Below are 61,901 nucleotides of genomic sequence, written 5' to 3'. Positions count from 1 at the left end.
GCAGATACTAGCATGTAGAACGGTATAAAATAAGAATCAGGAATACAACACTTAATGAGTATGTCTGCAGAAGAAGCCATTTTTGTAGTATTTTGTTTTCCCAAACGTAATGCGCCACAGATGCAGAATATTGCACGGCGCGCAGCCGCAGTAACATAACGAGCACGTCATAGCTGTATGCGTATTGTTAAGATTACTATGAGTTAACAGAAATACTTAAATACCTTTTTCTTTATAGATACATTCATAATATACATAAAAAACCCACACCAATATATACTTACTTATCATATACAAATGCTGTATCGTGCAGGAATAGAACCCACAAACAACGGTAGTAAGGCAGTGTGCTGAACCGTAAGAATTCTTGTAATATTAATATAAAGAAGTGGGAAAGAAATTATCAATATTAGGTCTAGTGGTACTGTCGCTGCCGATATAGGTACCATGTTAGGTTGTTCTGCAAACGGTCCCACCTTAAAATTGTCGTTGTAGATACTAGTGAATTCGCCATTACGCTTAGTTGACTTTATACTCATTCTATCATACTACACTGTGTCCCCGCTAGCTTATATTGTTGACGCAGGCGAGTGCACCATTACATTATCATAATATACATATAAATGAAAGTCTAGCTATGAATAAATATTTTTTAAGTTTCGCTATTTTTTTTATTACTCACACGTTCACAATGTTTCATATAATAAAAATATTGTGAAATGTTAAGAGTAAAAACCATTTGGCTGTAAGGTCTACAAATCTTAGCCTATATGTATCACAAATTAAAAAACAATCTCGTAAAAAATACATTTTCCCGCGCATAATTAAATATCAAACACATCACAATTTTGATTTAACCGTATCATTTAATATGGTTCACAAACCTTGCCTCCTTGTATGGCAAATTAAAAAAACAATCTCCTAATAATCACATACTCCCGCGTAAAATTAAATATCGAACACATCACAATTTCGATTTAACGGTATCATTTAAAAAGTCGATTATATGAGGCACTAGTTGTTCCGGATTTGTGATGTGCACATCGTGTTTCCCTTCCACGAGCACGTTGTGATGTATCGTCGTGGATTCCGCATATGTTTTCATTAATTTTTTTGCTAGTAACACCATAGCCGGTGTTAGTTTGTTCTCTGTGGCGTTTATGACGAGGGTGGAGGCGGTTTCGACGTGATCACGTGGTTTAATGTGTATTCTGGAAGCCAAGTACCGAACACGCGACGCATGGCTGGTTGGAATGTCATTCTGGAAGAAAAAAAAGAAATGGTTATAGACAATAAATTTTTTATTATATTGTTTTATGTAACTGGATGGACAAGCTGACGGATTATATTTTAGAAAGTGCTAACAGTCGCCCATACACATGAACATAATATCATAAATATACATCACGTTATCATGTGATACCCGTGATTCATAATAACCTTAGAAAAAGTCACACAGCGCTATTTAGTTCCAAGCTAAGTAGAGCTTGCGTTATGGGTATTAGACTAGCTACAGAAATACTTACACATTTTTTTTATGAATACATTACATAATATATTGAAAATACCTAGACCGATACAAATAATCATACTCATCAATAAAAATTGTGCGAGTAATCGAACCCGCGACCATCGAAAGTAAAGCAGTGTACTAAACTGCTAGACCACCGAGGTCATCATACATGAAATGTTAAATATAATACGAGCTTTACGATGATTTTATATAGACACGCAAGCATACGGCATGCCTTATGGTGATTACCGCCAATACCTGCCTTTACATGTACCACTTTCATCGAAGAGAGCTTTCACGCATCCAAAAAAAGTCCGTCAAAAAGTTAATATTGAATCAAACCTGTGGACTCCAAACTCGACTGGCACTAAACATCTGTTGAGTAACAGCTTCGTCTGCGCCCTGGTGAGGTTCCTGGCGTTCATCATGGCGGTCACAGCCTGCTCATACGTGTACAGCTTGGGGTCATTTATCTGTCTAATATAACATGAAAATACATAAAAACCTTAATCCTTAATCTATACATATAAATAAAATTGGAGTGTCTGTTTGTAATATTGAAATAATCGTTTGTTACTACATGCATATGAATATAAATACGGTATATACACCAAAATAACATTTTTTAAATTTTTGTCTGCCTGTTTATTCCGGCTATCTTTGAAATGGCTGGACCAATTTTGATGGGACTTTTATTGGCAGGTAGCTGATGTAATAAGGAGTAACTTAGGCTACTTAACTTTATTTTTCTAAAATAAAAGCCTAAGCCTAAGTAACTCCCTTTTACATCAGCTACCTGCCAAAAAATGTTATTTTGGTATATGTACCGTATTTATACTCATACGCATGTAGTAAAAAACGGTTATTTCAACATTACAAACAGACACTCCAATGTCATTTATATGTATAGATTAGTTAAACAGCGTTAGAATAGTCTGTAAAAAATGAACACTCACTTGTGGTAACTGTCGTAGTGCTCCTCGTAGTTAGTTTTGAACCAAGCACCTACAGCGTAATTGACGTAGAACTGGTTCCCCACCGGGACAACCGGGTCGATGATGATCATCCGTTTGATTTTTTTAGGAAAAATATGATGATAATAAATACCTGGAAAATGTATAAATTTTATTTTATAACTATAATCATTACATACTAGCTGTACCCGCGATTTCACCGGCATTAAATTTCAATTTGAAATATATTAGAATAGAAATTCATTTATTCAAATATTACTTTAAACATTTTTGAATCTATAGTCACAGTTATCGGTATCCTTCTTTCTATCTACCGCTCATTAGGGAAGCTGTCTCATTACGAGAAGAACGAGCAAGAAACTTGAGTGTTGCTCTTTTGAATAGATTGATAGATAGATAGATAGATAGATAGAATATACTTTATTTGCAACGTACAGTAAAGAAGAAGCACAAACAATATAACAAAGGACACATGTATCGTTACAATAAGGCGGCCTTATTGCTAAAAGCAATCATAATAGATATAATGAAAAAAATAAATTATAAATAAATTAATTTAAAAAAATAAAAAAAATAATTGACTAATAAAAAAAATCAGAATAGATGTTTTTTTTATATATATAAATAATTGCTAATGGAATGTTGCAGTGGATAATGATTATGAGGTCAGGTCAGTTAGCCTATAGTGGCAACATCATTAGGAAATTATCATGAGGACCACGTGGAAGAATTTATGACGAGAAAATTAAAAAAAATCTTTCTATACCATAAGACCCACTCACCGTTAATAAACCCCATAGAATGCGCCATGTAGATGAAGTTCTTCCATCTCATATGCTCCACTACACGCCTCAGGACCTCGGTGAACAAGGTCTGTGTTGCCAGTGGTGCTACTGATACGTGATCAGATTTGCCGTGACCTGAAAATGATTATGTTTTCTTTTAAAAATAGATATAGTAGCTAACTTCGTCAACGTGGAATTGTGATCTTGACCAAATAAGGAAAAATATTTAATAATATAACCCAAAAATTTTGTTATGGATGATATGGATATATACATCAAAATAATAATTGCATTTAATAATGTCTAGTAAGACAAATTCAATACTGTCTAATAAGCACTGCCGTGTCTAAACTGAGTCACCCCATTTTTCTATTGTTTTTAGTATATAAGATTATTATTTCTATGTACATATTGTCACTTTATTACCATCTATAATGTACATCTCGACCAACAACATCGTATTATTCACCCGCAACAGATGATAATGGAGTGGTGCACCCGCCGGCGCTAACGGTTTACGCTGGCGGGGCACCAGTGGAGGATGATAATATGACCATGCCCTTACAATACTTTTGTTTTATTTATATTTAATTAACTAAGAAATAAGTTTCATGCTTCTAGCTTTTAAAGTGACGATATTTTCACACAATTTTTACATCTCCCATTTTAACAACCTTTTTCGTTTTAAAAAGTAGCCTAATCTGTGTACCAAAATAGCTTCAGTAGTTTTAAAGGGAAAGCTAGACAAACAGATAGACAGAGTTATTTTCGCATTTATCGCGTCTTTTGCTTGTTCAACATTCTAATTATTTAAAAAAAATATAACAATCATAAACAATTTTATCTCTTTTTTAAATCACGTCACCGGTAATGGATACCTAATATACTTATATAAATAATCGTATTCATAAAAATATGCCACCTAGGGCTAATCAGAGCTAATCAGTAATAAAATTCTTACAATACATGTATTTTTATTAGGTAATCAATCAATGGATCTGACGGCAGCACTTTTATCATTTTTATTAATACTTTATGTTTAACAAACAAGGCGTAGTTCCTTTTTATTATATCATAATCATTTAAGAATATAGTTGCTGTGGACTTCATGGTTTGTTGCTGGCCAGAAGAAATTAAAATGTTGACTAGGCTGTATGGTCTAAGGATCTTTGCCTGTTCTATCATTTGAAATGAAGATGGACGAATGTTGGAAAATAAAATCTCGCTGGCCACATAAAAGACACTTTTTTAGTATATAAAATATGTAATAGGAATTATTATTTTGTATAATAAGAAAAATATACGGTTTTATATTTTTTGCATCGATTTATTTTCTACTAGCTGTTCCCGCAACTTCTTAATTTAACTTTATTTTTCTAAAATAAAAGTAGCCTAAGTTACTCCTTATTACATCAGATACTTGCCAAAAAAAGTCCCGTCAAAATCGGTCCAGCCATTTCAGAGATTAGCCGGAACAAACAGGCAGACAGACAAAAATTGTAAAAAATGTTATTTTGGTGTATGTACCGTATTTATTATCATATGCATGTAGTAAAACACGGTTATTTCAATATTACAAACAGACAGTCCAATTTTATTTATAGGTATAGATGTACCTATACATAATTTTCGAGTTGATGAAATAGTTTTCTGCACATATAGAATCATCTAATACACATATAATATTACTTAAAGACATTCATACATTGTATCTTGAACAGCTAGGTGCTCTTCAAGTGTTGGTGTCAACAAATAAATGCAGACGAAACAGAAGATATCACTAGTGAAAAGTCTTAACCAACCACCCTATACACTAGCTAATGCATAATATCACACAGTTTAAATAGTTCACAATATTAGTAATATCTACGAAGTTTTCATTTTATAATTAACGACAGTCAACAACTTGTGGCGATTCTACAGATAGCGCGCGGCAACACCGTTGCCTAGTTATTGTAAATAACGCAAGAATATACATTTGTACATAACCACCACTGGACTCGTTATTTCATTTTTCTCCACCTGTCGCTGCCCGTACCAGACGAACACAAACAAATAATAGCGGAACAATATAGACGCCAAAAACTATTGCCAGGCTACACTCAAGATAGCTGTCACCGCATTATAGTCTTTGACATATCACAAACGGTCGAACAATATTATTGCAATAGTGCGTTTGCATTTTTAACCTTCACGATAGGTTATTTTTACGAATTAATAAACTTATTTCCAACACCATTTTAAAATTATAATGTACTCAGTAATTGACTAAAAATAAAAATAAATTACATACATATAAAAGTATAATCAATAGTATAAAAGAATTGAGAATTAGGAGCATAAGAAAATTAGAGTGTCTGCAGAAGAAGCCATTTTGTAGTCTTTTATTTTCCCGCGCAAATGTAATACGCCACAGATTCACAATATTGCACGCGCGCAGCCGCAGTAGATGACGAGCGTGTCATAACTGTACGCGATGTTAATATTAGCGGGTTAATATTAGATGGTATTCAGGTTGCGAACACTTGATTAGATTTTTTGTTTTTTTTTATATAGCATATGCTGCTGGTCACTCTATTCTCCCAAATTTGAATTTAAATAAAATTGTATTATTGTACATAAATATGTACAACATTAAAAAAAATACGAGCTGAGTTTCTTGTCAGTTCTTCTCAACTCGAAATCATTCCGAACTGACGGTAGATTTGACATATCATAATAGTCTGTAATAGACCTACGTGAATAAAGATATTTTGAATTTGAATTTGAATTTAGCATGAGTATTAACACCATGTAGTAAAGAAGTGCCTTTCCATGGGTACAATGGAGGACGAGCCTGGCCACTAACCTAGCTGACTAATGTCCATAGAGACATGAACAAGTTGGAGATGTCAAATGACGATGCTTACCAGCGAAAACATGGCGTCTAGATTAGGTAAGCCGACCCCGCGTAACGGGAGCAGGTGAGGATGAAGAAATAAATTTAAAATACCTGTTAAATTATATTTATTGAGCGAAGCCTATTCCTCATTAAAGTAAATGACAAACGGGCTTCACAATAATTGTTTATGTACGAAATTTTCATTTAATGTTACACATAGACGACAACCTCAGTGGTCTAGCGGTCTAGCACATCGCTTTACGACCGTTGGTCCCAGGTTCGATTCCCCGCACGGCACAAAAAATTGTATTCATGAGTATGATTGTTTGTATCGGTCTGGGTGTTTTCTATGTATAATATGTATGTATTTACAAAAAAAATATCTATGTATATGTATCAGTTATCTAGTACCCATAACACAAGCTTTATTTAGCTTAACTTGGGTCTAGATGGCGCTGTGTGAATTGTCCTGAGATTATTATTATTATTATTACATAGATACCTATATAAATATACATTGTAAATAAACTGGCTTTAAAAAAAAAAGTAATTCAGTTGAGTTTCTTGCCAGCTTTTCTGTATACTGAACTGGACGGTAGGGAAAAAAATTATGAAGAATGTAAAAAACTTGACAACTTGACATGTAATAACTTCATAAACGGCAAAAATGTCTTAAATAAATAAATATTTTTTTATTGGATTTGATTTGATTAGGTTCTTAAAGTACTCACCAGGGAAATCGAAACTAACGTAGTAGTAATTGTCAGGTAGTAACTCCACCAGGGGTATGAAGGTGGCTGCAGTGTCCAGGTACCCGTGGACCATCAGTATTGGAGGTTTGGTGCTGTCGCCCCATGATATCACTGCATAAACAAAAAGAATCATCAGTTCTGTGTTAATGGAGATATTTAGTATTACGGACGACGACCTCGGTGGTCCAGCGGTTTAGCACTCCGCTTTGCTGATGGCCGCAGGTTCGATTCCTCGCATGATATAAATCTTTATATTCATGATTCATGAATGTGATTGTTTCGGTCTGGGTGTTTTCTATGTATATTGCGTATGTATTTACAAATAAGTATCTATGTACATATTTCAAACAGTTGTCTAGTACCCATAACACAAGGCTCTGCTTAGCTTCAGTCTAGATGACTCTGTGTGAAATGTCTTATGTTTGTTATTGTTCTGCATTGGTCTAATATTACTTTGTGTGTATGCATAAAACAATGTTTAAGCACTTAATTTTACAGCTACAATGATACATCAAGTGTATGAATGAATTTGAACGAATGAAAGTTAATGACCGAATGTATAGAATGAAAATAAATAAACATTACGACAAATTGTAAAGACAATGAATAAAAAAATTAAAACAACCACTGCATCATATAATAATAAAGTTATATATGATTAAATTGTTGTTTTTCAATATTATTGAGTACTTTTTAGGTTATATTTTATGAACAAACAAATAATACAATTGTATCTATTACTTTCTGTTACAGTTAGCCAAAAACAACACTCATTGCTCTGTGCACTCTTTGATAGGCATGAAAACATTATATTTTGCCTTTATTTGGTTTCTGATTATTTCAAGGTTAGAATTATAGTAATGGAAGTCGGTAGGAATTTTATTAATTAATTCAATTATTTAATAAAAAGTACTAAAGACAATAGAGTAGAATAGATATTCGTTTATTCAAATAAACTTAATTTAAGCACTTTTGAATAATTAGTCATTATTTTCATCTACCGCTCATTCGGAAAACAATCTCATCTCAAGTCTCATCACAAGAAGAACCAGCAAAAAACTTGCGTGTTGCTCTTTTAAATAATCCTTATTACTTTACATTTCAAATTCGAAATAATTCTCCTGCTTATCAAAAAAAGTATTTCTATTTTACTGCCTTTGACCCCGTTTGACCATACTACAAACGTTCATGAAATCCAACGATTGATATTGTAATCATCAACAAACGTTGTTATTTATTAATCGGCACATATTTTCTTATTTATCTGTGTAGCCGACTCGTGTAACTTTGTCTGCGTCATATTTTCCCTGTTTTTACAATATTTTACATTGCAGCTCAACTCCTACTGATCATAGCGTGATGGTATATAGCATATAGGCTTCTACGGTAAATGGGCTGTACATCACTAAAAGAATTTTTAAAATCGGACCAGTAGAAGCGAAGATTTCGCCAAACTCCAAACTGTGAGTTTGGAGTTTGGCGAAATCTTCGCTACATTAGTACAGATAATTTATACTCACTGGCCACATTTCCCCACGGCATTTCCACGAACCATTCCTTAGTCTCCTTTGTAGTCATGTTTAAAAAAAAGTCACTTGAGTTCTAATTTCAAATTCACTCTCCAACATTCACACCACAGAAACGTAATCACTCGTCATAATTAAAGCTGTATGTGAATCATAAATAAATTTTTATTTTTTTTAATTTTACACATAATTAAAATATAAATAAATGAGGAATTATTTTACTTTTTAAATGTTAGGTTTTTGTACGATGCTGAATAACATACAGTACGATACGATATCTTATTTACTAATACTACAATACTAACATTTCTGGTTGATTACAATAAAGTAGAATATTCCGCTATATCACACTGTAGGTATTTTACGCGCAATCGTTGCTTACAAATGGTTGAAGGTCAAGTGTGTGTTGGTTGAACGTTTCTAGAGTTCCGTGATAATTATGTTTATTTTAACTATGTTTGTTAACTGACGGCCTCGGTGGTCTAGCGGTTTAGCACCGCCTTAATTCGATGGTCGCGGGTTCTATTCCTCGCATGGCACAATGCTAGAGTCTGCGTTCCGAATGTGTTAGATTTAAAAAAATATGACTATTAAAATGAGTTTAATTAAATGTAGGTTGTTTCTATTTCTTTGTACTTGATTGTGATAGTCTATGCATCTGAATAGTATCACGGACTTACTGTCTTGCGACTTTGGAAGACGAAGATGTCATACCCTGTGATATAACTGCCGAATCTCACCCTATGACTGAAACACATCTTACTGTGCCTACACTTAAAATATTTCTGTCAATACTAGAGACCCTTCCATAAGTACCTCTCCAGATAACATAGATTTAAGTCAAATGTAAAGTCAGTCTACGTCCCGACTCCGCGTCGGATGTACGCGTTACTATTAAGCCATGTAGCACACTATATAATAAACTTACTAATGTACAATAGTACAATTATTACACCGGTGTACTCACTACCTAGATACTACAGTAAACAATATATTATGTAGCGACACCTCATCACATCATTTATAACGCTACAGTGATGAGGTGATAACCACCGCGCCACATTACAAACCAGTAGGCTGAAATAGGTGGTATAGAGGCACTTTGTAGGAAGTCTATTTCATTCTTAGTTTCTCAACAGTTACATCCGTCAAACTCGTGAATGGGTGTTGAAAAAGAATATGAGCTGAGCTTCTTATCTCGAAATCATTCCGGATTGAAGGTAGATTTGACATATCATAAGAGTCTGTAATAGACCAATATATGTATATAGATATTTTTAATTGATTTTTTTATAAGAAATTGAAAAATAATTATAATGTAAATAATACTATTAGACACATTTGACAATTTGAACTATCTAATAAAAATCTCTTCGTCTGTCGGTATGAATCATTTACCACAGACTTTATTATGTTACGATATCAATGATTTATCTCGTCTCAAAGTCTAAACTGATAACTATGATCTCATCTCAAAGTGTAAAGGTTGGAAGAGATCCACTTGTATTATTTGCAACGTCTTAAAATATTTTAGTAGATAAAAATTGTAAGATATATTCAATGTTATTTTATAGGTCTCGGTGATCATACGGTTTAACACTCTGGGTTACTTCCAATAATATTTTTCTAACTTTATATTTTTTACAATATATTAGACATCACATGCTGTTTTACCAGAAGAAGTGAGATGAAAGTTTATATGATAAATTATGTAATATCAATAATATATAGTACAAAAATAACAAATAAAAATTACATACAACTTTCCAAATCAATAATTAGTAAGTGAATAAATTTTGGTTTTGACAATATACAGTATAAAATAAGAACTTATAAATTTTGACGTTTTGAAAGTAAATTTATTTATATTATATGGATGTTGCGAATGCAAGGAGGTTATGCCTATAAATGTATAAATTCTTTATTACTACGCACATGTGTTATTACGCACATACATTACGTGTACATGTATTATATATATAAACCTTCCTCTTGAATCACTCTATCTACTAAAAAAATCGGCTTCAAAATCCGTCGCGTAGTTTTAAACATTTAAGCATACATAGGGACGCACAGACAGCGATAACGACTTCGTTTTATACTATGTTTTGCGGCTATGTTGGGGCCCCTACTATTTGTATTTGTAATGTGTTCCATGTATTGTAGCAGCAGCAGGAAAGGAGGAGATGAAGTGATGAGTCCAGATTGTGGCTATAATATAGAATGGCTATAATACATATTTATAATATAGAAGTATTTACAATTGTTATATATTATATGTATGTACAAGAAACTCATTCGGTCTCTAATTACAGGCCTGTTATTTTATTGTTCTGCCTTAACTTTTTTTTATTTATTAATATTTTACGGCTCTGGATACAAGTCCTTTTTAGCCTAACATAAAATATTTAGGCAATGGTGTTGCCGCGCGATAATAATATTGATTACGTCTTCATCACATCGATCGGATGTACGGATCCCTAAATATATTTAAAAAAAAAAATAGATATTGTACAACAACAGTTGAAATTATTCAAGGAGATAAGATTGATTGTCGATAGGTATATATTGTATAAGGGTCATGATAAAACCTGTTGTTTATTTTAATATGCGCTAACCTGTGCCCGTCAGTTCACAGTGTAGCTACATTGTTTACTAATCTGTAATGTAATGTAAAATACATTTTTTTTCAAATAGTTCATGTTTGCGTCATTGAGATCAAAATATATATTTTTTGTAACTGATACATGTTTAGTACCTACGACATAAAGATTATTTTTATTTCAACTGCTCTGATATGTGTTTTAACAGCATGTTCAAACCAGCTATATTTTATTGGGTAGTTTCAGAAATGATACGTCGATGCAGCAGTACTTTTATTTTATTCCTTTTTCAAATTACACTCCACATAAATTGCGCCGCTGTACATTCACGTCTGGTCATATCGGTCGCCTCGAACAGAGAGAGAGCAGCCCGCTCCCTGCTTGTTCCCGACCTCTTTATATCTCTTACTATTGGTGGCCGTTAATCGTGACGCTACCAACATCACGTGACTCGCTATGATTTAAATGAATGAAATGTAATTAACAAATTAGTCCATCGAGTCTTCTTTATGTATTGAAGCTAACAATTTACAGATGTAAATAAGCCGGTTTGCTTTATAGATTACAACAGGCGCGAGAAAACATTTTCATCAACTCAAATTTAAATTTTTGTTTGCGAGTCGCACTTAAGGTAACAATTATTAATAACTACAATTTTTCTCTGCACAACTTGTGGTTGATTGGTAGAAAATGCCGTAAGGCGTTAAGCCTGTCATATCTACTTTTACCTTGGTTTTTCATGCATTGCATTTATATAAATAAATAAATAAATAACTTACAAATAAACTTGCAATAATAAACATTAGTAGAAGATTTTTTTTTAATTTTATTAAAAAAAAAGGTAACCATGTTATACACAAATTTTAATGCGTTATAAAAATTGGCGTGTTCGTATTACATACTAGCTGTACTCGCGACTTCGTTCGCGTGGAGTTAACCTTATTTTACTAAAATAAAAGTAACTCATTACATCAGCTACCTGCTAAAAGAAGTCCAGTCAAAATCGGTACAGCCTTTTCAGAGATTAGCCGGAACAAACAAACCGACAGACAGACAGACAAAAATTGTAAAAAATGTTATTTTGGTGTATGTATCGTATTTATATTCATATGCATGTAGTAAGAAACGGTTATTTCAATATTACAAACAGACACTACAATTTTATTTATATGTATAGAACAGTGCAGTGAGTAACTCGTCAGAAAAAATGTCTTCGGTTTAGTATGTACTGGTATTTTATTATGATTAATTTTCTAATTATTATTATGATAATTGTATAATATATTGATGAGAGAAAGTCAAAAAATTAAATGTAATTTTAGAAATGCTTGGCGGGCCGCAAGTGATCTGATGGCCGCGCGTTGCTCATTCTTGGATTAGAATATATTTTTTAGTATTATTTAATTATACTAAGTAACTAAAAAAAAGAATAATCAACTTAAATTAATGCGATATTATCCAGAATTATAACTTGGCTGCGATGCTGCCTCTGAATTGTGCGTTTGTAATTTGAAATTGACATATTTTCTTTTTTTTTTAACAAACGAGCATGCTGCTCACCTGATGGTAAGTGATTATCTATCATTTTCACTAAATGTATATGAAACATTAAACTATACTTACAACAAATATATAATAAAAAAAATATTTCGGCTTTCGTTATTTTGGATGGGCTCGACCGATTTGGCACTTTCACATGTTGTAAGTACCCTATGAGTAACTTTTTTAATAATATTTAACTTTTTTAGAATAGATTAGTAAAATTCTTTATCTTAAACTTAATTTTAAGCACTTGTCATTAGTCGTATGTACTTTTTTAATCTGTCACCGCTTCATAAGTCCTTCCTTTGGTTTGGAGTGTCATCTGCACTCGTTCCCTATCGTCCGGTGAAGCTGTAAAGGCCAGCTTCGGCCAACAGCATCAGAGTAGTCCGAAAAAAAAAGAAGAATAACTATGAAACTTTTTTTAGAAATATTATTTTATAAATATTCTTTATTGCACTTAAATACATTTGTAAGTATATTAATTACAGCTAATGTTAACAAAGGAGGACTTATCTCTAAAAGAGATCTCTTCCAGTCAACCCAATAGAGCGTGGCATAGGAAGTGTTGAGTGGGTCAAAATGTGCAAATAATATTTTTTATAAAAATGTCATAAATAATTAAAACTAAACATAAAAATATAATGTCCAAAATACAGATACTAATACAATATACATAAAGATAAAATATATATATATATATTAATATATAATATGTACTTGAATACCTAAACAAAAAAATTACATTTATAATAAATATATGATAAACATAAATATATACTAAATCAAACAATAAATACTACAAAGATATATATACAATGATGACACTAATCACATAGCAGTAGAAAGGTAATATGATTTTAACTTTTTCTTAAAAGAACCACTAGATGGACTTTTTTGAATCTCCAAAGGGAAATTAAATAAATATTTTCTTTAATTAAAATCAGTAAAATTCCAAGATCGGGGTCAATCGATAGTTATTAATAACAACACAGAAACTTCCAGAATTTTCTTTATTAAACAAACTAAACATCACAATTTGGACTTGTTGTCTCCATTCAAGAATTCGAGTATGTAAGGCACTAGTGACTCCGGATGCGTGATGTGTACATCGTGTCTTCCTTCAACATAAACTGTACGATGAACAGTCGATGGTAGAGCAAACGGTCGCAAAATTTTTCTAGAAAATTCTATAGTCACAGGGTTGAGGATGCTCTTTGTGGCGTTCAGATTGAGTACCGGGGTGGATCTGTGGTTATGGCACAGGTCAGCGTGTATTCTGGAAAGCCGGAGCCTGTTATCCGCCGCATGCTGGGTTGGAAGGTCATTCTGAAAGGAATGTGATGAAATATGTCGTTAGATTATCTATCTACGAGTATCTATCTATCTATCATGATTATATAGTATAAAATAAAGTCGCTGTCGCTGTCTGTATGTCCCTATGTATGCATTTTAGACCTTTAAAACTACGCAACGGATTTTGAAGCGGTTTTTTAATAGATACGAGTGATTGAAGAGGAAGGTTTATATATATAATACATGTACACACGGGCGAAGCCGAGGTGGGTGGAATGTCTGTTTGTAATATTGAAATAACCGTTTTTTATTACATGCATATATATGAATATAAATACGATACATACACCAAAATAATATTTGTTAAAATTTTTGTCTGTCTGTTCCGGCTAAGCTCCGAAATGGCTGGACCGATTTTGACGGGACTTTTACTGGCAGGTAGCTGTATTAATAAGGAATAACTTAGGCTACTTTTATTTTAGAAATATAAAGTTAAATACCACGCGGACGAAGTCGCGGGCACAGCTAGTAATATTATAAACACGAAAGTTTGTGAGTATGGTTTATTACTCTTTCACGCGAAAAGTACTTAACGGATTCTGATGCATATACATGAATAATATTCAGAAAGAAATTTTGATTTAAGGTAACGGGAAAGGGATGAAAAAATAAAAAAAGGGTTGAAAAACGCCTTTTTTCAATATAATTTGATAACGGTAAGGAATATGAAAAAGTGTTTTAAATAAAAATTGTAGAGAAAAAAATCTGCACAAAACAGGTCCTTATTATTAGTATTTTTTCATTACCTGCTGTTGTTAGAGTTAAAACACAAAAATTAAAAACATAATTAACTAAAACTAACAGCTGAACGATCTGTAAAATGGGAAACTTGTACTAGTCTGTGTAATGCACGCGCTGTATTATACAGGGCTTCTACTTACTTTTTCCTAATTCTTCAGTTGACAACGAGTCAAATTAGTATTTTGTTTTTGTGGCTAAACAACAGCAGATATTGAAAAAATTAAAATGATTTTTATTCTCTATACTGTTATTATCCTAGTCAAAAAGGCTTCTAGTTAATATATTTACTATATCCTCACCTATAGAGTCCATTTTCGGCTGGCACTAGACACCTGGTCAGGAGCAGCTCTGTCTGTTCCCTGGTGAGATTTCTGGCCTTCATCATGGCTGAGACGGCTTGCTCATACGTGTACAGCTTCTCTTCCTGTCTGGATTAGTGAGAAAAAAGATTTTATTTATTACTATTACTTTTCCGCGACTCTGTCTGCATTGTTAGATCTTTACTAATATTATAAATGCGAAAGTAACTATTTCTGTCTGTCTTGCTTTCACGCCAAAACTACTGTACAGATTTAAATGAAATTTGGTAAACAGATAGTCTAGAATCTAGACCCTGAGAACGATTATAAAAGGGTTTTAAGGGGTAAAAGGGGGATGAAAAGTTGTATGGACGTATCGTCATTTTTGACTCTAGAGGACTGAAACTTATTTTTAGGCTGTTCATGAAATATAAATAAAGAAAAAAAGGGTTGTAAGGGGTTGAAAGGAAAGATGAAAAATTTAATGGAATTTCGTCATTTTTTTATTTAAAACGATGGACTTTTTTGTTTGAGACCGTCGTAAAATAGATTGTCGATTAAATAGAAAAATTACATTTTTCAAAATTAGAAGCTAGAATTGCCTCTTTTTATATAAGTCAATAAAATTAACCGCGCCGTCTTAATCATTATTTAAATACTTTTAAAATGATTTATTATACTTCTGTGTAAATTTATAACTTTAAAGGAAAAAATAATTTAAATTTATATTATATATATAAAAAAAAAAAAACTTTAAATGCTTGCCTTGAGACCAAATAAAAAACAATGAGATGTATTGGTTGCTCGGCAGAAATTCAAAATTATCCCTTGACAACAAACTTCTCCTATACATGTCTGTATTATAATAATAATAATATTTCAGGACAATTCACACAGCGCCATCTAAGCTAAGCAGAGCTTGTGTTATGGGTACTAGACTACTATATAAATACATGGATACATTTTTTTTTTTAAATAAATACATATTATATGTACATAGAAAACACCAGTACGATACAAACAATCATACTAATGAATACAAATGTGTGTACCCTGCGAGGAATCGAACCCGCGAAGTAAGGCGGTGTGGCAAACCGCTAGACCACCGAGGCTGTATTGAAATCCATTTGGACCTATGGCATACAATTGTGGGGTTCTACTGCAAATTTCAACATAAGCATAACACAAATGGCTCTAAATAACATCCTGAAGTAGCATCTAAATGTGCCATGGTTTGCAAAAATATCTGAGGTTCATGAGTATCTGAACACAAACACAGTAGCCGAAGTGATAAAACACCAGTACTCCAAGTACAAGACGCGGCTAGTACACCATCCTAAAAGGCGTAGGCTACTGGAACCCAATGATTAATCAGGACCACCAAAAGAGAGTGATTCTACTGGGAATCACTCTATACCCGCGTCTCCGACTGATTACAGAGATGAGGAGGATTAAGTGCTCCTTAATCCTCGAGGGTCTTAAGAGGGTGGATGTGCCCCCTCAAATATGGTTGAGTACAATGATGACTGGCTCATACGTCATACTCGTGAACGGGTGCTGCTTGTGGGGACTTGTCTGTTCAGGTTGTGAACACTGATTAAATTTTTTGTTCTTTGCGATATCATATGCTGGAGGTCACTCTATTCTCCCAAATTTGAATTTTAATAACTGTATTTATCATAAACATGTTCCACTATTATTTGAAAAAAATACGAGCTGAGTTTCTTGTCAGTTCTTCTCATCTCGATATCATTCCGAACTGACGGTAGATTTGACATATCATAAGAGTCTGTAATAGACATGAATAAAGATATTTTGAATTTGAATTTGAATTTAAGGAGGATTAAAGAGGATTAAGGAGGGAAGCCGCTGAAGACGTAGTGCTGCCCGGCACCGAAGCCGTAGAAGTTTCGTCCGCTGCCCCAGAAGGGGGAGAAAGCGACAGAGAGGACAGGAGTAGAAATAATTTGTAGGGGTCAAGAGAATGCGTGCTTTTCAGCGCGCATGCCCCGCAGACTCGGCCAGTATAACCGAGAGGTTGGAATGGCCATGGATTCGTGGAGGGTTGATTAATTCTTGTAAAAAATGTACATTCTGAATACTGCCATTTTTCTATTTAACTGAAGTGTTGTAGAAATTTCTAGAACTTACTTATGATAGTTGTCGTAATAACTTTCGTGGTGGTACGTGAACCAAGATTCGATGTAAGAGTAATCTATATAGTATTGGTTTCCACACGGCGGCTCCGGGTCCAGGTTGATCATCCGTTTGATTCTTCCCGGGAACGCGTGGTGATAATATATACCTGAAAACATATATATATATATATTTTATAGTATAAGGGCCAATCATAAATTATATACTTTAGCGTTTACTTTATTATTAACTAGCTTTTGCCCGCGGCTTCGCTCGCGTTTATTTATCCTCTTAGGGGTGGAATTTATCAAAATCCTTTCTTAGGGGATGCCTACGTCATAGTAGTCATGCGTGCAAAGTCTCAGCCCGATCGGTTTAAAATTGAGAAAGTTTCGTACAAACTTTCATCCCCTATTTTATCCCCTTGGGGGTAGAATTAATCAAAATCCTTTCTTAGCGGATGCCTACGTCATAACATCTACCTGCATGCTAAATTTCAGCCCGATTCGTTCAGTGGTTTGGGCTGTGCGTTGATAGATCACTACGTCAGTCATCTTTGAGTTATATATACTAGACTAGCTGTGCTCGCGGCTTCGCGTGGTTGTCAAAAACATTATCGCGATTATCTTTTGATTGCCATACATTTGTATAAGGATTCATATTACGTTGATATAAAACTCTTTGGGAAATAATTGGCATTAATGCATTAATTTCGAACAAATTTGATTACCATAAAAAAGGTTATAGGGGCTGTTCAAGTATTACGTAAGCAGATTAATCACAATTATTTACCCCCATCCCCCGTTGTCAGCAAAAGTAAGCAAAGCTCTTACCCCCTCCCCCCATGCTTACGTAAACATCTCTCAATTAATGTATTGTTTTTTTTAGCAAAGACAATGTGAGGGTTGCCATTCGTGTAAAAAAGTAAATTACGACCGATGACGTAATCATCATACAGACTCCCCCACCCCCATGTCATCCAAAATAAGCAAAGAAAATACCCCCCGCCCCCCTATAGTGCTTACGTAATACTTGAACGGCCCCATAGTGAGTCAATCTTAAAAGATATACATATACGGTTGCGGACATTTTTTTAGATCATTTAAAGAGGAATAATTCTTTCATACATATTTTAACTGTTTCGTGTTTGCTCGTTGCTCAATTAGGTGTATATTATCTAGACACGCGGTAGCGTGTCAAGCCGAGTTTCAAGTAAACTGGCGAGCAGCACCGTGTGTATATTTACACGAACCATTTGGAGCCATTTTTGACCCCCTCATAACTCAAAAACTCTTTTACATAAACCTGTCAAATTTGGTTCATATATTGAGACTTGCGAGATAAATATGTATTCCAAATTTCATAAACATATCTCAAACAGTTTATTTAGATATTAATGTCCAAAAATCGTCATTTTTATCACTGATCAACTATAGATCAAAATTTATAACCCACTTCCAGATGACTTAGGAAGTTCAAATTTGGCATGCGGATAAAGTGAAAAAAAAGGAAAAAATCTGAAACTGGTAAATTGTTATCATTTTACTATAATTTTTCACTTTAATTGATTTTATTTCAACTTATACTGGACGAATACTAAAATTCTATGAAAACGTCGATAACCACCAATTGACATTGATCCCTGGCAAAATAGCTCATCTTGTACTGGACGGAAAGTAATATTGTATGAAAACGTCGAACATTACCAATTTACGTTGACCCCTTTACACCAGTGTCGATAACTAGCAAACTTCAAATATTGCATTGAGCGGTAAACACTAGTTGCTATAATTAAGATTCTGTCTAAAATATACTCGTACTTATAACTAGGAGTATAGTCGAATTTCGTATTTATTATGTTATTAACTGAGATTTGGTATTCATTATTGTTTCAATATTTAGCGCACATCGATAGTGTAAGATCATTGTTTTTATAAATAATTATTAAACTGACGGTAGACTTGACATATCAACATCATTCATCGTTCATTCATTAACCTTATTATTATAACTAATATATCTAATATTTTATATATTATACTATATTATACCATTTTTGAATTTTATATATTGTACCATCTATTTTTTAAGTATTTGTAATGCAAACCAGTATAATAACCTTTAATCATCATCATCATCAATATCAATATTCATTCTTCATTTTTATTCTCATTCCTCATTCTTCATTCTCCATTATTCATTCTTCATTTTCAGTCATTTTTTATTCTCATTAATCATTCAACCTTCCTTCATCATTCATTCTTTATTCATCATTCATTCATAATTCATGTTCATACATCATATGAATAAATGATGAATGAATGATGAATGAATGATGAATGAATGATGAATGAATGATGAATGAATGATGAATGAATGATGAATGACTGAAGAATGAATGAAGAATGAATGATGATTGACTGAAGAATGATTGATGAATGAATGATAAATGAATGATGAATGAATGATGAATGAATGATGAATGAATGATGAATGAATGATGAATGAATGATGAATGAATGATGAATGAATGATGAATGAATGATGAATGAATGATGAATGAATGATGAATGAATGATGAATGAATGATGAATGAATGATGAATTAATGATGAATGAATGATGAATGAATGATGAATGAATGATGAATGAATGATGAATGAATGATGAATGAATGATGAATGAATGATGAATGACTGAAGAATGAATGATGAATGACTGAAGAATGAATGATTAATGAATGATGAATGAATGATGAATGATGAATGATGAATGATGAATGATGAATGATGAATGAATGTTGAATGAAGAATGAGTGATGAATTAAGAATGAATGATGAATTTAGAATAAATGATAAATGATGAATGAATGATGAATGAATGATGAATGAATGATGAATGATGAATGAATGATGAATGATGAATGAATGATGAATGAATGATGAATGAATGATGAATGAATGATGAATGAATGATGAATGATGAATGAATGATGAATGAATGAATGACCTAGGAAGTTCAAATTTGGCATGCGGATAGGTGAATATAAAGGAAAAAATCTGAAACTGGTAAATTGTTATCATTTTACTATAATTTTTCACTTTAATTGATTTTATTTCAACTTATACTGGACGACTACTAAAATTCTATGAAAACGTCGATAACCACCAATTGACATTGATCCCTGGCAAAATAGCTCATCTTGTACTGGACGGAAAGTAATATTGTATGAAAACGTCGAACATTACCAATTTACGTTGACCCCTTTACACCAGTGTCGATAACTAGCAAACTTCAAATATTGCATTGAGCGGTAAACACTAGTTGCTATAATTCAGATTCTGTCTAAAATATACTCGTACTTATAACTAGGAGTATAGTCGAATTTCGTATTTATTATGTTATTAACTGAGATTTGGTATTCATTATTGTTTCAATATTTAGCGCACATCGATAGTGTAAGATCATTGTTTTTATAAATAATTATTAAACTGACGGTAGACTTGACATATCAACATCATTCATCGTTCATTCATTAACCTTATTATTATAACTAATATATCTAATATTATATATATTATACTATATTATACCATTTTTGAATTTTATATATCGTACCATCTATTTTTTAAGTATTTGTAATGCAAACCAGTATAATATAGTATAATATATATAATATATAAAATATTAGATATATTAGTTATAATAATAAGGTTAATGAATGAACGATGAATGATGTTGATATGTCAAGTCTACCGTCAGTTTAATAATTATTTATAAAAACAATGATCTTACAATATCGATGTGCGCTAAATATTGAAACAATAATGAATACCAAATCTCAGTTAATAACATAATAAATACGAAATTCGACTATACTCCTAGTTATAAGTACGAGTATATTTTAGACAGAATCTAAATTATAGCAACTAGTGTTTACCGCTCAATGCAATATTTGAAGTTTGCTAGTTATCGACACTGGTGTGAAGGGGTCAACGTAAATTGGTAATGTATCGACGTTTTCATACAATATTACTTTCCGTCCAGTACAAGATGATCTATTTTGCCAGGGATCAATGTCAATTGGTGGTTATCGACGTTTTCATAGAATTTTAGTATTCGTCCAGTATAAGTTGAAATAAAATCAATTAAAGTGAAAAATTATAGTAAAATGATAACAATTTACCAGTTTCAGATTTTTTCCTTTATATTCACCTATCCGCATGCCAAATTTGAACTTCCTAGGTCATCCATTCATTCATCATTCATTCATCATTCATTCATCATTCATTCATCATTCATTCATCATTCGTTCATCATTCATTCATCATTCATTCATCATTCATCGTTCATTCATCATTCATTCATCATTCATTCATCATTCATTCATCATTCATTCATCATTCATTCATCATTCATTCATCATTCATTCATCATTCATTCATCAATTTCATTCATTCATTCATTCATCATTCATTCATCATATGATGTATGAACATGAATTATGAATGAATGATGAATAAAGAATGAATGATGAAGGAAGGTTGAATGATTAATGAGAATAAAAAATGACTGAAAATGAAGAATGAATAATGGAGAATGAAGAATGAAAAATGAGAATAAAAATGAAGAATGAATATTGATATTGATGATGATGATGATTAAAGGTTATTATACTGGTTTGCATTACAAATACTTAAAAAATAGATGGTACAATATATAAAATTCAAAAATGGTATAATATAGTATAATATATAAAATATTAGATATATTAGTTATAATAATAAGGTTAATGAATGAACGATGAATGATGTTGATATGTCAAGTCTACCGTCAGTTTAATAATTATTTATAAAAACAATGATCTTACACTATCGATGTGCGCTAAATATTGAAACAATAATGAATACCAAATCTCAGTTAATAACATAATAAATACGAAATTCGACTATACTCCTAGTTATAAGTACGAGTATATTTTAGACAGAATCTTAATTATAGCAACTAGTGTTTACCGCTCAATGCAATATTTGAAGTTTGCTAGTTATCGACACTGGTGTAAAGGGGTCAACGTAAATTGGTAATGTTCGACGTTTTCATACAATATTACTTTCCGTCCAGTACAAGATGAGCTATATTGCCAGGGATCAATGTCAATTGGTGGTTATCGACGTTTTCATAGAATTTTAATATTCGTCCAGTATAAGTTGAAATAAAATCAATTAAAGTGAAAAATTATAGTAAAATGATAACAATTTACCAGTTTCAGATTTTTTCCTTTATATTCACCTATCCGCATGCCAAATTTGAACTTCCTAGGTCATCCATTCATTCATCATTCATTCATCATTCATTCATCATTCATTCATCATTCATTCATCATTCATTCATCATTCATTCATCATTCATTCATCATTCATTCATCATTCATTCATCATTCGTTCATCATTCATTCATCATTCATTCATCATTCATTAATCATTCATCATTCATTCATCAGTCATTCATCATTCATTCTTCATTCATAATTCATTAATCATTCATCATGCATTCTTTCATCATTCATTCATCATTCATCATTCATCATTCATCTTTCATCATTCATTAATCATTCATCACTTATCATTCATTCTTCATTCATCATTCATTCATCATTCATTCATCATTCATTCATCATTCATTCATCATTCATTCATCGTTCATTCATCATTCATTCATCATTCATTCATCATTCATTCATCATTCATTCATCATTCATTCATCATTCATTCATCATTCATTCATCATTCATTCATCAATCATTCTTCAGTCAATCATCATTCATTCTTCATTCATTCTTCAGTCATTCATCATTCATTCATCATTCATTCATCATTCATTCATCATTCATTCATCATTCATTCATCATTCATTCATCATTCATTCATCATTCATTCATCATTTATTCATATGATGTATGAACATGAATTATGAATGAATGATGAATGATGAATGAATGATGAATGAAGAATGAATGATGAATGAAAAATGAATGATGAATGAATGAGAATAAAAAATGACTGAAAATGAAGAATGAATAATGGAGAATAAAAATGAAGAATGAATATTGATATTGATGATGATGATGATTAAAGGTTATTATACTGGTTTGCATTACAAATACTTAAAAAATAGATGGTACAATATATAAAATTCAAAAATGGTATAATATAGTATAATATATAAAATATTAGATATATTAGTTATAATAATAAGGTTAATGAATGAACGATGAATGATGTTGATATGTCAAGTCTACCGTCAGTTTAATAATTATTTATAAAAACAATGATCTTACACTATCGATGTGCGCTAAATATTGAAACAATAATGAATACCAAATCTCAGTTAATAACATAATAAATACGAAATTCGACTATACTCCTAGTTATAAGTACGAGTATATTTTAGACAGAATCTTAATTATAGCAACTAGTGTTTACCGCTCAATGCAATATTTGAAGTTTGCTAGTTATCGACACTGGTGTGAAGGGGTCAACGTAAATTGGTAATGTTCGACGTTTTCATACAATATTACTTTCCGTCCAGTACAAGATGATCTATTTTGCCAGGGATCAATGTCAATTGGTGGTTATCGACGTTTTCATAGAATTTTAGTATTCGTCCAGTACAAGTTGAAATAAAATCAATTAAAGTGAAAAATTATAGTAAAATGATAACAATTTACCAGTTTCAGATTTTTTCCTTTATATTCACCTATCCGCATGCCAAATTTGAACTTCCTAGGTCATCCATTCATTCATCATTCATTCATCATTCATCATTCATTCATCATTCATTCATCATTCATTCATCATTCATTCATCATTCATTCATCATTCATCATTCATTCATCATTCATTCATCATTCATTCATCATTCATTCATCATTCATTCATCATTCATTCATCATTCATTCATCATTCATTCTTCATTCATTCATCATTCATTCATCATTCATTCATCAGTCATTCATCATTCATTCATCATTCATTCATCATTCATTCATCATTCATTCATCATTCATTCATCATTCATTCATCATTCATTCATCATTCATTCATCATTCATCATACATTCATTCATCATACATTCATTTCATTCATCATTCATTCATCATTCATTCATCATTCATTCATCATTCATTCATCATTCATTCATTATTCATTCATCATTCATTCATCATTCATTCATCATTCATTCATCATTCATTCATCATTCATTCATCATTCATTCATCATTCATTCATCATTCATTCATCATTCATTCATCATTCATTCATCATTTATTCATCATTCATTCATCATTCATTCATCATTCATTCATCATTCATTCATCATTCATTTTTCATTCATTTTTCATTCATCATTCATTCTTCATTCATCATTCATTCATCATTCATTCATCATTCATCATTCATTCATCATTCATTCATATGATGTATGAACATGAATTATGAATGAATGATGAATGATGAATGAATGATGACTGAATAATGAATGATGAAGAAAGGTTGAATGATGAATGAGAATAAAAAATGACTGAAAATGAAGAATGAATATTGAAGAATGAATATTGATATTGATGATGATGATGATTAAAGGTTATTATACTGGTTTGCATTACAAATACTTAAAAAATAGATGGTACAATATATAAAATTCAAAAATGGTATAATATAGTATAATATATAAAATATTAGATATATTAGTTATAATAATAAGGTTAATGAATGAACGATGAATGATGTTGATATGTCAAGTCTACCGTCAGTTTAATAATTATTTATAAAAACAATGATCTTACACTATCGATGTGCGCTAAATATTGAAACAATAATGAATACCAAATCTCAGTTAATAACATAATAAATACGAAATTCGACTATACTCCTAGTTATAAGTACGAGTATATTTTAGACAGAATCTTAATTATAGCAACTAGTGTTTACCGCTCAATGCAATATTTGAAGTTTGCTAGTTATCGACACTGGTGTAAAGGGGTCAACGTAAATTGGTAATGTTCGACGTTTTCATACAATATTACTTTCCGTCCAGTACAAGATGAGCTATTTTGCCAGGGATCAATGTCAATTGGTGGTTATCGACGTTTTCATAGAATTTTAGTATTCGTCCAGTACAAGTTGAAATAAAATCAATTAAAGTGAAAAATTATAGTAAAATGATAACAATTTACCAGTTTCAGATTTTTTCCTTTATATTCACCTATCCGCATGCCAAATTTGAACTTCCTAGGTCATCCATTCATTCATCATTCATTCATCGTTCATTCATCATTCATTCATCATTCATTCATCATTCATTCATCATTCATTCATCATTCATTCATCATTCATTCATCATTCATTCATCATTCATTCATTCATCAATCATCATTCATTCATCATTCATTCATTCATCAATCATCATTCATTCATCATTCATCATTCATTCTTTCCTCATTCAGTCATTCATCATTCATTCATCATTGAATGATGAACGAATGATGAACGAATTATGAATGAATGATGAATGAATTATGAATGAATGATGCATGAATGATGAATGAATGATGAATGAATGATGAAAGAAAGGTTGAATGATGAATGAGAATAAAAAATGACTGAAAATGAAGAATGAATATTGATATTGATGATGATGATGATTAAAGGTTATTATACTGGTTTGCATTACAAATACTTAAAAAATAGATGGTACAATATATAAAATTCAAAAATGGTATAATATAGTATAATATATAAAATATTAGATATATTAGTTATAATAATAAGGTTAATGAATGAACGATGAATGATGTTGATATGTCAAGTCTACCGTCAGTTTAATAATTATTTATAAAAACAATGATCTTACACTATCGATGTGCGCTAAATATTGAAACAATAATGAATACCAAATCTCAGTTAATAACATAATAAATACGAAATTCGACTATACTCCTAGTTATAAGTACGAGTATATTTTAGACAGAATCTTAATTATAGCAACTAGTGTTTACCGCTCAATGCAATATTTGAAGTTTGCTAGTTATCGACACTGGTGTAAAGGGGTCAACGTAAATTGGTAATGTTCGACGTTTTCATACAATATTACTTTCCGTCCAGTACAAGATGAGCTATTTTGCCAGGGATCAATGTCAATTGGTGGTTATCGACGTTTTCATAGAATTTTAGTATTCGTCCAGTACAAGTTGAAATAAAATCAATTAAAGTGAAAAATTATAGTAAAATTATACCAATTTACCAGTTTCAGATTTTTTCCTTTATATTCACCTATCCGCATGCCAAATTTGAACTTCCTAGGTCATCCATTCATTCATCATTCATCATTCATTCATCATTCATCCATCATTCATTCATCATTCAAAATTCTTCATTCATCATTCATTCATCATTCATTCATCATTCATTCATCATCATTTTTCATTCATTCATCTTTCATTCATCATTTATTCATCATTCATTCATCATCTATCATTCAGTCATCATTCAGTCATGATTCAGTCATCATTCATCATTCATTCTTCATTCATCATTCATTCATCATTCATCATTCATCGTTCATTCATCATTCATTCTTCATTCAGCATTCATTCATCGTTCATTCATATGATGTATGAACATGAATTATGACTGAATGATGAATGATGAATGAATGATGACTGAAGAATGAATGATGAAGGAAGGTTGAATGATGAATGAGAAAAAAAAATGACTGAAAATTTAGAATGAATAATGAAAACTAGCCAAGTTAGACCTTAGGCTACAGTATATTATCCTAAGTTATAAGAAGAAATGATATTTTATATTGTTATAAATACATTTCAGGACAGACCATTGAACTTGGCACCCATTTAGATCTCATCTCTTTTGTCGTAGAAGTCAACAATCAAGGCATATATCATAATATTAAACTCGGCTATCATTTCACATTTATGTTTTTGATGGGATATCATTACTTTTTGTACATACATAAATTATACGAGGTACTTATTTATAACTAAATTAATACCAAATTATTTTTGATAAAATAATTTAAGAAAACTATGCATTTCGTAGCATAAAACGTAACCTTATAGGTTAAATATCGAGAAACAAAACATTGAGACATATGAGGGCGGTTGCCATTCGCTCCGACAGGTTCTCGTCAACGTTTTATCGCACCGCTCCCACACGGCGCCGCGGCGCCCTATAACGAAATGCCTATTATTGAATAATTATTTATAAAAACAATGATCTTACACTATCGATGTGCGCTAAATATTGAAACAATAATGAATACCAAATCTCAGTTAATAACATAATAAATACGAAATTCGACTATACTCCTAGTTATAAGTACGAGTATATTTTAGACAGAATCTTAATTATAGCAACTAGTGTTTACCGCTCAATGCAATATTTGAAGTTTGCTAGTTATCGACACTGGTGTAAAGGGGTCAACGTAAATTGGTAATGTTCGACGTTTTCATACAATATTACTTTCCGTCCAGTACAAGATGAGCTATTTTGCCAGGGATCAATGTCAATTGGTGGTTATCGACGTTTTCATAGAATTTTAGTATTCGTCCAGTATAAGTTGAAATAAAATCAATTAAAGTGAAAAATTATAGTAAAATGATAACAATTTACCAGTTTCAGATTTTTTCCTTTATATTCACCTATCCGCATGCCAAATTTGAACTTCCTAGGTCATCCATTCATGCATCATTCATTCATCAATTATTCATCATTCATCATTCGTTCAATATTCGTTCATCATTCATCATTCATTCTTCATTCAACATTCATTCATCATTCATTCTTCATTCAACATTCATTCATCATTCATTCTTCATTCATAATTAATTCCTTATTCATCAATAATTCTTCATTTATTATTCATTCATCATTTATCTTTCATCATTCATCATTCATTCATTCATCATTCATTCATCATTCATTCATCATTCATTCATCATTCATTCATCATTCATTCATCATTCATTCATCATTCATTCATCATTCATTCATCATTCATTCATCATTCATTCTTCATTCATTCATCATTCATTCATCATTCATTCATCATTCATTCATCATTAATTCATCAGTCATTCATCATTCATTCATCATTCATTCATCATTCATTCATCATTCATTCATCATTCATTCATCATTCATTCATCATTCATTCATCATTCATTCATCATTCATTCATCATTTATTCATCATTCATTCATCATTCATTTATCATTCACTCATCATTCACTCATCATTCATTCTTCATTCATCTTTCATTCTTCGTTCATCCATCATTCTTCATTCATCATTAATTAATCATTTATTCATCATTCATTCATCATTTATTCATATGATGTATGAACATGAATTATGAATGAATGATGAATGACTGAAGAATGAATGAAGAATGAAGAATGAATGATGAAATGAATGAATGATATGAATGATGAATGAATGATGAATGAATGATGAATGAATGATGAATGAATGATGAATGAATGATGAATGAATGATGAATGAATGGATGACCTAGGAAGTTCAAATTTGGCATGCGGATAGGTGAATATAAAGGAAAAAATCTGAAACTGGTAAATTGTTATCATTTTACTATAATGACTGAAGAATGAATGATGAAGGAAGGTTGAATGATGAATGAGAATAAAAAATGACTGAAAATGAAGAATTAATGGAGAACGAAGAATGAGGAATGAGAATAAAAATGAAGAATGAATATTGATATTGATGATGATGATGATTAAAGGTTATTATACTGGTTTGCATTACAAATACTTAAAAAATAGATGGTACAATATATAAAATTCAAAAATGGTATAATATAGTATAATATATAAAATATTAGATATATTAGTTATAATAATAAGGTTAATGAATGAACGATGAATGATGTTGATATGTCAAGTCTACCGTCAGTTTAATAATTATTTATAAAAACAATGATCTTACACTATCGATGTGCGCTAAATATTGAAACAAGAATTAATACCAAATCTCAGTTAATAACATAATAAATACGAAATTCGACTATACTCCTAGTTATAAGTACGAGTATATTTTAGACAGAATCTAAATTATAGCAACTAGTGTTTACCGCTCAATGCAATATTTGAAGTTTGCTAGTTATCGACACTGGTGTAAAGGGGTCAACGTAAATTGGTAATGTTCGACGTTTTCATACAATATTACTTTCCGTCCAGTACAAGATGATCTATTTTGCCAGGGATCAATGTCAATTGGTGGTTATCGACGTTTTCATAGAATTTTAGTATTCGTCCAATATAAGTTGAAATAAAATCAATTAAAGTGAAAAATTATAGTAAAATGATAACAATTTACCAGTTTCAGATTTTTTCCTTTATATTCACCTATCCGCATGCCAAATTTGAACTTCCTAGGTCATCCATTCATTCATCATTCATTCATCATTCATTCATCATTCATTCATCATTCATTCATCATTCATTCATCATTCATTCATCATTCATTCATCATTCATTCATCATACATTCATCATTCATTCATCATTCATTCATCATTCATTCTTCATCAGACATCATTCATTCATCAGTCATTCATCATTCATTCATCATTCATTCATCATTCATTCATCATTCATTCATCATTCATTCATCATTCATTCATCATTCATTCATCATTCATCATTCATTCATTCATCATTCATTCATCATTCATTCATCATTCATTCATCATTCATTCATCATTCATTCATCATTCATTCATCATTCATTCATCATTCATTCATCATTCATTCATCATTCATTCATCATTTATTCATCATTCATTCATCATTCATTCATCATTCATTCATCATTCATTCATCATTCATTTTTCATTCATTTTTCATTCATCATTCATTCTTCATTCAGCATTCATTCATCGTTCATTCATATGATGTATGAACATGAATTATGAATGAATGATGAATAAAGAATGAATGATGAAGGAAGGTTGAATGATTAATGAGAATAAAAAATGACTGAAAATGAAGAATGAATAATGGAGAATGAAGAATGAAAAATGAGAATAAAAATGAAGAATGAATATTGATATTGATGATGATGATGATTATACTGGTTTGCATTACAAATACTTAAAAAATAGATGGTACAATATATAAAATTCAAAAATGGTATAATATAGTATAATATATAAAATATTAGATATATTAGTTATAATAATAAGGTTAATGAATGAACGATGAATGATGTTGATATGTCAAGTCTACCGTCAGTTTAATAATTATTTATAAAAACAATGATCTTACACTATCGATGTGCGCTAAATATTGAAACAATAATGAATACCAAATCTCAGTTAATAACATAATAAATACGAAATTCGACTATACTCCTAGTTATAAGTACGAGTATATTTTAGACAGAATCTTAATTATAGCAACTAGTGTTTACCGCTCAATGCAATATTTGAAGTTTGCTAGTTATCGACACTGGTGTAAAGGGGTCAACGTAAATTGGTAATGTTCGACGTTTTCATACAATATTACTTTCCGTCCAGTACAAGATGAGCTATTTTGCCAGGGATCAATGTCAATTGGTGGTTATCGACGTTTTCATAGAATTTTAGTATTCGTCCAGTACAAGTTGAAATAAAATCAATTAAAGTGAAAAATTATAGTAAAATGATAACAATTTACCAGTTTCAGATTTTTTCCTTTATATTCACCTATCCGCATGCCAAATTTGAACTTCCTAGGTCATCCATTCATTCATCATTAATCCATCATTTATTCATCATTCATTCATCATTCATCATTCATTCATCATTCAGTCATCATTCGTTCATCATTCAATCATCATTCGTTCATCATTCATTCATCATTTATTCATCATTCATTCATCATTCATTCATCGTTCAATCACCATTCTTTCATCATTCATTCTTCATTCAGCATTCATTCATCGTTCATTCATATGATGTATGAACATGAATTATGAATGAATGATGAATAAAGAATGAATGATGAAGGAAGGTTGAATGATTAATGAGAATAAAAAATGACTGAAAATGAAGAATTAATGGAGAACGAAGAATGAGGAATGAGAATAAAAATGAAGAATGAATATTGATATTGATGATGATGATGATTAAAGGTTATTATACTGGTTTGCATTACAAATACTTAAAAAATAGATGGTACAATATATAAAATTCAAAAATGGTATAATATAGTATAATATATAAAATATTAGATATATTAGTTATAATAATAAGGTTAATGAATGAACGATGAATGATGTTGATATGTCAAGTCTACCGTCAGTTTAATAATTATTTATAAAAACAATGATCTTACACTATCGATGTGCGCTAAATATTGAAACAATAATGAATACCAAATCTCAGTTAATAACATAATAAATACGAAATTCGACTATACTCCTAGTTATAAGTACGAGTATATTTTAGACAGAATCTAAATTATAGCAACTAGTGTTTACCGCTCAATGCAATATTTGAAGTTTGCTAGTTATCGACACTGGTGTGAAGGGGTCAACGTAAATTGGTAATGTTCGACGTTTTCATACAATATTACTTTCCGTCCAGTACAAGATGAGCTATTTTGCCAGGGATCAATGTCAATTGGTGGTTATCGACGTTTTCATAGAATTTTAGTATTCGTCCAGTACAAGTTGAAATAAAATCAATTAAAGTGAAAAATTATAGTAAAATGATAACAATTTACCAGTTTCAGATTTTTTCCTTTATATTCACCTATCCGCATGCCAAATTTGAACTTCCTAGGTCATCCATTCATTCATCATTCATCATTCATTCATCATTCATTAATCATTCATTCATCATTCATTCATCATTCATACATCATTTATTCATCATTCATTCATCATTCATTCATCATCATTCATTCATCATTCATTCATCATTCATTCATCATTCATTCATCATTCGTTCATCATTCGTTCATCATTCATTCATCATTCATTCATCATTCATTCATCATTCATTCATCATTCATTCATCATTCATTCATCATTCATTCATCAGTCATTCATCATTCATTCATCATTCATTCTTCAGTCATTCATCATTCATTCATCACTCATTCATCACTCATTCATCATTCATTCATCATTCATTCTTTCATCATTCATTCTTCATTCAGCATTCATTCATCGTTCATTAATATGATGTATAAACATGAATTATGAATGAATGATGAATGATGAATGAATGATGACTGAATAATGAATGATGAAGAAAGGTTGAATGATGAATGAGAATAAAAAATGACTGAAAATGAAGAATGAATAATGAAAACTAGCCAAGTTAGACCTTAGGCTACAGTATATTATCCTAAGTTATAAGAAGAAATGATATTTTATATTGTTATAAATACATTTCAGGACAGACCATTGAACTTGGCACCCATTTAGATCTCATCTCTTTTGTCGTAGAAGTCAACAATCAAGGCATATATCATAATATTAAACTCGGCTATCATTTCACATTTATGTTTTTGATGGGATATCATTACTTTTTGTACATAAATTATACGAGGTACTTATTTATAACTAAATTAATACCAAATTATTTTTGATAAAATAATTTAAGAAAACTATGCATTTCGTAGCATAAAACGTAACCTTATAGGTTAAATATCGAGAAACAAAACATTGAGACATATGAGGGCGGTTGCCATTCGCTCCGACAGGTTCTCGTCAACGTTTTATCGCACCGCTCCCACACGGCGCCGCGGCGCCCTATAACGAAATGCCTATTATTGAATAATTATTTATAAAAACAATGATCTTACACTATCGATGTGCGCTAAATATTGAAACAATAATTAATACCAAATCTCAGTTAATAACATAATAAATACGAAATTCGACTATACTCCTAGTTATAAGTACGAGTATATTTTAGACAGAATCTTAATTATAGCAACTAGTGTTTACCGCTCAATGCAATATTTGAAGTTTGCTAGTTATCGACACTGGTGTAAAGGGGTCAACGTAAATTGGTAATGTTCGACGTTTTCATACAATATTACTTTCCGTCCAGTACAAGATGAGCTATTTTGCCAGGGATCAATGTCAATTGGTGGTTATCGACGTTTTCATAGAATTTTAGTATTCGTCCAGTATAAGTTGAAATAAAATCAATTAAAGTGAAAAATTATAGTAAAATGATAACAATTTACCAGTTTCAGATTTTTTCCTTTATATTCACCTATCCGCATGCCAAATTTGAACTTCCTAGGTCATCCATTCATTCATCATTCATTCATTATTCATTCATTCTTCATTAATCATTCATGCTTCATTCACCATTCATCATTCATTCATTCTTCATTCATCATTCATTCAGCATTCATTCATCATTCATTCATCATTTATTCATCATTAATTCATCAGTCATTCATCATTCATTCATCAGTCATTCATTCATCAATCATTCATCAATCATTCATCATTCATTCATCATTCATTCATCATTCATTCATCATTCATTCATCATTCATTCATCATTCATTCATCATTCATTCATCATTCATTCATCATTCATTCATCAGTCATTCATCATTTATTCTTCAGTCATTCATCATTCATTCTTCATTAATTCTTCAGTCATTCATCATTCATTCATCATTCGTTCATCATTCATTCATCATTCATTCATCATTCATTCATCATTCATTCGTCATTCATTCATCATTCATTCATCATTCATTCATCATTCATTCATCATTCATTTATCATTCATTCATCAATCATTCTTCATTCACTCATCATTCATTCTTCATTCATCTTTCATTCTTCGTTCATCCATCATTCTTCATTCATCATTAATTAATCATTTATTCATCATTCATTCATCATTTATTCATTCTTCATTCATCATTAATTAATCATGAATGAAGAATGATGGATGAACGAAGAATGAAAGATGAATGAAGAATGAATGATGATTGACTGAAGAATGATTGATGAATGAATGAATGATAAATGAATGATGAATGAATGATGAATGAATGATGAATGAATGATGAATGAATGGATGACCTAGGAAGTTCAAATTTGGCATGCGGATAGGTGAATATAAAGGAAAAAATCTGAAACTGGTAAATTGTTATCATTTTACTATAATGACTGAAGAATGAATGATGAAGGAAGGTTGAATGATGAATGAGAATAAAAAATGACTGAAAATGAAGAATTAATGGAGAACGAAGAATGAAAAATGAGAATAAAAATGAAGAATGAATATTGATATTGATGATGATGATGATTATACTGGTTTGCATTACAAATACTTAAAAAATAGATGGTACAATATATAAAATTCAAAAATGGTATAATATAGTATAATATATAGAATATTAGATATATTATATATAATAATAAGGTTAATGAATGAACGATGAATGATGTTGATATGTCAAGTCTACCGTCAGTTTAATAATTATTTATAAAAACAATGATCTTACACTATCGATGTGCGCTAAATATTGAAACAATAATGAATACCAAATCTCAGTTAATAACATAATAAATACGAAATTCGACTATACTCCTAGTTATAAGTACGAGTATATTTTAGACAGAATCTTAATTATAGCAACTAGTGTTTACCGCTCAATGCAATATTTGAAGTTTGCTAGTTATCGACACTGGTGTAAAGGGGTCAACGTAAATTGGTAATGTTCGACGTTTTCATACAATATTACTTTCCGTCCGTCTTAAATTATACTTATATATTTGTGGTTATATTATTATTATATTATTTTAGTAAATACGTATGGTATAGACAATAGTTTAAACCAAAAATTAATAACAATTTTAGTATAGTTATAAGTAGGAATGTATAGTTAACTCGAGAATGAGAACTCATTGGTAAGAAATTGTTTTCTTGAGAATTCAGTAGATAACAGTCAATTTGTTACATAATCGTCTTTACGAACTATAACGTGTCAATACCAAGTTTCAGATATTAAATAATGTATATGTTGACAGAGAACATATGATATTTGCTTAACATATGCTATCCACAAATCACAAATCCTTAGTTTTGACAGTCCTCTTCTCAACATAGGCTCCTCTATATTTAATAAAGAGCAGGTTTACGTTGGACTCTCCAGAGTTAAAACCTTAGATGGAGTACGTCTTAACAATTTAGATCCAAGTCACGAGAGCTCTATTGTAGAGAACAACCATCTGTGGACGTTATACCGCCCCGATTTGCCCAAAAATTCCTGATACTGAATTGGCATTGCACTTGAACATTTAAAAGTTACAAGAAAATATAGAAAATAACACAAAAAAAAGACAATTATACCCCGTAAATATACGAAAATACAGTAATTTATCAAAAATAATTTGGTATTAATTTAGTTATAAATAAGTATAATTTATGTACAAAAAGTAATGATATCCCATCAAAAACATAAATGTGAAATGATAGCCGAGTTTAATATTATGATATATGCCTTGATTGTTGACTTCTACGACAAAAGAGATGAGATCTAAATGGGTGCCAAGTTCAATGGTCTGTCCTGAAATGTATTTATAACAATATAAAATATCATTTCTTCTTATAACTTAGGATAATATACTGTAGCCTAAGGTCTAACTTGGCTAGTTTTCATTATTCATTCTTCATTTTCAGTCATTTTTTATTCTCATCATTCATTATTCATTCATCGTTTATTCATCGTTCATTCATCATTCATTCTTTCAACAATCATTCTTCATTCATCATTCATTCATCATTCATTCATCATTTATAATTCATGTTTATACATCATATTAATGAACGATGAATGAATGCTGAATGAAGAATGAATGATGAAAGAATGAATGATGAATGAATGATGAATGAGTGATGAATGAGTGATGAATAAATGATGAATGAATGAAGAATGAATTATGAATGAATGATGAATGAGTGAAGAATGAATGATGAATGATTGATAAATGAATGATGAATGAATGATGATGATGATGATGATGAACAAAATTATTATTACTGAAATGTGAAAGCACCATAATGCGACTTTATTTATCTTCACAATTGATCTATGATTTATACAATATAAATTAATGTACTAACTCAATAAACTAATAATTATCATGGGGAAAGAATTGTTAAGAATAGGGAAAACAAAAATGTACGGTATGAGGTAGCTACCTGAATTAGACGATACTAATATCATCTATTTCTAGATACTATTTTTATAAAAATAATTAAACGCAAGAATGGATAAAAATGTCCTATATGAATAAATGATTTTAACTTTGATTTTCAATAGAGACTTTATTGTTAGCAATAAAGTTTACTGACATCCAGGCATTCTCGCCTGGAGAACATCGTGGTTAATTCCTGGTGAAATCGCCACAACGAGCTAATTGGTTAATTAGCTCATTGTATCGATTTTACCACCTATTCAACAGTTTACGGTTACAGCGCTGTTACTCAGTCTATGTCATAAGTGACCACACGGACGGTAAAAGATTATAAACTTAGTAGAAAAAAACTCTAACAGTTAACAATAATTGCACTAAAATGCATCACGCGAACATTGTGATATGTATCCTATCAAAAACATAAATGTGAAATGATAGCCGAGTTTAATATTATGATATATGCCTTGATTGTTGTCTTCTACGACAAAAGAGATGAGATCTAAATTATTACTTTCGATTGCTAGTTACTAAAATAGGAACCGACAAGTAACATGTTTAGAACTTGCGAAGGCTACAGTATATTTCGTATATGAAAACTAGCCAAGTTAGACTTTAGGCTACAGTATATTATCCTAAGTTATAAGAAGAAATGATATTTTATATTGTTATAAATACATTTCAGGACAGACCATTGAACTTGGCACCCATTTAGATCTCATCTCTTTTGTCGTAGAAGTCAACAATCAAGCCATATATCATAATATTAAACTCGGCTATCATTTCACATTTATGTTTTTGATGGGATTAATAATACTGCAGATGTATTATTTATGAATTTTATTATATATGATTATATTACTTATATTTAACACGACAACCCTTTGTTATATGACTCGACTCGATACACAGACAGACCATAGACCAAGTAATTAATCATAACCATAGACACATATTTTTATGGCTCTGAATACACAACAAACTGGTTACTTAAACCAATTACGCAGCGAACGCAACGGAAGCCCTCAAATGTGAATAATTTTCCCCGTTTTTGCAATGTTTGTGACTGACGCTTCGCTTCTATTGGTCGTAGTATAACGTTATATAGCTTAAAGCCTTCCTCGACAAATGGACTATCCAACAGAAAAATAATATTTCACTACGAACTAGTAGTTCCTGAGATTAGCGCGTTCAAAGAAACAAACAAACTTTTCAGCTTTATAATTTATTTATTTCTTTCTTTCACATATTTTCCCTGAATTCTGAGGTAGGTATAGAAGATACCTGTGTTTCAGAAGGGTCGAAGAATATAAGGGTCGGCAACGCGCACGTGACACCCCTGGTGTCTAAGGTGTTCATAGGCTACGGTAACCATTTACCATCAGATGGGCCGTATGTCCGTTTGCCACCAATGGGATATAAACGAAAAAAAATTACTTACCAGTAAGAAACGCCATAGAATGTCCCATATATATAAAAGTATCCCATTCCATGTAATTGACTATCCGACGGAGGACCTCCGTCATAAACGACATTGTCACTAAAGGTCCGCCCGATGGTATGTGCTCGGACTTGCCATGCCCTGAAAAATAATATATATTTTTTTTTTGATAATCAATTCTAAGCAGCTGAAATCTTAAAGAGACTGAGGATGTAAACCGTGGGATATATAATGTGCTTTAAATATTTACATTATCAAAAAGTAAGTGCTGCCCCACTGGTGCCCCGCCAGCGTATACCGTTAGCGCAGCCAGGTGCACCATTCCACTATCATCCTGTGGCGAATTTACTATTATCGCGCGGCAACACCGTTGCCTAGTTACGACAGAACAAGAAGATAACTGGCCTGTCACTGGGGACCGAATAACTTTCTTGTACCAATTGTAAATATTTCATCAAAATCTATATATTCATATAAATAAAATTGGAGTGTCTGTTTGTAATATTGAAATAACCGTTTTTTTACTACATGTCTGTCTGTCTGTCTGTTTGTTCCGGCTAATCTCTGAAATGGCTGGACCGATTTTGACGGTACTTTTTTTGGCAGGTAACTGATGTAATAGTATATATAGTAACTTAGGTGACTTTTATTTTAGAAAAATTATTTTATTTTAGAACAATAAAGTTAAATTCCACGCGGACGAAGTCGCGGGTACAGCTAGTACATAATGTAAATAGCCATCATCTTCAAATGGTCTCATCACTCCACCTCCTCCTTTCCTGCTACAATACACGTTCAAAATTCAAATTCAAAATATCTTTATTCATGTAGGTCTATTACAGACTTATGATACATCAAATCTACCGTCAGTTCGGAATGATTTCGAGATGAGGAGAACTGACATGAAACTCAGCTTGTATCAAATAAATGTTGTACATGTTTCCAATAGTACAGATACATTTTTAAATTCAAATTTGGGAAGGCGAGGAAGACGCAATATACATAAATAATAGAGATCCCAAAATAGCTGCTAAAATCCATTAAAAAAAACTGTGGCTTGATCTTCAAAATATATATTCATAAATTCGTCGTCGTATAAAGTGTCCCAACATGTTTCCCAGGGGGAAAGGGGATTGTTAGTAATGTGGATTTATGATCTTATTGCTAGCAATGTACCATAACACGTTGACCTCCACGCGGTTCCCCCTGGAAACCATCGTGATAAATTCTTGGTGAATTTGTCACGATGGGCTAACTGACCTGACCTCATGCTCAAATTATCACCCTCCACTGGTGCCAGCGTAAACCGTTAGCGCGGGCGGGACCATTTCATTATCATCCACACAAAAAAACATGTTTCCCATAGATAAACAATTAATTAAATGGGTGCTGCTTGTGCTCTAATACTACGACTGATTTCCTCTTATTAACTGTTTAACCAGTTGTTGTGTATTCAATTATTTTCTATTTGATTATATAATTGAATTACTGCTAATCGGTAGTTTGTATTCACACATTTAAACTTAAATTGTAAAGTAAGAATAAAATTATTTAAAAGAGCCAAGTTTCTTGCTCGTTCTTCTTGTGATGAGACAGCTTTCGGAATGAGCGGTAGATTAAAAAAAAAAAAAGAGCAACACACAAGTTTCTTGCCTATTCTTCTTGTGATGAGACAGCTTTCCAAATGAGCGGTAGATTAAAAAAAATTTTTTGACTATTCAATAGTGCTTAAATTAAGTTTATTTGAATAAATTATTTTCTATTCTATTAATATACTCACCAGGGAAATCAAAACTGACATAATAATAGCTATCAGGCAGTAAGTCCACCAGGCGAATGAACGTTGCCGCCGTGTCTGTGTACCCGTGGACCAGCAGCATCGGCGGGTTGCTGCTCTGGCCCCACGATATCACTAGAACATAAAATATAAAATACTCCAGTTTAGGATTGCCATGCCCAAAATTAAAATACATGGATTGAAACTTTAAAAAACCAGGACTATCCAGTTTAAAAACAGAACGCAGTAATAGTGTTGGAATAGTTATATCAATACTGACCCCGGAAACGTTGTTTTGCCATATAAATTTAAGGGTGAAAAACTAGGGTTCTATGTTTTTAATAATAATATAAATAAAAAAAATTGTCTAAAAAATAAAAATATAATGTTACGGATGGATAATCATCACTTGGGGGTATGAAAAATAGATAGTAGCCGATTCTCAGACCCACTGAATATGCAGTTTCAGAGGAGTATGGTGACTTAACATTGTGACACGAGAATTTTATATATAAGATGTAGTAAAATTCAAGTAATTAATATAATCAGGTTCTTAATAAAAAGTATTTGATGAAATTATACTTTAATAAGTGGCCGCTTATTTTAAAAACTCAGGACGCTGCCACGTAACTATTCAGGACTTTCCAGGACACTTGAAAAACTAGGACATGTCCTGGGAAAACAGGACGGTTGGCAACTCTACTCCAGCTGTACTCTGTATCCATGTGTAAAGGTTTTAACATATTCAGTGCTCACCACTCGGATTCGAGTATGGCAGGGCCATAGTGGCGGTGCCTCCCACTCGGATCCGAGCGAGCGACCCGTTTATTTTGTAGTAGTCAGTACTAGTCAGCAAGTCATCGGATTCTATTCCACTCGGACCCGAGCATACGACCCGTTCATTTTGTAGTAGTCAGTATCTGTGGTACTAGTCAGTAAGTCATCGGATTCTATTCCACTCGGATCCAAGACTAGAGGGCGCTGTGTGCATTATCCTGATATTATTATTAAATATAATGTAACTTAGTAACTAAGTAATCTCAAAGATCGTGAGGTCGAATCTGGGAGACCTTCATTTTGTAGTAGTCAGTACTAGTCAGTAAGCCAGTGAATTCTACGTTTTCAAAAATGCACTCGCGAAACAAATATCTATACATATATATAAAATTTTAGTGTCTGTTTATAATATTGAAATAACCGTTTTTACTACATGCATATGAATATAAATATGGTATATAGACCAAAATAATATTTTTTACAATTTTTGTCTGTCTGTCTTTTGAATCATCAAAGTTCAAGCATTCTCCGTCTATCACATCAGTCATCAACACAAACATGCTTATCGCATGTTTGTTTGTGTTGGTACAACAAATATTCAATATTGTTACAACTAGAATATTAATGTGCTCAAATATAATGTTAAATATTACCAACTATTGTGATAAATTAATAATAATAATTTACTCAGTATCATAGTACAGAGTAAAAATATAGAAAACTTAAAAACTAATATTTCGCTATGAGCTGTAAGGGCCTCCACTCAGCTGATGCCGCAGCGTGTCACTGCAGCGCTGATTTAAAATTGATGAAATGATTTAAAAAAGAAATAGAATTCTTAATGCATCTATATTCATATTTTACTCTCTTATAGAATGTTATTATGGGGAAAAGCGGCAGATATTAAAAATATATTCATATTACAAAAACGTGCCATTCGAGCGATCTACTGTATGAAGAGTCGTGACTCATTAAGAGAGAAATTCAAAGAGGCAAATATTCTCACCGTTGCTTCTCAATTTATATATTCAAATATCCTATATGTTCATAAAAATCTTGACTTATTTTCAAAAAACAGCAATATTCATAATATTAATACTAGATTTAAAGACAAACTTGCTGTCCCTAAGTATTGTTTAGAAAAAGTCAATAGGTTTATGGGAATAGGCATAAAAATTTACAATTAGATACCAAAAGGATATGTTGGAATTACCCTTAAATAAATTCAAAACATCTGTTAAATCATATTTACTGAGCAAAGCCTATTACTCACTAAACGATTACTTGAATGAGGAGCGTGCATGGCAAGAGTTGTTCATGCACGGGATTTTCATTTAATGTTAGACATAGACACCTATATACATTGTAAATAAACTGACTTTTAAAAAAAAGTAATTCAATTTTCTTGCCAATTGGATCTATATACCGAACTGAACGGTAGGGAAATACTTAAACTGATAATGTAAAAATTTGACGTTCATAAGCGGCTAAAATGTCCTACATGAATAAATGATTTTGAATTTGAATTTGATGATGATATTATCGACTTTGAATCTTCATGATGATTTGATTTGATTTTTTTGAAGAAAATTATTGATTTGAATTACATTGACTCATTCAATATTAGCAGCATTTACACTGACAATTTTTTTCCCGCGCAATCATGTTATGTGTTGCAAAAATATACATTTTTAAAAATATAAAGTATTTGATACTCTATTCTGTAAGACCGTAGGTACTCTTTTATTTGCCTCCTTCGAAGTTAGATATACTCTATTTCTTCTAATAAACGTTGGCAATCCGAGTTACAGAGTAGGTACATTGTACTTTTGACATGACCTTTCTATATTTCGCACAGACCTTGCCCGTCGGAGATTAATTAGTTTAAATATACGTAACTGAGAACAAAATATTGTTTGTTTCATAATGTGTAAATTATTTTAAAACAGCTTGGTATTTGCAAGTAAATGTTTGTATAGATTCCTTTTGAATGTTTCATCCGCATTTAGAATCCATAGAATAAAACATTTTCTGTATGAAACTGTGTAAGCATTATTTGAACGGATGGTTATTTATGGATAACTAGCTGTACACGTGACTTAGTCCGCGTGGAATTTAATTTAATTTTTCTAAAATAAAAGTAGTTACTCCTTATTAAATTAAATACCTGCCAATAAAAGTCCCGTCAAAATCGGTCCAGCCATTTCAGAGATTAGCCGGAACACTGTCTGTTTGTTCCGGCTAATCTCTGAAATACAGGCCTTGTAAAAAATGTTATTTTGGTGTATGTACCGTATTTATATTCATATGCATATAGTAAAAAACGATTATTTCAATATTAGGCCGCTGCCCCCGGGAGTCGGAAGGCGCGTCGGCAGGCACCGAGTCGCTGGTACGCCCGGACGTCAATCTATCCTCCTCGAGGTGAGAGAGTGCCCTTTTCAAAGCACTCCCTACCTGAAGGGCCTCAATCAACGCCGCGGGCGCGTTGCGGGTGAAGGACCAGGTGCCTTTTTATAGGCACCACGATGATTCGTCCTGAGAAGGACGTTTAAACGATGCTGATGCGACGGTGACACGATGCGATGACACGATGCGTGAAGAGGATTGTGATGACTATACTTAACGACGGCGATGATGGACGGGCAGTGAATGAGAAAACGGTTCTTGTGGTTCAGAATGCAGAGGCGAGGAGAATTTCTTCAGTGGTTGATTCCTTTTCAGGTCGATTTCGCTATCCGAAGATCAATGTCGCTATTCAGAGGTTGAATTCGCTATTCTGATTTGTAGCGCTTTTTGGACGCTACTTATATACGATTTTTGGCTACTAGCCAGCGGACCCTTGGCCGCCCTATTCTCCTCACCCCTTTATATAATTTTTATTATATTTTATCAATCTTACATTTTGTGTTTACAATTTGTGCATCAAACGTCAATACCATCTTTAATTTACATTTTTATTATGATGTGTGCGCTGCGCGACGTGCGGTTTAGGAATAATTCGCGATTTCGCGGATCGCGCCTTTTATATGACCTCGCTCCCCTTCCCCCTCATATATATATAGCGCGGGAGAGCGAGGTCGCGCGTCAGTCGAACGAATGCTGCCGCGCAACGCACATTACAATTATTATTACATATCTACAAATGAAATGATACTATAAAAAGATCCCTATGTATTTTGGGATCTATTTTTTATACTATATTCTATTCTGTTTCTATTTGCCGACCTATTTATTTTTAGGGGATTGAAACCACAACCATTATAATCATTTATTTGTCAAGCATTTTTGTAAATAATAACATAAAGAACTTAAATTTCTATAAACTTATCCCTATCAAATCTATTAATCTTAAGGTGTTACTATGTAACAATTGTACTATTTATAAATTTGCTATATCTAATCGAACTTATTTCTACAAACTATGACTATATATAATCTTTAAGCGGTGGTCCGGAACATTATTCTCCCGCCGCTGCAGCGGTCGTCGAGGGCGCTGCAGGAGCCTTGTCTGGTTCCGGAGCCCGCTCTTCACTATCAGCAACTCCCGTTGGCAGGACCACGAGTCGTTTGGTTGGCCTCCTCAGCACGCCATTCTTGGTCTGGATGTCGGCCACTCGGATGACGCCGTCTGGGCCGGGAAACACTGCTATTACTCTCCCGCGCGGCCATGTGTTGCGCGGGAGATTGGAGTCGACGATCAGGACTAAGTCTCCGATGCGCAGAGGTTGCCCCGTGCCGCGGGGCTCCCGCCGGTGTTGAAGTTCCGGTAGGTACTCCCGGAGCCATCGGCTCCAGAAGTGGTCTGCTAGCCGCTGCGCTCTCTTCCAGTGACTCCGGCTATCGATATCGGTGTCTTCAAAGCTTCCCGGAGTTTGCACTTTGCCCGATCCTCCCAGTAGAAAGTGGTTAGGCGTGAGGGCTTCCTCGTCGTCCGGTTCAGTTGACACATGTGTGAGCGGACGGCTATTCACGGTATATTCCGCCTCACACAGCAGTGTGACTAATGTTTCTTCCGAAGGGTGCCGCTCATGCAGTGTGGCGGCTAATGCTGTTTTCACGGAGCGGACGAGACGTTCCCACGCTCCGCCCATGAATGGTGCGCTGGGGCTGATGAACCGCCAGCGTATACGATGATTAGCCGCGTCTTCGCGACTTGCTTCTATGGCGGCGCGACGTAGCTCTGCGTCTGCGCCGTGGAAGTTGGTCCCATTGTCGGACCAGATCTCGGTTGGCTTCCCTCGTCGGGCCATCATCCGCCTGAGTGCGGATATTGCGGAGTCTGTAGACAATGAGGTGGTTAACTCTAAATGTACTGCTCGCGTTGTCAAGCATGTGAACAACGCGACGTAGCGTTTGTGGTGTTGTCGCCCCACGGTGACACTAAGAGGCCCGAAGAAGTCCACGCCTGTGTATGTGAACGGCCTCTGGTGATGGGCGAGTCGGCTGACCGGATGGTCTCCGGTGGGCGGGATCGATGCTGTTGCGCGTCGTAGTCGGCACAGTTGACATCGCTTGACGATGCTGCGAATTGTCGGTCTCGCTCGAAGTATCCAATAATGCTGTCGAGCTTCGTTCATCACCAACTCGACTCCGGCGTGGTGATGCGTTCTATGCACCCAGTCCAGGTACAACTGGGTATATCGATGATTCCCATCCAGGACTATCGGTTTCTTCATGCTGTCTGTAACATCGACGACTGCTGCTATTCTTGATTTCAACTTGATATAACCGTCTTCTTCGATCACCGCTAGTGGTTTCAGTCGGCTATTGTTATCGACTGTCCCTTTACCGCGGAGTGTTTCTATTTCGTTCTTGAACGATTCTTGTTGCGCGGCCCGTATCCACAATTGTTCCGCGCGCTGTATATATTCCGCAGTTAATTTGATGAAATTTCTTTCTTCACTATTGTCGAACCTCGGCGCTGTCCGTACTATTTTGCGAGCTGTCTTCTTATTCCACGCCGGGTCCTTCTCTATATTGCGCGCTGTGCGCCTATAATGTACAGCGTTTTGTGAGGCGGTGTTTTTTCTATTTTCGACCGCTTCGCGTAACCGGTCGATGAACTGCAACACGCGTGCTGTGGCTCGTAGTAGTCGCAGCCATGACGTGAAGCGTGTGATGTCCGGGAGTACGCCGCTGTCTGTTGTGTTGCTATCGCCTGTGTATACCATGTGCGTGCGTTCTTCTCCGGTGTCTGTTGTTATGCCACCAGACTCATCTTGCCCGGGCCATTCTTCCTGCGGCTTGTATAGGAACTGGGGTCCGGTGAACCATCGATGTTCCGTGTCGAAATCCGTGGGCACTCCTCGAGTTGCGTCATCGGCCACGTTGTGACGCGTAGGTACCCATTTCCATTCGTTCGCTTTCGTTTCTTCTTCTATTTCCGCGACTCTATGCGCCACGAATGGTTTGAATGTGCGTGGACCAGCCCTTAACCACGCTAATACTGTTCTTGAATCGCTCCAGAAGTATCGACGGTCCGGTTTAATCTGGTATTCTTCTGTAGCCGTACGTGCTAACCGGCAACCCAGGACAGCGGCTTGCAACTCGAGTCTTGGTATAGATACTATCTTCAGAGGTGAAACTCGCGCCTTGGCTATGGCGAGTGTCACGTGAATGTTGCCGTCCTTGTCTTGCACTCTCCAATACACGGCGGCGGCGTAGGCGTTCTCGCTTGCGTCTACGAATGTGTGCAGTTCCCTGGATGACGCGCTGCTCAGCTCCGGATGACATCGTGGCACGTTGATATGGCGTAAATTGACTAAGTGCTGTGTCCACTTCGTCCAGTCTTCGGCTAACTTCTCAGGCAATTTCTCGTCCCAACCGATGCCGATTCGCCATGTTTCTTGTAAAATGCCTTTCGCTTGCACGGTGACGGGTGATGCTAATCCTAGTGGGTCGAAGAGAGACATGACCGTCCGGAGGGCTTCTCTCTTCGTCGGTGTGCGACTTCCGTTGACTATCTCTTGCGGAATTCGGGCCATATTTAAGTTGAAGCCCAATGTGTCCGTGGCGGGCCTCCATGTGAGGCCTAATATTTTCTCTTCTTTGTCGGCTCTATCTATGGAGACGGTCCTATCTTCTATTCTTGTGCTGTTGTATTTTTCTTGTAGTTGTGGGCTGTTCGATGTCCACTTCCTTAAATGGAATTTTGCTTTCCTATGTACGGTGTCAACTTCATGGGTGATTTTCATAGCTTCTTCCTCCGTTTGGAAACTTTGAAGGTAATCATCCATATAGTGGTTATGGATAATTGCGTCGGCTGCTCTTGGATATTGTTCCTTGTGTTGTTCTGCGTTGTGGTTCTTGATGTACAAAGCGATGCACGGTGAGCAGGCGGCGCCGAAGATCACTGCCTTCATTCTATATTCGCGGGGTGGTCCCTCCCGCCGGTGTTGTCGCCACAGGAACCGCAGGACATCTCTATCTTCTTCGTTGATTTCTATTCGTAGAAACATTTCTTCTATATCTGCGGCGACGGCTATTGGATGTTGTCTGAATCGCATTAACACCCCTGGTAACGATTGAAGTAAGTCCGGACCGGTCAGCAGATGATCGTTGAGTGACGTCCCCCTGGCGCGAGCGGCTGCATCGAAGACTGGACGAACTTTCCCCGGCTTAGCTGGATGAAGCACGGGAAAGTGCGGAAGATACCAGGTGCGGGCGTCCGATGGGGTGGTGGCGGCTTCTTCTGCGTAGCCTTTTTCTATTAGGAGCGCTATTTGTCGCTCGTATTCTTCTTTCAGCTGTGGATTCCTATCTATTTTCTTCTCTGTGCTGTACAGCCTGTTGAGCGCCGCATCGTAGTTGTTCGGCAACTCGACTTTATCTGTTTTCCACAGTAGCGATGTACTATATCCCCCATCTGGCAGAGCGCGAGTCTTCTTCTGTAGTATCTGTAGTGCTCGCTCTTGAGGGTCGGCGCGTGTCTTTCTTGGCAGCACGCCTAGTGATTCTATAGAGAAATATCTTCTTAATTCCTCTTCTATTCTATCCTCGGCCCCCTCACGTATATGATATACATGGTGGACTTGATGGCCGAGACTGCGAGTGGACGCTCCATGCAGCACCCATCCGAGCGGAGTTTTCGATGCGACTGGTTGTGACGAAGATCCTCGGCGAACTTCTATGGCCAGTAACAGTTCCCAATTGTCTTGGCCGATGAGGATCGTTGGTGTGGCGTCGTGGTAACACAGTATCTTCTTGATGCCAGCCAGGTGTTGACATCGTCGGATATCCCTTTCTTCTATTTGTTGTTTGGCGAGTTTGAGTCCCTTCATTGTCCTGGCGGAGATCTCATACTCCTCTTCTGAACCGCATAACGTTAGAGTTACGCGTCTCGAGCTATTTGTTCGAACCGTTGCGCCGGCCAGTGCTTCTATTTTCAGTGGTTCTGTCGGCCCCTCCGCGCCGACTCTTGTGGCTATTTCCTCATCTATGAGGGTGACGGTAGATCCATCGTCGAGGAGGGCGAAAGTGTCGATGCTGGCCCGAGGTCCGACTATTTTCACCGGCAGTATTTTGAGATAACTGCGCGGTGAACGTGTGAGCGAGACGCCTGTCGATACTGTTGCTGTCTCTGTCTTCTGTGTCTCGCCCGTTGCCCTGTAGTGCAACAATTTGTGATGCATACGTGGACAGTCATCTATTCCGCAAGTCTTCGTCTTGCAGTTATGTGTCTGTGTTCGATATTGTAGGCATCGGAAACACAGACGTTGCGCCTTCGCTATTTCCCAACGCCCGTAGCTATTTTCTTTCTTGAATTTTTCACACTGTTGCGCCGCCGTGTGCGAATTTGATTTGCACACGGGACACGTTGGCTTGTGGCGGGGTGGGCTGTCCGTCTTGCTCGCTGTATGTGTTCGCTGCGGACGGATTTGAACACGACGACTTTCCGACGGCTTCGGTTTGTCGTCCATGCTTGCTATCTTCATGGGTTCGGCGCTTACGCTATAAATTTCAGCTTCTATCTTCACGAAGTTGTAGTACTGTACTAAATCCGGTACGTCTTCGTGGGCTTGCTGCTGGCAGTAAACATACCACCTATGTCGAATGTTCGGCGGTAGTTTTTCTATTAATAACTTCGCCACTTCCGGGTTGTATAGGAAGTTGATCTTCTTCAACGTCTTCAATGACACGATGCTATTCTTGACGGCTGTGGCGAATCTGCAGAACTCCCCCGGTGTGTCCTTCGGTGGTGGAAGACTCCGCAGCTTTGCTATTTCGACTTCTGCTATGTTGTTCGGTCGACCGAAGGTGAGCTCCAACTCGTGCATGATCTCTTCGGCCGGCGTGTTTGCTATTAGGAGGCTCTTCATTGCTGACCTAGCCTCCCCTCGTAAGGCTCTCCGGAGCCTTTCTATGTTCTGCGACGGCGTTAGATACCCCGCAGATTCTTCGTAGGCTGCCTTGAAGGCCAGCCAATCTGTATGCGCCCCGTAGAACGGTGTGAGTTCCCCTCTATACTGTGCTGCTAGGGGACCCGACGTTGACGCTTGTGGGTGCGGCGCGACGGCCGCTAGCGACGATGTAGTCGCCCTGACGATTTCGGTCACTGCAGTTGCGAGATCACCAACTTGAATGGTGTCTGTGGGTGCCAATCGTTGGTGAGTTTCTATGGTACCCCGAAGCGGCTCCTCTATTCTCGCCGGTGTGGGCCTCTTCGGTGGATTCGGTGGTGCTTCTGGTGGAGGTGGTGGTGGCTCGGACTGCTGCTCGAGCCATTCGACGACCCTATTGTGGCCGTCTTGCGATGCTGGTTCCGACGGTTCTTCGTCTTCTTCTCCGAAGGCTTCCAGTCGGGCTAGCTTGGCCTCCGCCAACTGTAATCGATAGCGAATGACCTCTTCTCGGGCGATAGCGATTTGTTGCTGTCTCTCCTTTTCTCTATCGGAGAGCTGTGATCGCGCCGTTGTTTGTTGAACGACGGTTTCTTCGACGTCTTGTGTCCCTTGTGGCGACCTCGGCGGTATGCTATGTCGAATAGGGAACGGGTTTTCCCTCCGCGGTGGGTCTGGGACCTGTTCTGCATCTGTTTGATGCTCTTCTGTCTTCTCCTCTTGCATTTTGCCAGTTCTGCTTCGTGTGACGGGCATCTTCTATTCTTCTTGATCCTTGATCGAAGGACCAGCAGATGTGCTGGCCGCTGCCCCCGGGAGTCGGAAGGCGCGTCGGCAGGCACCGAGTCGCTGGTACGCCCGGACGTCAATCTATCCTCCTCGAGGTGAGAGAGTGCCCTTTTCAAAGCACTCCCAACCTGAAGGGCCTCAATCAACGCCGCGGGCGCGTTGCGGGTGAAGGACCAGGTGCCTTTTTATAGGCACCACGATGATTCGTCCTGAGAAGGACGTTTAAACGATGCTGATGCGACGGTGACACGATGCGATGACACGATGCGTGAAGAGGATTGTGATGACTATACTTAACGACGGCGATGATGGACGGGCAGTGAATGAGAAAACGGTTCTTGTGGTTCAGAATGCAGAGGCGAGGAGAATTTCTTCAGTGGTTGATTCCTTTTCAGGTCGATTTCGCTATCCGAAGATCAATGTCGCTATTCAGAGGTTGAATTCGCTATTCTGAGGTCAGATTCGCTATCCTGAGGTCAGATTCGCTATGATTTGTAGCGCTTTTGGACGCTACTTATATACGATTTTTGGCTACTAGCCAGCGGACCCTTGGCCGCCCTATTCTCCTCACCCCTTTATATAATTTTTATTATATTTTATCAATCTTACATTTTGTGTTTACAATTTGTGCATCAAACGTCAATACCATCTTTAATTTACATTTTTATTATGATGTGTGCGCTGCGCGACGTGCGGTTTAGGAATAATTCGCGATTTCGCGGATCGCGCCTTTTATATGACCTCGCTCCCCTTCCCCCTCATATATATATAGCGCGGGAGAGCGAGGTCGCGCGTCAGTCGAACGAATGCTGCCGCGCAACGCACATTACAATTATTATTACATATCTATAAATGAAATGATACTATAAAAAGATCCCTATGTATAGTTTATGCCTATGTATTTTAGGATCTATTTTTTATACTATATTCTATTCTGTTTCTATTTGCCGACCTATTTATTTTTAGGGGATTGAAACCACAACCATTATAATCATTTATTTGTCAAGCATTTTTGTAAATAATAACATAAAGAACTTAAATTTCTATAAACTTATCCCTATCAAATCTATTAATCTTAAGGTGTTACTATGTAACAATTGTACTATTTATAAATTTGCTATATTTAATCGAACTTATTTCTACAAACTATGACTATATATAATCTTTAAGCGGTGGTCCGGAACACAAACATTGCTAGCGATACAGTAATTAACTCACATCGCTCTTCCCATCTTCCCTTTCCGCCCAGTCAAAGATTGACATCTCTGATTACATAGATTCAATTTTGAATTCGTTCTTATAAGGGCGATGTTAAATATCCCACTTTGAGTATTGTCTCAATATTATAACTGTTTGGGTTTGTTCCGTTGCCTGTAGTCTATTTTAAAAATGTGAAATAACTTTGGCCAAAATGTAAAAAAAAAATTTTTCTAAAACATGATATTGTAGAGATCAGAAGGGAACTGTAGAGAAAATATATATATTGTCATATTTATATTTAAGGCTACAAAATAAAGACATATGTTTAGAGATTACAGTTTTCATTGGTAGTATAGAAGATTCCCTAAAAAACAGGCGATGACAACTGTTAAAAAAAATGTGTTAATTGCTCTATTATTTAAACGCAGGTTATCTAAAAGTGATCTTTACCGACTTTCAACTAGTTTTGGCGCCATCATTATACGGTTATACATACATAATTAGGTTTAATTTCGCTGTGTTGTATTTCAGTGACGTAAGTACTGACAATACCGTCTTTACCATAAGGGTACACGGGGCCCGTGTCGAGGGCCCCCGCTCTCGGGCGGCTCTCGAAGCACTGACAATTTTTCTTACACATTTATTCTCAAAAGATTTTTGTCGGGCACAGTGTAGTGTGTTTTTCACAAACCAATAATGTTATTTTTCTTATACCTAATGAACTTTTTTTACTTTCCAAAAGGGCCCAGTATTCTAGTGTGACCAAGAGCCCCAGCCTAGTTTAAGACGGCGGTGAGGACTGATACTATTGATTCAATTTTTTTTTTAATATTAGTACTAACAAACAGTAATACAATATATTATGTATATATACCTACAATATGAGATAAGATGAAATATTTTGAAATGTATCAACAACGACGTTAATTACTTTACTTAATAAAGACAATTTATATAAACATGCAATTTTTTTAAAGAAGTTTCGCTGAATTTTATTTAAAGTTACAATATATAGACTTAATGCAACGTATATACATATATTAATATAAAACGTAAAATGAAATAAAATAAAATAATAAAAACAGGAATTGCTAAGAATAAAAATTAATTAATAGTTCATATATTAAGTTTAGTGGGTAAATTTGGATATTGCAGCCTTACTCATAACGGAAACGCAAAATAGAAGAGTAAATCGTACTTCCCTTGAACGATCGTCAAAATTTGAATGATCATTCAGTATGAATCAATCGTACATAACAAAGACGATTTATGTTTTTTAAATCGAGGAGAACCAGAGCAACAAATTGTGAATGTTGGTCAGGATATTATATTATAATTATAGTTTTTATCACCTGTCTTATACCTATTTACAAGCCCACATTAAAATCAATTTTCCTTACTACTCTTTGCCATAAGCAATTATTAAGTTATAAATTTCCGTGTTAGTCGAATTTGAATTTAACAGTGAAGTTTGAAGGTCTGTTTTAAGTCATTCGATTATTAAAATAAATTATTACTCACTGGCCACTTTCCCCCATGGCATTTCCACGAACCATTCCTTTGTCAGTTTATTTGTCATGATTTAAAAAAGAAAACTGTCACAGAAGTTCACTTTTTAATTAAAGTCACACTTATATTTAAATTGAAATTTAAATAAAGAACAAATATCTACACTTGTCTATTACTCTATATATTTTTTATATCATTACGGAACGAAATAAAGTTCTAATATCACATTAATTTTCATTCATAAATATTATATAAGTAATACAATTGTTTACGTCATTTCGTTACATTTATGTTTATAAAACTGAAACGAGTTCTCTCAGTGATAACAAATTGTAAACTGTTATATTCCATATGAAATAATTATCAATATCAAACATAATTCTGTCGACTCATCAGACGCAAACGCCATATTGAATTTGAGATAAGTTTCCGCGTTACAATAAAACTGATTGGATAAAATTAACGCAAATTAATATTAAATAAAAGTCGCGACTCTTATTCCAGAACGTCTGGCTTACTGTTTATTTAGTTATTAACATTCATGGAGTTCCGTTGACTGACAGACAGTCAATCAATCATATATCAATCATTTATTTGCATAATAAAGGTCATCTCTATAGATTGAGGTTATATTATACTCTGCGCGCTCTAGAATGTTTTAAATGACAGCTGACTTGTAGCGTTTTTAATAGATTATATAACGCGTTTCGAGTGTGACTATGGCTGTATAGGTACAGTTATTTAGGAGTCTCGTCTTTGTTGACTATAGCTGTATAAGTTGATATCTTTTGCTGTTCTTAATTAAAGATAAACTAAAATTAAGAATAATGTAATAGGTAATAACAATATTACTACTATGTTCGTACTACCACTAATACTACATTCTACCATTAGATGGTAGTAATTGACATTGGCCTACAATGACTTGAATTTAATTATATTTAATGAATTTGATGTCCGTGCTATATAAAAAAATGTATTTTTTATTATATCTGCTTGTATTCACAAGATGATATACATAATATTATCTTATCTGTGTTATATACTCATAAAAAAACGCACTTAAGTTTGTCTATCAGACGTCTAGTACCTATAACATAAACATTGCTTAATTTGGGACTGGACAAGCAATGTAATGTTTTCTAAAGTTGTTGATTTATACCAATACTAGCTACTCGCCCCGGCGTCGCACGAGTGTACATGTATTATATATATAAACCTTCCTCTTGAATCACTCTATCTATTAAAAAAGCAGCTTCGAGTGGTTTTAAAGATTTAAGCATACATAGGGACGGACAGACAGCGACAGCGACTTCGTTTTATACTGATGTAGGTACACCTTTACATAATATAAAACAGTCGCCGTCGCTGTCTGTTCACTTATACCGTTTAAATTACGCAACGGATTTCAATGCTGTTTCCAGCAATAGATAGAGTAATTCACGAGGAAAATTTATATATATAATACATGCGTATCATAGTATAGAACAAGCAAAGAAATCCAAAGGTTTGTAACAAAACCATGGGAACGGAACGGATCGCTTTTTTAGTTTCGAATTTGTAGAAAAAAACAAAAGTATAAGACACTGCATTGTTTAGTCTACAGATAAATTATCTTTTTACATATCTGTATCAATAACTTACGTCAATGTTGTAACTTTAGGTTTTTTCACTTCATTTGCCTTCAAAGTCTAACTGACCTGACCTCATGCTCATCTTATCATCATGCACTGGTGCCTGGACATTGTAAATCGTTAGCGTGGACGTTTGTATCATTCCATTACCATCCTCTTCCATACTCCTCTAACATATTTGACGACCTCGGTGGTCTAGCGGTCTAGCACACCGCTTTACGACCGAGGGTCGCAGGTTCGGTTCCTCGCACGCACAAACATTTGTATTCATGAGTTTGTGCCGTGCGAGGAATCGAACCCGCGACCATCGGTCGTAAAGCGGTGTGCTAGACCGCTAGACCACCGAGGTCTGGGTGTTTTCTATGTATAATATGTATGTATTTACAAAAAAAAATATCTATGTATATGTATCAGTTATCTAGTACCCATAGCAGAAGCTTTAGCTAGCTTAACTTGGGTCTAGATGGCGCTGTGTGAATTGAAAAAATATATTGAAATTATCATCCAATAAAAAAAATTAACCACTCATACTCATCAGTACAAAGTTTACAAGGAATCGAACCCGCGACTATAGAATGGCCGTCCGGTCAACTCTACGTGTGCACCATTCCTTATCAACGCGGCTGAAGTACAAAAATCTATAGGTATTTATAAAAATAAATTTCTGTTCGTTAGTCGCGCTAAAACTCGAGAAAGTCTGAACCGATTTGGCTAATTTTAGTCTTGAAATATTCGTACAACTCCAGGGCAGGTTTAAACGGTGATCAAATATGAAGAAATTGCATGTAAAATAGTAAAAACTACAATTTTATTTTCACATATAAACAGCTGACACCTGTCAAACAACAACACCTGTCAAAAAACTGGGTGCGTCCAGAAATTTGCGTAACTAAACTTCAAAAAACTTTTGACATATTTTATTTTGTGGCTGAACGAAGTTCACGATGTAAGCTAGTCTATTAATATATACGTACAATGAGATACACGACAGACGAGAAACGAATAAAAAAAATCATAAAAAAAAACCATTCGAGCTGTAATTTGTACGTGAACAAAGTTCACTATCATTTACCATAATAATTATTGTCCGGAACAATGATACAACTTTTATCTAATTAGGTATAATAGCGATAAATCTATACATGTAAATAAAATTGGAGTGTCTGTTTGTAATATTGAAATAACCGTTTTTTACTACATGCATATGAATATAAATACGGTACATACACCAAAATGACATTTTTTACAATTTTTGTCTGCCTGTCTGTTTGTTACGGCTAATCTCTGAAATGGCTGGACCGATTTTGACGGGACTTTTTTTGGCAGATAGCTAATGTAATAAGGAGTAACTTAGGCTACTTTTATTTTAGAAAAATAAGTTAAATTCCACGCGGACGAAGTCGCGGGTACAGCTAGTCTGTACTATATTATAAACGGTAATGTTTATCTCTCTGTCTGTTTGTAACATTTTCACCTTTAAACCTTAGCTGAACAACCTGCAGATTTTGCCAAACAGAAGAGGAAACGCCACTACACATCCTATGTGGTTGTAGGCCACTCATGCATAAACGAAATCTCCTTTGGAAAGTATACTCTATCCTGAGGAGATAAAAACCATCTCTCCTAATATCTTTCAATTCTTGACCCTGACGGGTCTAGGCAGCGAACTCTGAAAAAGGTCGAGCATAATAGATCTATGTAGGTCGCAGTGCTACAGGTCTAATCACCTGACATTAATCCAAACAACCCAATAAAAAAAATAATGTACATTCGTTCACTGGTAGCAGTATATTATGATGAAACCTATTTTTTATATTTACTTCCATATTATGACAAATAAATTATTATTATTATTAAAAAACCTATATCTAAAGATACGTTATCAGTGAGTAATATTCCACGCGGGCAGTGCCGCAGATAAACCTATCTCAATATCTTACTAATATTATAAACATGAAAGTTTGTAAGTTTGGATGTTTGTTACTCTTTCACGCAAAAACTACTGACCGGATTTTGGTGAAACTTTACAGTAATATAGCTTATACATCAGAATAACATACAGGCTATAATTCAATAAGATATAATGGTAATTGCGTGAAATATAATGATGAATGTTAAGTAAGTGTGATGCAGACAAAGTTACGCGGCTCAGCTAGTTAATATTACAAATGTGAAAGTTTGTGAGTATGGATGGATGTTTGTTACTCTTTCACGCAAAAACTACTGAACAGATTTTAATGAAACTTTACAGTAAGATGACATTTATCATTATACGAAATATAATAATAATGCCTGGTAAGTGAGATGCGGACGAAGTTGCACGGGTCAGCTAGTATTAATATAAAAGCAATTCATGTCCCGAGTACACAATGAGTGATTTTTTCATTCTTACATACTCTAAATCCTGTTGTGATAATTATCCAATTAAACCATAAGGGGACATTCATAAATGCTGCAACACCCGACCACGGCAATGTACCTGTCCCACATACAGTACACCAAGGAGCAGGACACTGTCGACTGCATACGGACCACGAGTAACCTGAAGGTGACGCAGCTGGAGTCAAGTCACAACGCGAGTTTCAAGGCGTTTGTTGCCCGGGTGACATGAGGGTCGTGATGTCGTCACATTTTAATTTTAGTATTAATACATTAAATTTGAACTATTGACATGTGACTAACCGTGACAAGAGAGATTATGTCGTCACATTTTAAATTTACTATTAAAACACGAAATTTGAACTATTCATATGTGACCAACCGTGACAAGAGGGGTGATGTCGACACATTTTAATTTTACTATTAAAACACGAAATTTGAACTATTTATATGTGACCAACCGTGACAAAAGAGGTAATATTGTCACATTTTAATTTTAGTATTAAAACATGAAATTTTAACTATTCATATGTGACCAAATGTGACAAGAGGGGTGAAGGGAGTAATTAATGAAATTAGTGTGACATTTATTTATGAATGGTCCCTAAATGTGATTAACATTCAGTTTATGATTAATAATGAAACAATGTGAATCACAAGGAAATTACATCATTGTAATACTGAAGCCATCTTAGATATTTCTAGATAACGCTATCAGAATGCCAATTGTTCTATAGATACGTGTCTATGATTAGTGTAAAATAAAGTCGCTGTTTACATCTGTTTGCTTCTTCTTATTTATTTTTTTGCAATAAAAATGGCAAATATTTTACGGCTTCGATAGTCTAGCGGTTTAGCATATTACCTTACCATAATACCTTACTTCCAATGGTCTCGGATTCGATGCTCGTGCACGGAACAAACATTTGTATTCATGAGTATTATTGTTTGTATCGGTTTGGGTGTTTTTGTATTTACAAAAACAATATCTATACATATATTTCTATCCGTTGTCTAGCAACTACACAAGCTCTGCTTAACTTGGGTCTAGATGGCTCTGTGTGAATTTCGTCTGCTTCACACTTACTTGGCATATATCATTATATTTTGTCTAATTTACGTAATATGTATAGCATATGTGTTATTCTGATGCATAAGCTATATTACTGTAAAGTTTCATCAAAATCCGTTCAGTAGTTTTTGCGTGAAAGAATAACAAACATCCATCGATACTCACAAATATTCGTGTTTAATATTAGTCAAATTATTTGTCATCAAAAAGGAGTCTGTTTAATATTTATATTGCACTGTATATCTGAACGAACTTGTGCTGAGTTTCTAGTTATATATTAATAACTAGCTGTTCACGCGACTTCGTGCGCCTGGAAATTAACTTTAATTTTCTAAAATAAAAGATTTTTCTAATATAAGAGTTTAGGCTACTTTTTTTACGTTACTCCTTATTACATCAGCTACCTGCCCGTAAAAGTCCCGTCAAAATCGGTCCAGCCAAACAGTTTGTCTGTTTAGCTAGACCGATTTTTTGCAAAAAGCAGACAAAAATTGTAAAAAATGTTATTTTGGTGTATGTACCGTATTTCTATTCATATGCATGTAGTAAAAAACGATTATTTCAATATCACAAACAGACACTCAGATTTTATTTATATGTATAGATTAGATAAAGAAATCGTAATAAACACGTCATAACACCTAATACAAAATACATCAGAAATAGTACAAAGGTCGGGGAACAAAGTCGAGTGTAGAAATGTCTCTACAATACAATGCAAATCTATGCAGAGGTGTCAAACTTCATTTTATTTATTTACTAGCTTTTACCCACGGCTTCGTTCGCATGTTTTTTTATTAATAAAAAGTATCTGTTGGAAACTGTTTTTTAAACCTTTTTTATTGTATAAACACTATATTGCTTTTATACAACACTAGCTTTTGCCCGCGGCTTCGCTCGCGTTAATTTTACCCCTTAGGGGTGAAATTTATCAAAACCCTTTCTTAGGGGATGCCTACGTCATAGTAGCTTTGTGCATGCAAAGTCTCAGCCCGATCGGTTTAAAATTGACAAAGTTTCATACAAACTTTCATCTCCTATTTTATCCCTTTGGGGGTAGAATTAATCAAAATCCTTTCTTAGCGGATGCCTACGTCATAACATCTACCTGCATGCCAAATTTCAGCCCGATCCGTCCAGTGGTTTGGGCTGTGCGTTGATAGATCACTATGTCAGTCACCTTTGAGTTATATGTATTTAGATAAGTCAATACAACTACGACCACACCGGTGCCGTTTTCTTTGCTCGTCGTCTTGGTCTCCATCCCTCACAGCATCCTATGTTCATTTTGATACCTCCAAGAACATGTGTACAAAATTTCATGATGATCGGTTCAGTAATATTTGCGTGAATGCGTAAGAAAGATCACTTTTTTCTGGCTACTCTAATGCTGTTGGCCGCAGCTGGCCTTTACAGCTTCACCGGACGATAGGGGCGAGTGCATTTGGCACTCCAAACCAAAGGAAGGACTTACGATTAGGAGCCAACTGAGTCGTGCTAAGGGCACCGCTAGGGTCGAACTTCGACTCAGGCGTCGTAATTTCGATCACCGTTTGGATGGGGGATCGATCGGAGGGAACAAAGTTGAGTGTAATATTCTACTAGACTACAGTCTGTTTTTTTATCTAAGCGACATTCACGAAACCAATGTTGTCAGCTTTTTACGATTATTACATAGTGTTGTGGCACTAAGGGGCCGTTCAAGTATTACGTAAGCACTATAGGGGGGCGGGGGGGTGTTTTGTTTGCTTATTTTGGATGACATGGGGGTGGGGTAGTCTGTATGATGATTACGTCATCGGTCGTAATTTACTTTTTTACACGAATGGCAACCCTCACATTGTCTTTGCTAAAAAAAACAATACATTAATTGAGAGATGTTTACGTAAGCATGGGGGGAGGGGTAAGAGCTTTGCTTACTTTTGCTGACAACGGGGGATGGGGGGAAATAATTGTGATAAATCTGCTTACGTGATACTTGAACACCCTACTGGTAATTTATGTTAATTACCGATTTTTATAGATCACTTAGAAATAATGTGTAGGTGTATATTTAAAAACGGAATAACACAAAAATAATAAAATATTAAAATTAATATAAGTACATACAATTGTTAACGGTTTTTGTATGAAAATACTTAGTTTTTTTTTTAATTGACGATATTACACTATGAACAACGACTTAGTGCATCTTTTATAAAATAATTGACTATGATATGGTACCTATCATCTATACATATAAATAAAATTAGAGTGTCTGTTTGTAATATTGAAATAACCGTTTTTTACTACATGCATATGAATATAAATACGGTACATACATAAAATAACATTTTTTACAAATTTTGTCTGTCTGTCTGTCTCTTTGTTCCAACTAATCTCTGAAATGGCTGGGCCGATTTTGATGGGACTTTCATTGGCAGATAGCAGAGGTAATAAGAAATAACTTAGGCTACTTTTATTTTTAGAAAAATAAAATAAAATTCCACGCTAGTATTAAATACTTTGAAAATATCAGGTAAACATTTGACTTTATTTATATGCACAAGATGCTTTTGTCAAAGGCAAAAACTGGTTCTTAGGTCTTGTAATGATTAAATTTATGTGACACTGGCAAACAAGCATACGTAAGCATGCAAAATTAAACTTATAAATATACTGCCTACGTTGTAAGAGTCAGTCTGTCTTTATGAGAACGCAACCAAAATTAAATATTTATATATGTATGTATGCACGTGGTGTTGAAATATCATTACTAAAATATGCTTGCAGCACAGGTTCATACTAAAAATATTATGTTGCAAGTTACGCTCTTGGTTTTTTGATGCATTTTGAAAATAGAATTGTCATAGAGTAAGAAAATATTTTAGAGAGTTATTTTACCGAAGCCTGACTTTATCTGTCAATTTAGGCTTACGAATTTATGTCATCGTCATCATCATCGTCGTAGCCCGGAAGACGTCCACTGCTGGAAATAGGCCTATTTATGTCATCATCATCATCATCATCGCAGCCCGGAAGTCGTCCACTGCTGGAAATAGGCCTATTTATGTCATCATCATCATCATCATCATCATCGCAGCCCGGAAGTCGTCCACTGCTGGAAATAGGCCTATTTATGTCATCATCATCATCATCATCGCAGCCCGGAAGTCGTCCACTGCTGGAAATAGGCCTATGTATGTCATCATCATCATCATCATCATCGCAGCCCGGAAGACGTCCACTGCTGGACATAGGCCTCCCCCAAAGATCTCCACCACGATCGGTCCTGCGCTGCTCGCATCCAATGCCGTCCAGCGATCTTGACCAGATCGTCGGTCCACCTTGCTGGAGGCCTTCCCACGCTGCGTCTTCCGGTCACAAATTTATGTATACGAGGTTAATACATCACAGGTTTTGTCCACATGTTTATTCCAGTTAGAAATTATAAAAAAAATTGTGTGAAATGTGTTTGCTTATTTTTTTTAATCATTACATAAGTATATTCAATTATGATTCAATTCTTATAATGGTAGTACCAACACTTGTTAAAAATAATGTAAATTACTCTGTGTACCAATTATCAAAACCAAAATATTTTTCAATTTAAATTTAGAACTTGTTTTTTATTTTTTTAGAAAATATCTAACGTAGTTCTTGAAGCCTGTATACTCACTTAGCAAGTAATCACTATGTTATATGTGAACCTACAATTTATATTTGTATAGTTACTTTGTACAATTAATACCTATACCTTAAAGACTTGATGAGAATATGTTTTTATCTTGTCCATGGTAACTAACCATTTTGCATTAGGTGGGTCGTTTGTTAAGTGTTTAAGGATGATATTTTTTTTATATTTAAATCTGATATGATCGATTATGATACCGATCGGTTGGATTGATCTGCTGCATTGACTTCATTTTTTTACATACATACTTGAGCATCAAACTGCGCATAGCATCCAAACTTGGTTAATTGAACTTCCAAGGTAAGTCGTCTTTACTCGATTATGTCGGCTAAACTCAACAGGCCTGCTGAATTGGCTACTTGTCAAGATCTTTCAGATCGACCCAACCGATGTGTAATAAACAGTGTCATGCGTTGATTATAATTAAAACTCATAATAATAAAACAAAATAAAATCCTCAGAACAAACAATGTCAACAGTAGCCATTAAAACAAAAAGGAAGAAATAAAACAACATAAAAAAGCTTAGACCTGCTATATATACAGCTATACTTCACTACATTACCATTCAAAGCAATCGTTCCATTTTAAAATGTACATACGACCGTGTATTATTTTTTAAATGTCTTAATAAATTGTCATTTGTTTTCGTGTCATCTATAATGGGGAATATGCCTTCGTTCATGGCATTTTGTAAATAGAATGAGTTGATTGTATTTGGCCGTATCTCAGTATTCCTTTGCTGCAGTTGAATCAATCTGTAAAGAAATATTATTATTTTATTAATGAGAAGTAGCACCAAATTTTTTTATTCATCCAAAACAATACAAATTGTGTAGGATAACATAATTGTAACTTTACAGTAAATTTTTGTCAACAACATAACAGCAACTTAAATATGAAATCTCGGTATGTCAGCTGGCATAGTGCAGTAAGTCT

General features: G+C 34.2%; 2 pseudogenes; both read right to left on the bottom strand.

The window, feature by feature from the left end:
* Positions 1 to 943: 943 nt before the first annotated feature.
* Positions 944 to 10,261, bottom strand: LOC131849980 (serine hydrolase-like protein; annotated as a pseudogene).
* Positions 10,262 to 13,608: 3,347 nt separating this feature from the next.
* Positions 13,609 to 52,705, bottom strand: LOC131849979 (serine hydrolase-like protein 2; annotated as a pseudogene).
* Between the last annotated feature and the right edge of the window lie 9,196 nt (positions 52,706 to 61,901).

The sequence above is a fragment of the Achroia grisella genome, unplaced genomic scaffold (genome assembly GCF_030625045.1).
Source record: "Achroia grisella isolate CSIRO2021 unplaced genomic scaffold, CSIRO_AGI_Agris_v1 utg673, whole genome shotgun sequence".
Classification (NCBI taxonomy): domain Eukaryota; kingdom Metazoa; phylum Arthropoda; class Insecta; order Lepidoptera; family Pyralidae; genus Achroia; species Achroia grisella.
This window is presented reverse-complemented; position numbering and strand designations above follow the sequence as displayed.